General features: G+C 33.0%; 1 protein-coding gene and 1 long non-coding RNA gene across 2 annotated transcripts; one reads left to right on the top strand and one right to left on the bottom strand.

The window, feature by feature from the left end:
* The first annotated feature begins 43,750 nt into the window (after positions 1–43,750).
* On the top strand, positions 43,751–61,018 carry LOC148280072 (UPAR/Ly6 domain-containing protein crok-like). Its single transcript, XM_088228965.1, has 2 exons — positions 43,751–45,129; positions 47,316–61,018. The coding sequence occupies exons 1-2, from the start codon at positions 44,946–44,948 to the stop codon at positions 47,549–47,551; spliced, it is 420 nt and encodes a 139-aa protein (XP_088085091.1). The 5' UTR covers positions 43,751–44,945; the 3' UTR covers positions 47,552–61,018.
* On the bottom strand, positions 47,841–64,279 carry LOC148280071 (uncharacterized). Its single transcript, XR_015822710.1, has 2 exons — positions 63,662–64,279; positions 47,841–49,606 (listed from the first exon to the last, which is right to left on the bottom strand). It is a non-coding gene; the product is annotated as an uncharacterized LOC148280071 (long non-coding RNA).
* Positions 64,280–72,089: the final 7,810 nt, after the last annotated feature.

Here is a 72,089-nt window from a genome sequence, read left to right as displayed (position 1 = left end):
TTTAATTAAAAAAATTTGAATATAAAATTCGGACGAGGATTTATAGGGTTTGTGGAAATTAAAATAATTACAACATTTTGAGTTTGCTCAAATGTTTGTAGACAAAAGACTGGATTTCACCCCCGAGGGAATTAGTTATTAAGATTAACATATAACAAAAGATACGGAAAACATTTAAGAAAAGGAAATATGGAAGTCTAGGCCTGTACATGGCTTATGACCTGTCATTGGCTGGTTTAATTAGCCACTTTACACACTGAGTAACATTCACCGCAGGGAGTGAGTTTTTGGGATAAAAAGTACCCTACGACACTTGTCAGCTATCCGACAGTCCCTATGCAAAAAATCACGTCAATCGGTCGCTCCGTTGCGACTTGAAAGAAACACAAACAAACGCACTTTTGCTTTAATAATATGGATGTCGGTTGCCGCGAAATTGTTATGTCAGCCACTCAATAGAGGGCTAGGCTGTTCATTAAATGGCGGCATTAAACTGAATGCCAAGGCCGTTCGTTGAATAAATTAATAAAAATCATCGTTCAACACGTTGGCTGGTTGTAAGCCAGCCCTTTGGAAACGGCCGAACCAAAAGTCACCGGGTTGCGTTATGTATAATAAGTTGAGTTAAGGTTTAAGTTAATTAGAAAAACGTTTTTTTAAATATTTATTCAGCTAAACCCATCCAAAGTATTTTTTTAATATGCACAACCTTCTAATCCAACTTATTTTTTTTTAGTTAAAATTTAATACAACGTTTTTTAAAGTCAACACCCTGTAGATTTTAAATGCGTTAGTGTGAGTTTTCTGAACGCGCCAGCTTAAGTTAACTCCCAGGTATTTGAAACTCTCGACCCTTTCGATGACTGGGTTTGACAGTGTCAGGGGATTTTGGGCATCAAGCCACGAAATGTTACACATTACTTGGGTTTTTTCAATGTGTACTTTATGATTAGTATAGTTGAATTAAAATTTAAGAGGCTAAGCGAAGTTCAACCGAAACGATCATTCGACGAACGGCCTAGCCATTCTGTTGAATTCCGAAATTTAATGAACACCTTAGCCGCTCAGTTTATTGGTTGATTTAACTATTTGGATACACATTATATACATACACATGTCAGCCTCGTGGTGTAATGGTCAGCTCGTTTGTCTACCATGCAAGAGATCTCGGGTTGGATTCCCGACATAATTGATTTGAAATATTCATTTGAAACGGTGTTTTCACACTAGAATATTTCATAGTCAAAATGATCAAGATACGCTGCGATTGGTGTGCCAATACAGTGCCCTATGCACCTTTCTCCAATTTCAATCACAGGTTGTGATCTTACCCCTAGTATAAATGTTGAACTACTGGGTGTTCATTTAGATTCAGATCTTTTTCTTCATTCTCAGGTCAATAAAATGGTAAGCGCTGGTTTCTTCCATCTCCGACAGATCAAATCCGTGCGGAGAAATATTCCTATAGATGCAACTAAAGCTCTTGTAAATGCTTATGTCGTTTCGCGTCTAGATTACTGTAATGGAATATACGCAAATCTCCCAAAATATCAAACTAATAAACTTCAATCTGTCTTCAATGCAGCAGCGAGGCTTATTACGGGAGTAAAAAAATATTCTCACATCTCACAACATCCTCGAGATTTGCACTGGTTAAAAAGCCTAGAGAGAATAAAATACAAGCTGTGCTGGACAGTATTCAAATCCCTTCATGAAATGGCTCCAAAATACCTATCGGACCTTTGTATTAGGGAAAATGCATGTCAAAGAAAATCTACTCTTAGGTCAGCATTTGATTCGGGAAGAGGAAAACTTGTCGAAATCCGGCGCTCCCCAAACACTAGATTTGGAGATCGTACTTTTGCTGCCGCCGGCCCCTCTGCCTGGAACCGATTGCCTTCAAACTTACGAATCATCGACTTCAGAGTTCAGATCCCAACTAAAATCCCACTTCTTTGACTATCATATCCTCAATTTAAATCTGGAAATATAATAAATCACTTTAGTTTGGATAGAATGTACGTTTAGGTATACAATTGTAAAGCGCCCTAGAGGTGATTTTTTACAAAAATGGCGCTATATAAATTAGCCAAATATTATTATTATCATATTATTAGGGCGGAAAGGGAATGATGATGATTATAATTATTTTATAGATAATACAATGATGATCAGCGTCTAGAACATGCTGGTCTAGATAAATTGGAATTTAGGAGACAGATTTTAGACTTGATATATCTTTATAAAATAATTAATTGTATTGTTGATTCTACATTTTGTTTAAAGAATGTACCCCCAAATGTCCAAAGTCGGCGATTGAGATCGTACACAACATTTTATCTTCCAACCTTCAATAATAATATGGCGCACTTTAATTCGTTATCACGTATGTTAAGATTGTATAATAATTTGGAAAGTAATGCTGATATTGATATCTTTAACGATACATTCAATAATTATAGGAAAACTGTAACGCAATTTATAAAATCAAATAGTCACTTATGCGAGTTAAGTAAAACAATTTGTAATAACCGGTTAGTAATAATTTATTGTCATAACTTTTAAAACAATCATAGAATTCAATTAAGCTAGCCAATTAAAAAAATATCTGTTATAAAGTTTTTTTTTCTTTATTTGTGCATGCTGTGTTCACATATAATTGATGGACAATATCTAAAATAACAATTTGTGATTACTATACCAATGTCATATGTATTGTTTATAAACCAAAATAAAAAAAAATATTTAAATTTATTTCAACAGAGAGAACTTCTCAAAAATGTTTTCCCTCTCTGTTAAAATAAATTTTAATATGAACAACCCTAGGGAGGAAATACAGCCAGTCTGCAAGCATTTGGACATAATCAAACATTGTAAAATAAAATAAATAAAATAATACGATTTTTAAAAAATAAATTTAATCGTGGCCCAATTTTATCTGCCGTCTTCGGACGTTCGGTATTTAATAGACGTAGGAAATTTCATTGTGATACTCTTCCTCGAAAAAAAAACAAAATCGGTTCAGTTTTAGGGTGCGGAAAACGGGAGAACGTAGACTCGATATTGTCAATATCAGTTCGGCATAATCAGTTTCACGTACAGTTGTCTTTTTCGCACAACATTGCGGAGGCACATATGCAAGAAAGCGAGGGAAAAACTATTAATCAAATATTTCTGACACCGCATAATATGGACACAGCCTAAAAAGCCAAAATTAATTTATGAATACATGTAAAATATAACTTAAAATGAATTAATTAAATGTTATTTCTAAGTTTTTGTTGACCTGTAGCTCAATCACAAATAACTATCGACGTGCTCAAAAACATGCTAAGCATTTGAGGGATCACAATGAACAATAATGAACATCGCAGTCATAAGCCGACGCGTGTGTAATCTCTAAGTCAACGCTCGTGTCGGTTTTTTTTTAGTTTTCCTCGTAAATAAATACAGTTTACTGGCCGAAAATCGGCGTTTACCATAAAAAATAATACAATACATTGCATTTGCAAAATAGTAAGGAGTCTCTAATACAAAAAAGTGAAAATTTAATTACAATTTCTATGGCGACTGCTTTTCTTGACATTTGGCTCGACAACCGCCCGCTAAATGTAACAAATAGCGTGATAAATAATAAATAAAAAATAAAAATGGCAGTTTCGGAATATTTTCCATATTTACACCGGTGAAATTCAAATATGTGATTGCGCAGCAGGATTATACGTCGCGAAACGTAAATATTTTGATATTTTATATTAGGTGTTAACTGATGATCTATTGTGATCGCGAATACGATAAACAACCGTGGTGTGAAATAGTTATCACGTCGCTTATTAGCTCATCGATGGTTATTTGTGGTTGAACTACTGGGGTGATATTCCAAACGCTTTCGCGGCCGTAGAAATGCTTTTATTTAGCGTATTTTGTATGAGTGTTTTTTACAGTCGCGAGAGCGGTTCAGAATAGCACCGCTGATATCTTCAACATTGACTCCATAGCTGGCACAGTCCATTAATTTATACAATAAATTATTTTTCAGCTGACATTCTAAACGCATAACTACACAGCAAATTATGTACGAAATAAATTAGCCATCCTTGATATAATTAATTATTTACTATCCGAATTAGATAAAAAATTAAACCTGTCAAAAAAATGAGCGCCAAACTGAAGCTCAGTGTTGCGAGCGTGAAAAAACTCGCCACAAATACAAATTATTCCTAACGACAGTGTCCGCCCATCTCGCCAGATAGCGAGATACATTTTGTGTTTTTACTGCCTACCTGCCTAGTATAATAGAATCTCTAGGTCTAGACAGTACATTATTATTACTTTTATAGAACTGTGGTGTTTACATATATTACGTATGTATGCTTTCTTGGAGTATCAGGGATTATCAACTTCTTAATTTTATATTTTATTTATGATTCTTAATGTATTCATTTTATTGGGTAAACAAACAGTATGTACACAAATATTGACAATTTCTTAGAAAATTAGTGTAGGGCACTCATGCACACACCAAACAAATTGTTTACACCTAATACAATAATTTAAATTATGTTAAATATAACAAATGTAAAAGAAACGAAATAAAAAATTCCCATTTAATAATAAAAAAGACCACTGTATGAGATTGCTTTGGGAATAAATATATAACATCGCTGCTGTCTTCATTATTATCCATATACGTATGTATGTATATCATCTTTGAATAAACTTATAAGTGAAGCATAATAGGGTATTTTCACGTTTTTTTTTTATTTTGCAAAAAAATAGAAAAAAAAATTACGATGGTAACTGTATAGTTTTTATTTTTTTATGTCCACGCGTTAATTTTTCAGAGCGGTTTAAAAACGTATACTTTGAATTGGCGCCAAAACGAACATTCGGATGCCGTATGGGCTTGTGACGTCACGCGTTACAAATTTGACTGACCGTTCAAACAAATTCATACGAATTTGTATGGCCTACGTGTTGTTTTTGTTGTAATTGGTTGTTTTAACTAATTAACGCGCACAAAATGTCTTTAGTTATAAGATACAAGTACTGTTTAATTCCGATGTGCACAAACACTACGGTGAAGACGCAAAATAAAGCTTTTTTTCGCCATTCCTAGTACCTAATGAAAAAATGCAGAAAAAATGGTTTAACGCATTTGAACGTTATGAAACGAGATGTTAAAAAAAACAAACCACTATTCTTTTTTTCGTAGGTCTTGTTCAGTACAAAATACTATATTTTATGGTGTAGACTGTAGACTATAAACATTTACTAACAGTAGGTACTGAAATTAGCACTTATAAAGCTTGACAGGTACTACAATACTAAAATAGTTTATTCTTTGAACGTTATTGTTTATATTTGTATTATATTTCTGTACTTATGTTACTTAGTTTAATTTGTGGAACTGTTGGTTTTCTATATGAATAAAAAATAAAATTACAAAAAAATTCCTGTATGAAAACCTACCTTATTTATTTGTGAAATTTATTGCATTTACAAAATGGCAACTGACCTTGAGATGCTGGACAGTCTTCACACTTGCAGGAATCTATTATTTCCTAGACTTCATCGCAAATCAACGTCACCGAGTACGATTTGGTTCTAACTTTAAGTTCTGCTGGGGTGACTCGACCTTTTACCATTCAAATATCACCCGTCCGTTTTACTTGAATGTAATCTATGGCACTGTCTCCGTAATTTACCCTAGCTGATATATTAATAAGTAAATCACATTTAATAAAAAAGGCATTAACACGCACTCGAGCAACAGAGATGTTTACAAGCAATGGTATTTTGTGGATTATGTTGTGTCAAAGTCACGTTACTTCCCTTTTGCATTAAATGTACGCTAAACAATATATTTATAGTACATGCAAATAATACAACTATTTGAATGAATACATTCTGGAAGCAAACATTATATATTTGCTTACCTTACGGCCTTTATATTTCTATACTCAAACTTAAAAAGTTTGTGTTGGATGAGAAAAAAATACCCATCATGATTATATCTATTTTGGGCAAGTTATCGGACTTTCCTTGTAAAAAACCAATTTTAGTCATAATGCTATGGATGTTTATAAATGAAAACAAAAAAAAAACAAAGGAAAAGACGAAATTTAACTAGAAAAAACAAATAAAAAGCCACAAGCCGCCCGCGTCGGAGTATCTCAGTATAGGATTTGAGTGAACGTAGGATATATAAGTCACGCGTGACGTCATCAACCCTTTTGGCCAGTTACGGGCCGTTTTATTTCTATCAAACTTTAAATAGGAAATTATAAATGAAAACATTCGTTTCAGATTTTGATAGTAATATGGTTCGAATCGTAAAAATATTCTTTAAATACTGAATACCTTAAAAATCATATCCCCAGTTTATGAAAATACCCTATTGTTTGTAAATATATATTTTAACTTTATTATTATGTTTATTGAATTACATATTTTACCATTTATGTGGATGTGTTACTATTATTACATTATTGTATTATTTTGTATTTATTTTTACCATCAATTAATTACCGATATGAATTATAAAATTACTATAAATTATTAATAACATATTGCCATGTATTATTATATAACTTTTCTGCATTCCATTTTTCGACATGTATAAATTTTTATTATTTATTTGTTTCTGTATTTATTTTGTATATTGTTTTAATTATTTTGTATATTGTTTAATATGTTAATAAGTGTTTAAATTTATTTCAACAGAGAGATAAAACATTTTTGAGAAGGAAATATGAAAGTCTAGGCATTTACAGAGCTTATGACCTGTCATTGGCTGGTTTAAGTGGCCTGAACCAATTCACCTTCTAGGCAACACCTGTGAATCTCACCCACGTGATAAAGGTTTCAGCTCTTTTACTTCACAAAAGTCAACAGATGGAAGAGTTGGGGAAATGTGAATGTTCAAACGTGGGCAGAATGGTAAATGTTACACAGTGTGAAAGTGGCCACTTAAACCAGCCAATTACAGGTCATTAGCCCTGTAAATGCTTACACTTTCATATTCCCTTCTCAATAATGTTTTCCCTTTCTGTTGAAATAAATTTAAATATGAACAACTCCCTGGGGAGGAAATCCAGCCAGTCTGCAAGCATTTGAATATAATCAAACATTGTTGTTAATAGTGTTTTTGATTTAAATATAGAAGAGTCCCGACTTAACACAGAATTTTCTAACAAGTCGGGACATAAAAAAAAAAAAATCTTTTTATATAATTGTTCTCTATGATAAAATTATGTATTTTTTGCAGATTTTTAACTTTATTTTATTCATTTATTTAATGCACAAAATACATAATTTTATTATAGAGAACAGTTTTCTGTATATATATATATATATATTTTTTTATGTCCCGACTTGTTAGAAAATTCTGATTTAAGTCGGGACTCTTCTATATATAAATCAAAAACACTTATTAGCAACAATGTTTGATTATGTCCAAATGCTTGCAGACTGGCTGGATTTCCTCCCTAGGGAGTTATTTAAATTTAAATTTATTTCAAGAGAGAGGGAAAACATTTTTGAGAAGGGAATATGGAAGTCTAGGCATTTACAGGGCTAATGACCTGTAATTGGCTGGTTTAAGTGGCCACTTTACACACTGTGTAACATTCACCATTCTGCCCACGTTTGAACATTCACATTTCCCCAACTCTTCCATCTGTTGACTTTTGTGAAGTAAAAGAGCTGAAACTTTTATCACGTGGGTGAGATTCATCCGGCTGAACCTAATCACCTACTAGGCAACGCCTGAAAACAATTTTGGAACAATCTGGATTTCCTCCCTAGGGAGTTGTTCATATTTTAATTTATTGCAAAAGAGAGGGAGAATATTTTTGAGAAGGGAATATGGGAGGATGCCTAGACTTCCACATTCCCTTCTTTAAAATGTTATTTATCTCTGTTGTAACATGTTAAAATAAGTTGTATTAAAAACTTTTACATATTTTAAAAGGTTGGCAACCCAGGGATGACGCAATCGTGATTCGGTCGTTACGAAAACGATCAACGATCAATATTTTTCAACACGACGTTTCGGTTAAAAAAATCAGCGTTAGTATTTAGTATACAATTTATGTAGTTTTTTTAACATAATATATTATTTTCTATGTATTCTGAACTTGTCCATTGAATCAATATTTTCATTTGAGATTATATCGTAATGTTTAGTTCGACAGCTGGGGTACGAATCGTATTTCTTTTGCCATTCGTTCCTTTTTTATTTCTAGGATACCTATCGAGCACATTTTCGAGTACCAATGCTATTCAAAAAAGTTTCATAATGCTCTTTTTGATATATGTTTGGATAATTTATACAGCGCCATTTTTGTGAAAATCACCTCAAGGGCGCTGTACAATAAATAAATATCCCAGCACGTCTTGCAGCCACAGAGCGCATGGATGGTTGGGATTCTAGTTCCTCGTCTTCAATTATGATATATAACAACTATGATATACAGGAGCTAGATTATGGCACGTCTTGCAGCTACAGAGCACATGGACAGTAAGAAATCTAGTCCCTATTTTTTTTTAATTTGAAAATTTATTTATAAACCTTTCATGATTATTACATTCATTTTACAAAAATATCATAAACATTTTTCATTCATACTCTGTTGTTCAAAATAATATTTTTTACATCTTTTGAAAAGTTTGTCTGAGTCTTTTGTTTTGTTTTGTCTGGTACTTCATTGTATAATTTAAGTTTCTTGGTCTTGATTGTCCTTGTCTTGTTTTAGAAAGTTAAATTATTTCAAATTTACTGTATTTTTTAAAATTTTATTTACAATGAAGTTTAGAGTTTAAGTAATATTTTTAAAAACGAAATAGAAAACAAATTTATAAAAATAGAAGAAATAAAAACAACAAGTCTTGCAGCTACTGAGCGCATGGACGGTTGAAATTCTAGACCTCATTTACTAAATTTAGATATTTGATAGTTGATAACACTTACATAATATGATAGCTAAAATCACAAAAAGTCTTGCAGCTACAAAACGCATCGACGAGTGGAATTTCAGCAACATAAGAATGATTTTTAAAAGTTTACATTTACATTACAGTTTACAAAAAAAACAATAATAATACATCTAGCAAAGAACTAGTAAGTATGGCAATTAAGTGAACATTGATGCTTCGAAATCGCGATGGAAATCTTTCGCTTCAGTAGCTCAATCACAAATAACCATCGACGTGCTAATAAGCGACGTGATAACAATTTCTCACCATGGTTGTTTATCGTATTCGCGATCACAATGCAACATCCGTGAACACCTAATATTAAATGTCTAAATATTTACGTTTCGCGACGTAAAATCCTGCTGCGCAATCACATATTTGAATTTCACAGGTGTAAATATGGAAAATATTCCAAAACTGCTATTTCTATTTATTTATTTATTATTTAGCAACCAGTCTTGAAGATGCCTACTTAGGCGAAAGCGCTCGTTGGTCAAAATAATAAAAAGTAAAACTAAACCAAGAAGTTTCATTGATAAGTTTATTTATAATTTAATATAATCATTATCTATAGAGTTTTATCAAGAAATATCAACAAAAAACATCAATATTACAAAAAAAAGTGTTTTTGATTACCTCCATACCGTATGTATAAGATTTAGTATTTAGTAGAGAACTAATATTTTAAAATTGTATAATGTTCATTACTGAATCGATAAGGCAGCTTGTGTAGCTACGAAACCGGTCGTTAATAAACATATCGCCACTTAAATTCAAAAGGGCTACAAATCAAAATCTGACATTTTTCAGTACAGCCAATCAATGTTTTTAACGATAGTTATTGTTTTTTTTTATAATCTTACTTTTTTATATTTATTTCATTAGATGCGATTTTTAAAGCTGTATCAACCTTACAATATTTGAGTTTGTCCAAATGTTCATAGACAAAAGACTGGATTTCACCCCCTCAGGGGGCATTAAGATTAACAAATTACGACAGGGAAGGAGAATACCTTAAATAAGGGAATATGGAAGTCAAGGCAATCATGAAAAATTGTTTTCAGGCGTTGCCTAGTATGTTAAAAAATTCATACAGATGAATCTCTTCACAACAATAAAAGTTTCAGCTCTTTAACTTCTTTAAAATCAACAGATGGAAGAATTCAAGAAATATGGATGTTCAAACATAGGCAAAATGGTGAATGTTACACAGTGTGTAAAGTGGCCACTTAAACCGGCCAATGACAGGTCATAAGCCCTGTAAATGCCTTGACTTCCATATTCCCTTATTTAAGGTATTCTCCATCCCTGTTGTAATTTGTTAATCTGTATCAACCTAATTATGGAGTTTTGTACTAATTAATGCGCACACGCAAAACGCAAAAATATGCAAAAATTTGCCAGTTGATGCCGCCCGTCAGTTAATAAATGCGTTTTTAGGGTCCAGAGTCGATTATTGTAATGGTATCTACGCAGGTCTACCAATGAATAAAATGACTCGCCTACAGCATGTATTGAATGCCGCAGCAAGATTTATTTTTGGAATCTCTAAGTTTAGTCATATCACTCCACTACTTCGGGAATTACACTGGGTACGTTTTCCATAGAGGGTGGAATATAAACTCTGTTGGCTTATGTATAAGTCACTGCACAACTCTGCTCTGGAATATCTAAGGGAACTATCTAAGGGACTAGATCAGCTACGTCTACGGCGAGAGAGAAAGTTATTATACCTCCACGCAAACAGCGCACTTGAAACGACCCAAATTTTTACCGAAAATGAGAAGTTAAGCTAGGGTTTCCTAGGACAGCGGTGCCCGTATCTTAACGGCCGTAGAGAACGGTGATGCGGTATACAGCAGTTGTAACGGGGACTAGAGAGTGGTTTCCTAGGAAAACGGTGTTATCAACACAATTTAACACCGTTTTCCTAGAAAATCATTTTTTAGTCACCGTTACGACGGCTGTCCACCGCATCACCGTTCACTACGGCCGTTAGATACGGGCACCGCTGTCCTAGGAAACCCTAGCTTTACCTATATAGGTTTAAATGAAGGAATGATGACTATTGCCGGTGCGATGATATTTCTTCACAGAGTATCGAACATCTGTTATTTCAGTGCCCATTTTTCAGTTTACAACGCCATAATATTGAAGCAGAATGCAGGAAAGATGGAATATCCTTAACAGATATCCACACTGTCATTAAAAGTAGTTAACACGCGTCATTGTTCTTGGACTTTGCAACAATGGTGATTGGGCTCATAAAGGTAATAAACTAAAATCAGTGATCGAACATCCCATTTCCAAGACAAACAAAAACGAGTACCTTAGCCCTGTACATTACACGTAAGGCTACTCAATACAGGGGTCCAAATATATATAAAAAAAACAAATGAATAAATAAAAAAAACAGCGTACTAAATTCGGCAAACGCGCCTTTTCGGTCGCAGGCCCTATGGCGTGGAATGCTCTCCCAGCAGAGGCGAGGCTGTGAGAGTGAAGTGATGTTTCGGAAAAAAATTAAAACCCACTTGTTCTCTAAATCATTTGAATAAATCCGTAACATGTGATAACAAAGTAAATTGTTTTTCTTAAATTACAAATTAAAAAAGTTAAAATCAATTTTATTTCTTCATATACTCACTTTGTAAACCGTCCTTGAGGTATTCTACTACGAAAATGGCGCTATATAAGTTATCCATAATAATAATAATAATAAAAAAACATAAATTAAGACACCAGATACGAATGACAGAATCAAGAAAGGGGTGCTGCTGCGTTGGTTTGGACATGTAGAACGAATGGACAGCTAAAGAACGGCTAAAAGATCTACGATGCAAATGCTGATGGATGCAGAAAACGAGGAAGTCTGAGAAAACATGGCACGGTCAAGTCCATCAAATACTTGAAGATGGACATGTCAAAAGTAGGAATAATCGGCGTGCGTGCATGAGAAGAAGTATGAATGTAGAGGAAACGAGGTCTGTATGCCAAGATAGATAGTTATGGCGTTCTATCCTCTCTGCCTACCCCTACGGGGAAACGGCGTGATGGTTTGCAAAGATTCGAATGATTTTTCGTGTGTCAATATAAATCACTCCTTAGACGTTACTACAAAGTTATGTCGTCACTTTTGCTGACAACTGTCATTCTAATCAAGCTATATTTTAAAACATTTAAGTTTGTAAGTGAAAATTCTTGATAGAAGTTCATTGTAATTTATTATATAAATAAAACACGAGTGATACTTTAATCCACAAATTTGGAATATCCAGTGACCGGTTTCATCGCTTTCGCGACATCTTCGAGACTGTTATCTATTTTAAAAAGTTAAAGGTATTTATACAGAACAGAGGTAAGGATACATAATTCAAAGTTATATGTAAGTAAATTATATAAAGTTATTTTTATCTTAAGGATCATTATCAACAAATTTTCTATGGGTTAACTAATGAATTGATATAATGCTATTTTAATGAGTTTAAGTATTTTATTTTATTTTTGGTGTCTCATCCTTCGTGAGTGTGGTTTTGTAACAAATGTATACAAAACCACACCCACGAAGGATGAGACACCAAAAAGCTACATTTTAATATTGCTGTTTTTCTCGGGTTAAAAGAAAACTTTGAATTATTTACTCATTCAATAAGTTTCGGTTTCGTCGGAAACTAGAACAGAAGCCGAAATTCAGTTTCGGTTGAAAATCTTGTTTCGTTTAGCCCGTGGTAGACTGACAGGTCGCGCCTGGTCCCTATGCAATCTAGACCCGGAGTTGGTCTGGTCAGGAGTCAAAGAGTCAGACTGGACGGTGGGTGCCGAATGCCGATCAGTCGAGGCTCGTAAAGACAGAAGAGCTAGATTCGTATTGTATTGGTTTGAGAGTGACCAAAACCTGTTTGGGGAAGCAAGGCCGAAATACATATGTAATGGGCGTCGAGCAGAACGCCGCATGCAGAAATAATTTCTATTTTTATTTATTTATACAGACGCCCAATGGGCATTTTGAAGGACATGTTTATGCATAGAAAATTATTATAAATGAAAGTAGAAAGACACAATGGTATATAGTAGACTTGGTGGGAGTGGAAGCGGGAGTTTAATATAATTTAATTTGATTTAGTGATCGTATGAAAGAATACAACTTGTTATCAAATACCACATTGTAAAACTAAAACATTGTAATACTACTCGTTTAAAGTGTACAATCTACTTCCATTATCCATAAGGACAATTAGTAAGTTCTCACAATATAAAATTGCTATTAAGAAATGGATAGTGGAGGTGGGTTGCGCACGGATCGATGAGTGGATCAAGCCAAATATGTAAATTGTATGCACTGTTAATAAATTTTATTAATTAGACTATATAAATTGGTTATGTTTTTTATGAATATTTTTGTTTTTTATTGTTTATTATGTTAATTATAATTAGGTTAATTGGTTTAATTACGTTTTTTTTATTGTTATTATTTTGTTGATTTTGTTTACTTTGATAAATAGCTAATCTTAGGCATGTTTCACATTTTGTAAAATGTTTCCCTCGGCACGGGACACCCCAGTGAGGGAACATTATTCTGTATAAAAAAGAATACAAACAATGTAAAAGTATAAATAAATAAATAAAAATAAAAACGAGGCTCACACAGAGACATACATATTTTATAGGCCCAATTTTTTTAAATTCTTTTTTACTGATAATATTTTATGATATATTTTGTTGCCCTTTAATAATAAGGAATATTTTAATGATTTTTTCAATATTTTTTATTTCCTTTTTTAATTACTATAAATAAATACCATATAATCTTTTACAGAATATTTTATTTTCTCTTATGTTACAAAAAAATATTATAACTGTCTATTTATTATAGCAGCAAAAATTCATTAACATTTTCTTGTATACCCACGAATAGGCCATGCCTTTGTGGGATTTTTTGTTTCCTATTTTTACTATTAATATGTATTTCATTGCTATGTAATTATCATTTTTTTTAATACTTTGTTTTACCTCTTAAAAAAATCAAGACTGGTATGTGTGTTGGCAGACTTAAGAATTCTGGGCGTAGAGGAATGAAAACCATAGTTAGTTCTATGGTTATCGGTATGAAAGAGTGATTTCGTCCGAGGTTTCTAGTTGGGATATTTAATTTTATTAAACTCATTATACGTATATTGGTCTCTGGATAAGCTCTACCTCCATCCTATGTTTCTCAAAAATCGATGTTGAACTGATTCAATGTTCTAGATGTGAACATCATAATATGGAGACCAGATAACAGAGGAATACTCTAGGTGCGGGCGAACTAGGGAACAGAAGAAAGTTTTGAGGGTATTGATATTTTTGAAGTCAGTTGTGCTTCTATTTATAAATCCAAGGAGTTTTAAGGATATAACATATAAATATGTAAAAAGTATAACTCCAAATGTCCGACACCCGACTGTCCAAATAGCTGATTATCCAAATCACTTTCAGTTTTTCAGAAAAAAAAATAAGACGGAAGCGTACTGCGATTTGCAAACCAGTCCTGCCTGAAAACGGATGATGACAGTCAAACAGCTGTCTGTGACCGAGATGTTCAGCAAGCAATAACTTTCATTTACAGTACGGTACGTACATACTGTACTAATGTACAGCACTTGTAACTAAGCTTTACATATACAAGTGTTGCATTTTCATTTTATTAACTAAAAGCTCATTTTCTTTAAAAATAGTTTTTTCTCCCATTTTCAACATAAATTTTCATAAGTAATAAATTTAAATATACCCCTTTTTCGGAAAAAAATTCAGTTATCCGAATTTTCGATTATCCGAATGGGTTCTGGTCTCAATTGATTAGGATAATTAGAGTTCTACTGTATTTTAATCTTCGTCTTCGGGCGGTCGAAGAACACAGTTCTCTGTGTGAAATGTAACCAGAATCCTTGTCGAGTAAAAAAGGCAATCGGGTGGAAATAAGTCCGCCTTGTACTGTAGTGTTCGTCTGCCATGCTTAATTTGCATTTTCGTCCGTATGGCTATGATTCGAGATGATTCATTCATTCGAAATGCAGTAATTCATTTGAATGAAAAAGTAATTGAGTAAATAAATGAATTAACCGATTTATTGAATTTATTATTTGATGAAATGGAGGGATCGGGCAGTTCCCAGATCTTGGGAAATTCGAGGCCACCCCCTCCCCATGATTTTGCCAATTTTGAAGATGTTAACTTTTCTCCAAACTTGAATTTAATGAATCTTTCCGAAACTTCTAGATGTAGATTCTGCAGAGCAGATGAGGGACCAGCATCTGAAACAGTTTTACAAAAATGAATTAAAAACTTGTCGGTACACTCAATAATTTATATATTTATTTATTAACGAAATCATAGTCTTTTTTATAAATACAAGGTACAAAAGAACAATTTAAAAAAGTAAGACCAATTACAGATTTCACAATATATTATTATGCATACAGAAGGAGAGGGGAAAAAAAAAAATATTTTTTTTTTAATTTTTTTTTTAAATGTACATAAAAGAGGCAAGACACTGTATGGCTCTAACTCTAATTTCCTCTTCTCTCTCTCTGCTTCCATTAACATTTATATTTCTTAGTAAAAAAGGTAGTAGATTTACATATGAATAAGTAAAAATTAAAAGTTAAGCAGGAGATAAATTTTAAATGTCTACCAGATCTGATAAAACTATAGTATTTATAGTGTAATATGTCGATGTCACTAAAACTGTCATTATAGGGAGTCTGTATTCTTCAAAGAGTGCTATTTTTCACATAATTAGTTATTGAGCTCGGAATGTCGAAGAGTACAGAACGAAGAGTTACGGACAGGGACTCGAAATTAAATGCTTCCAACCATTTCTGGGCTATCGGTCTGGGCTATAAATCTCATATCTGATTTGATTTTGAACCTTATAAAAATTAGCGGATTCAGTCCTACTTGGTGGGAAACGAATTTCCACGCGGGTGCGGGGTGAGAAATAGCGGGGGCGAAGCCTTAGGGCTTCTACGGTAAAGTAGAATATATTTTAAATTTAATGCAGTGTTAATCGGTCACAACCCCAACGAATGAGATGGATTAGGAATGTAGGCCACTAACCTGTTTCGTTCTTGATGGAATTGCGGTAGTCCGACTGGTCAATTGTAAGCGGCACCAACACTAAGACAGGCCTCCGATCTGGAGCTGAACTCTGGTGGTTGGTGGAAATAAAGTCAATGATGCGGCACACGTTCAACAAAATAAACGCGCGATTCACTACCCGAGGTCTTAATTTGGCGGGTTATCAAAGGATACTGGCGGAAGTGAACAGATGTTGTGGGTGAAAGGATGTTGAGTTGTGACAATATTTTAATGCATACCCAAATAATTCGCAACCACTACTTGCAAACGAAACATTACTTTAGAAATCCAATTGTCTAAGAAATAAAAGTAATTAATATTTTTTTATTCAAATAAAAAGCTGTGGATCAAAGAGTTAAATAACCGAATCGCCCATCTCTAGCAGACACCACTGAAAAAATCTTACGAAGCAAAATGAATATTTCGCAGATCAGAAGGAGCGATGCTCCACTCATATATCTTATTTTAAATAATGAAACATGACTTCGTTTGTTCAAACATTCATAATACTATTATGGCTTTTATTATGAAAGATAACATTGAGAAATTTGACGCGAGCTTCGTAGCATTTGGCATTGAATTCTGACATTGCCCCCATTAGAGTGGAAAAAATTTAAATTTATTACATGGTTCATTGGCCCAAATATTATATTATGAGATTTATTGAATTATGTATGCATGTAAGATCATTTTACTTCTGAGAAAAATTGATTGAATCTTGCATTTAGAAGCGTTCTCATGATCATTCCCTTTTCCGCATTCAATAAAAAAAATTAAAAAATGTTTTTATTATGATTACGAAAGTGGTTGATAAATCGAAAGTGATGGTTTTTGAAAGGGATGAAAATATAACTAAATGTGAGATCAGCGTGAGCGGAGATATTTTGAATCAGGTAGAAGAATTTGTGTACCTGGGAAGTATGTTTACTAGGGACGGAAAGGCCGAGAAAGATATTGAAAGGAGGGTGAGTGCCGGGAACAGGGTGAACGGTGCACTAAAATCTACTTTGGCAAACAAATGTTTATCGCAGGAGGCTAAACTAGCAGTTCACAGCGGAGTTCGGAGTATGGAATTGAAAAAATAATGATGAAAGTAGGTTGAATGCTGTAGGTGCACAAATGTCGAGATCCGTGAAGTGTGTAAGGCCGAGACATGCATTATTGACAGAATCAAGAAAGGGGTGCTGCGTTGGTTTGGACATGTAGAGCGAATGGACAGCGAAAGAACGACTAAAAGGATCTACGATGCAAATGTTGATGGATGCAGAAAACGAGGAAGACCGAGAAAGACATGGCACGATCGAGTCCATCAAATACTTGAAGATGGACATGTCAAAAGTAGGAATAATCGGCGTGCGTGCATAAGAAGATGTATGAATGTAGAGGAAGCGAGGTCTGTATGCCAAGATAGAGTGTTATGGCGTTCTATCCTCTCTGCCTACCCCTACGGGAAAACGGCGTGATGGTTTGTTGTTGTTGTTGTTGTTGGTTAACAGACCGAACGTTTCTATACTGATCTATTATTTACGTAAAACATTAGTAAACTCAGTATTTTTACTACTACTACTACTACTACTACCATCACGCCATTTCCCCGTAGGGGGTAGGCAGAGAGAATGGACCGCCACACACGTCTATCCTGGCATACACTCCTAGCCTCTTCCACATTCATACATCTTGTCATACATGCCCTTCGGTTCTGTCTGCTTTTGACATGACCAGACTTAAGATTTTGGTTTATCTGATCATGCCACGTCTTCCTTGGTCGTCCTCGTCTAACGTTGCCGTTCATTTTTGCCATATAAACTTGTTTTACCATTCTCTCGTCGTCCATTCGTTCTACGTGACCAAACCATCTCAGAGACCCTTTCTTAATCTTATCAATTATACTTGTCTCAGATTTACACTCTCGCCTGATTTCATCATTCGTAACCCTGTCATACATTGATTTCCCACACATTCGTCTAAGAGATCGCATTTCAACCGCGTTCACTCGGCTTTCATCCTTCCTCTGCCAGTTCCATGTTTCACTTCCATACATAAGTGTTGGGACTAAAACTCCGTTGTGCACTGCCAGTTTAGCTTCGATTGACATATTTTTATTAGAAATTACTGTGCTTAGTGCTCCGTTCATTTTGTTGCCCGCATTCACTCTTCTTTCAACATCTTTATCTACTCTTCCATCTCTTGAAAACATGCTTCCCAGGTACACAAATTCTTCTACTTGCTCGAGACATTCGTTGTTTACATTTATTATGCAGTCAGTAACCTCACTATCCCTTTCAAATACCATCACTTTTGACTTACTTTCGTTCATCGCCAATTCGCTCTCCAGGCATACATCATACATTCTAGAGACTATTTGCTGCAAATCAGCCTTGCTGCTTGCTAACAGAACTGCATCGTCAGCATACAACAAGCAGCTTACTGAAAAATTATCCATTTTTGCTCCAATACCCATACATTCTATCTCTTTCATACAGTTGTCCATGTATAGATTAAACAACCATGGTGACATTACACATCCCTGTTTCACGCCTTTTGAGATCGCAAACCAAGATGTAAATCCCCCATTAACTCTTATACACGCTGAACTCTCCTCATAGAGAGACGATACTGCACGTATAAGTTTATTGTTTACTCCATACTTTTCCAACACGCCCCACAATTTCATTCTATCTACTTTATCATACGCTTTTTGCAAATCGACAAATGCGCAGAATAGTTTTTGACTTTTTGCCAAAAACTTCTCCGTTAGCATTCGCAGCGCAAAAATTTGATCCGTGCATCCACGTCCACTCATAAAGGCTCCTTGCACGTCCCACACTTTGTCTTTCGTCACCTTTCTTACTTTCTCGATTATAATTTTCCCATACAGTTTACCGACAGAACTCAGAAGACTGATGGCCCTATAGTTTCCACATTCCGCACGAGATCCCTTTCCCTTATATAAAGGCATGACAACTGCCCTCCTCCAATCCAACGGCGTATGTCCTTCCTTTAGGCAGAGATTGAAAAGTCTGTGCAGCCATGTACCCACGATCTGGACACCACTCTTCAGATATTCCACAGCAACCTTATCATACCCAACGGATTTTCCGTTTTTCATACTTTTCAGCGCACTCTTTATTTCTACCATGCTTATCTCACATGACCTATTATCACTCGTATCTTCCTCTGCACAACCAAGCTGTTGCTCAGGGACACTTTCAGTACTTTCGTATACTTCCATAAAGTATTCCATCCATCTCTCTTTCACTCCTTCGTCATTCGTCAGTATTTTTATCTCTCATTAAATATATTTTTATTATTTTCTTTTTAACCTTTTCTTTTCTTTCTTGCAAATTTTATTTACATATTTAAGACTTTAATTTTAATAGGTATTTTTTTTTTTTTCATTTTTTCCTGTAGATATCTACATCTACATCCTGTAGATATCTCATATGAATTAAAATTTTCAATTTACTTCCTTTAATTTTTTATCTTATTTTGGTTACATTTATGAGCACCCACTATTTTTACATGGATATATATTTTTACGTTTAAACTTTACTCAAGTAAATGGCTATTTTTATTAGATTTGATTCTAATATTTTTTTCCATTTTCCTACTTTAAAAAAATATATTTTCAACCATTTTATCTGGTTTTGTTGAGTTTTTTCTTTTCTATCTTCTCAATAATGTTTTATTTTCCAAACCATCAAAAACAAAATGATATATGTTGATTATTTTATATGTGCACAATATTATGTCTGTACTCTAACATTTGCTTCTTTAAAAAAACTAATGTCTGAGCACCCGATAAAAAACTAATATTATTTAATAATTCATCGGGACAAAATATGTTTCAATACTTTGTTTTTTTTTACAATGTATTAATACTGTAATAATGTGTAATTTATTTAATAAAGACTCTATGAATCAATGGTGCTTAGAGCACTGCATTGTTATAGGCGTCAGTGGGAGCGTATCTAGTTAAGAATAAAGATTTTGACATTCGCAATTTTTGACAGCAGATCAATTTAAAACAATTTGCTTAACGTTTTTTGCGGACGACAAGACGCATCGGACCATAAGACACACCCGAAATTTTGTTTGAATTTTCAGACAAAAAAAATCGTCTTCGAAAATTTATTTATTAACCCTTTCGGATTATTACATTCATTTTACAAATATAAAATAAATGTATTTTTCGATTCACACTCTGTTGTTGATAATAATATATTTGACATCTTATAAAAAGTTTGTCTGAGTCTTTTGTTTAGTTTTGTCTGGTAGTTTATTGTATAATTTCAGACCCTGATTTATTAGTCTCGTTTTGGAATGTTGTATGTGATATTGTTCTGATATTCTTGTATTATTCGTATGTCCATGTTGTAATTATTTTCACGCATGATTTTACAATTTTCTCACTCATGATAAAATAATTTTCACACAGTATGATAAAATATTTTTTTACATATGATAAAATAAATTTTACACATCCACGATAAAGTCATTTTCACGCGTTTTCATGAATTAATTTTCACAAATTATGATATAAAAACATTCACACAACTATATGTGTATCTCAAAATTGAAAATTTCGGGGTTATCTCACTGTTGCTTCGGGGTAGCGATATAGCGATGGAATAATTTTCACGCATTATTATATAATAATTTTCACGCATTATAATTTTCGCACATTATATTATAATTTACACGCATTATGATGTAATAATTTTCACACATTATCGTATAATTATTTTTCACATTATATTATAATTTACACACATTATAATGTAATAATTTTCACATATTATGATATAATAATTTTCAGGCATAATTTTAGAATTTTCGCACTCATCATTTCATTTCATGATAAAATATTTTTTTACACATGATAAAATAATTATACATAAGTATGCAATAATACAATACAATAAATATAGTAACTTTTACGTGTTTTAATGAATTATTTTTCACAAATAGTGATATACTAATTTTAACACAACTGCATGTGCATCTGAAAATTAGAAATTTCGGGTTTATCTCACTGATGCTTTGGGCTAGCGAAATAACGATGGAATAATTTTCACGCGTTATGATATGATAATTTTCACACATTATGATATTGTAATTTTCACACATTATGATATTGTAATTTTCACACATTATGATATTGTAATTTTCACACATTATGATATTGTAATTTTTACGCATTATGATGTTATAATTTTCACACATTATAGTTTAATTTACACGCATTATGGTATAATAATTTTCACACATTATGATAAAATATTTTTGAACACATGATAAAATAATTATACACAAATAGACAATAAACATAGTAAATTTTACGTGTTTTGATGAATTATTGTCACGCTTTATGATCTACTAATTTTAACACAACTGCATGTGTATCTGAAAATTGAACATTTCGGGTTTATCTCACTGATGCTTTGGGCTAGCGATATATTGATGTGGTGTGTGGTTAATGCATTAGGCTTCCATGCATATGATCTCGGGTTCTGTGCCATTACTTCTACAGGTAAATAAATGGTGTTCTGTAAAACTCTCGTGATTCTTTTTAACTATTTGTCGCTACCTCGCTGTGCAGCGCGACTGTAAACCTCAGAATCCTAACAAGCATACCCGTCGCGCCTATAACGCGATTAGTATGGTGAAAAAATATGATTTATGGTCCCGAACTTAACACCTAGCTAGGGAGCTTGGTACACTGCTCCACCGAGTAATCTCCTCGCGTGAACAAGGCCATGTTCTACACGCGGGAGTCGGCAGAAACCTTTCGGAACATTTTGGGCCTTGCTTATAAATCGGGTATAAAGTTAAGCTTGAGAATAGTGGTGGAATAATGATGGTATAGCAAAAAGCATTACTTATAAACATCGCTTGGAGATAAACCCGGTTTAAATCTGGAATAGCGACTATAGAAACTTATACCTGCACATTATGTGGTATAACGCCGGAATAAGCACGCGATCTGTCAAAATTAATATTTTTCGCTAATTTATTTATTTATTTATTTAAATCTTAAAGTAGGGCACACATATCATACATATTGTTATGTGTGTTCTAATAATAACATTGCAAATATATTTAATTTATAAATTGTTTATCACATATGTCTTGACCATTATTTTAAATTTTGATATGTTTTTTTCTTCATAAATATTTTTTTCCATTTCGTAATACTTTTTAATTGCTTTAAATAAAATTGAATTTTGTGACTTTGCCTTTTTCCTAAATGGAAGTATAATTTTGATCTTTTCTCTAGTATTGTGATCGTGTTCATGCTGGTTCCGATCAATATGAATAGTTTATCAACAATGCTTGAGTATGTCCAAATGCTTGCAGACTGGCTGGATTTCCTCCCTAGGGAATTGTTCATTTTAAAATTTATTTCAACAGATAGGGAAAACATTTTTGAGAGGGGAATATTAGGTGATTTGGTTCAGCCGGATGAATCTCACCCACGTGATAAAGGTTTCAGCTCTTTTACTTCACGAAAGTCAACAGATGGAAGAGTTGAGGAAAGGTGGATGTTCAAACATGGACAGAATGGTGAATGTTACACAGTGTGTAAAGTGGCCACTTAAACCAGTCAATGACAGGTGATAGGCCCTGTAAATGCCTAAACTTCCATATTCCCTTCTCAAAAATGTTTTCCCTCTCTGTTGAAATAAATTTAAATATGAATAACTCCCTAGAGAGGAAATCCAGCCAGTCTGCAAGCATTTGGACATACTCAAAACATTGTTGAATTAACTACCTGGTAAAAGTAGAAGAAAAAAAATGAAAAATTGTTTTCAGGCGTTGCCTAGTAGGTGATTTGGTTCAGCCGGATGAATCTCACTCACGTGATAAAGGTTTCAGCTCTTTTACTTCACAAAAGTCAACAGATGGAAGAGTTGAGGAAATGTAAATGTTGACACATGGGCAGAATGGTGAATGTTACACGGTGTGTAAAGTGGCAACTTAAACCAGGCAAAACAGGTCATGAGACCTGTTTTCCCTCTCTGTTGAAATAAATTAAAATATGTATAACTCCCTAGGGAGGAAATCCAGCCAGTCTGCAAGCATTTGGACATACTCAAAACATTGTTGAATTAACTACCTGGTAAAAGTAGAAGAAAAAAAAAAGAAAAATTGTTTTCAGGCGTTGCCTAGTAGGTGATTTGGTTCAGCCGGATGAATCTCACCCACGTGGCGACGTGATAAAGATTTCAGCTCTTTTACTTCACGAAAGTCAACAGATGGAAGAGTTGAGGAAAGGTGGATGTTCAAACATGGCAAAATGGTGAATGTTACACAGTGTGTAAAGTAGCCTCTTAAACCAGCCAAAGGCATAAGCCAATGGCATTTACAGGTCATAAGCCCTTTAAATGCCTAGTCTTCCATTTTCCCTTCTCAAAAGTGTTTTCCCTCTCTGTTGAAATAAATTTAAATATGAATAACTCCCTAGGGAGGAAATCCAGCCAGTCTGCAAGCATTTGGACATACTCAAACATTGTTGAACCATCCAATGATATGAGAGCTTTGAAGGATATCCGGTTTGGTCACCGTTAACGAACCAATCGGAAGAACTGTCATAGATCAACCTCTGACGTCACACGCGGAGCTATTTCAGAAATACAAAAAAAATCGTAGCGCTGATAATACGATATATAAAAATAAAAAAATAAAAATTTGGCTTAGTTTAATATTCTATTTAGGTAAAATAATTTGTAATAACCTGTTAGTAAAAAAATCTTGTAATAACTTTTACAATAATCATATATTTCAATTAAGCTAGTCAATTTAATAAAATTAACATATTACAACAGAGATGAAGAACATTTAAGAGAAGGTAATAGGGCATCTACAGGGCTTATGACCTGTCAATGGCTGGTTTAAGTGGCCACTTTACACACTCATAACATTCACCATTCTGCCCATATTTGAATATCTATATTCCTTCAACTATTGTACATGTTAGTTAGGGTGATATATTATATAATATAATTATTAATATATCGAGGCTTCACTGACAGAATGCATTAAGTCATTGAAACAAGTTCCGAGATAATCGCATTTAAAGCTTATTTATTCTTTCAACGCATGATTTCTCCTACAATTTTTTTTTACAGCTTTGAAAAAGTAATCTTTGTTTTAGGCATAGCTTAAAAATTTAAATCAACATCTTGCACTTATATTAAAAAATATTTGAAATATATAAAGACTATAATGTCACTCATCACACATGTATGCCATCTGTTGGGCTTTATAGAAACGAATTAAAGCGCACTGCGCAATAAAGCCAGTCGTTTCTAAGGTTTGAAACTTGGATAACTCCTCAAACCTATTTTTATTTCAATATTTAAAAACTCTTTCATTGATTATGATGCTATTGTGATGCTTTTATTTAGTAAACTATCACTGTTAATAATGCAGTTTTAATCTCAAACTCACATTTGTTATCTCTAATGGAAAATAAAATTAAAAAAGGTTATTTACTTCGACAACAGATGGCCACCCAATTCCTAAAAAATAAAATTTATTGTTCATTTTCCGTACAGGGCCCCGATTACAATGAAAAGTTGACAGAGTTATCTTCTTCTGTTTATAAAGAATGACTGATATTTGTGTGCGAAAATGAGTATATTTGCATGAACATTTAAGGTATCTTCGTCTTTAAATTTTTTAAAACACACTTCTGTTTTAAATTTTCGTATTCCGGTATTGTATTTTTTTTATTATCTTATAATTGCGATATCATATACTTTTTTTGCATTTTTCTAAATATTATTTGAAAACATAAATTATGTGTATTTTTTTCGCTCCTTATATTTAAGTTAGTAGTAATTATTATTATACAACTATGCAGTGTTATCATATGTTTTCATGTAAAGGATCTTTACCGGCAAGCCATATTAATTGGCACGCTGTTATAAAAATAATTTTAAAAATGTTTAAAAAAAATAATAAATATTGTACACAAATAAATAAAAAAAATACAGAAATTATTATTTGAGTAAATAATAAATTAGTATTTTTTATCTTTAAAAAAATGTTTAAAAACGCTTGAGTTTTGATTTCATTAGGAATTAGGAAAATCTATGATTTGAAATGAGATAAGCTTTGTCGCGCTCTCGTGTGACGTCATATAGCTATTACGTCACAATGAAAAAGTTTCTCAAACTTATTCTAAGCTAGGAATTTGAAAATATATTTTTCTTTCCATTTCCGCACCTAATGGTGCAAAGGGCACTGCATTGGCTCATCAATCGCAGTGTATCTTGATCATTTTTGTTACATGAAGGTAAGATGATCAGTGTTACATATATAATATACATGTACTTATTTTTAGAAACAGAAATAAAATAGAATCAAAATGAACTAAATATCTATGATGAGAGTAGGCGGTAAAAGTGGAAAGGAAAGAAGAAGGAGAAAAAAAAAACTCAAATATTCAGATAGTAACATTTTAACCGTGATTTATTTATTTAACACCTTTTTTTACATGTACATTATTACATATGAGGGCGGGCATATTGCCTTAAGGCAATTTATTCATACCTACCCAAACCGTTTAGCTTCTAATTAAATAAAAAATTTAAAACAAAATAAACTAAAAATCTACACTATACTATGAGATAGGAAGGAATGAAGGAGGTAAAAGGAAAAACTGAAACTGAATTAGTTAGAATGTGACATTTCAACATTGATTTAACTGTGAATAAAGAAGAAGCGTCTCTGACGTTAGTATGAGCAGCTACTTCTGAGAAAAAGGAGGCTAAAAAATTAGAGCGATGAATGAGTATTGAAAGGGTTTTTTTTAAAAATATTTTTGAAATTTTATTTTTTATATGGGAGTTGCTTATAATATACAAGGTTTATATTTCAAAAGTGGATTTTTCTGCAATTAAATTTCTTAAAATTTATCTAAACTGTTGGGATCAGGAGGGATATACTATTGTGGGCTTATCAGGAACTTCTCAGAATTTGCTCATGTGGAGAGGAAACCACTTAAAACTCTTCAGGAGAAGCCGGCCTGTTGGCAGTAGTCAACAGGCCTTCCGTTCCACTAAAGTGTTCGGCATTTTGTTCCCTACTTTGGTTTATTTTACCAATTGCCTGCACTATATTGACCATGTATGATACTACATCTCGTGTAGGTTCTTTATTACCTATCACCGATGGGATGTTGCATAGACCTTCACCAGGCTTCTGCGTCGCGCCTCCAGCTGTTGTCTTTGAAAGCTGAAAAAGGGACAATGTATCAACAGGTGAGGGACATCATGAGGAATTTCATCGTCGCATGGGCAGCTGTCAATCTCGGAGATTTTGAAGCGATGCAGGTAGCTCATGAATCCACCATGACCCGTAAGCACCTGGATGAGCTAGTAGCCAGCATTCTGCATTCTCCTGAAATAATAGGCATGGAAAATGGCAGGGAAAAACATTTTAGTTATACTTACGGTAGTCTCACTCAAATAACGATCGTTCTAGAGTTGAAGGGTCCTGCTTCTTATTTTCCTTTTGGCAAAACTGAGCGGGAAATCGGCGAAATCGGGGGCTGTCTTCTTGAGCGTAGCTTCCCGAGCCTTTTCGTCAACCTTTTCGTTGTCAAGGATTCCGCAGTGTCCCCGTATCCAGCCGATGTACACGTCCTGGTGTCTGCATCGTAGCTTCTGAATATCTGTTCTAATGTCCATTGCAATAGGGTGGACCAAATTTCGGTCAGTTATTGCATGGACGCCAGATTTGCAATCTGTCAGGATTGTTATTTTCTTCAATCTGTTTGGTGGCTTCTTCAAAACATAGACCAGGGCTTCTCTGACCGCAAAGAGTTTCGCCTGAAACACAGAATCACTAAGTTTCAACTTTCTCGACGGCAGCTCTCTGACACCATTGTAAGGTACAAAAGCTGCAACCCACTTTGCCGTCCAAGAGACTGCCATCTGTGTAGATCCTAAACTCTTCCTGCGCCGTCCCATGTAGAACCTGATCATCGTAGCCGTGATCTATCGGATTGCACTCCGCTGGATGAGGAAGTGAAAAATAGTCTCCCACTCCCTGGTAAAATCTATCCTGCGGCAAGTCTCGCAAGGTCTCTTCTCTCTCTTCTTCACCTCATATGCTTCTGGAAGCTCTCTGTTTCTCAAATCCAGTGGCATGAATCCACTCAGAACCTGTGCTGATACCAAGGAGATTGTTCTGTACCCCTTGCATGACCTGATGGCTATTTGTCGTAAAATCTGTCCTGCGGCAAGTCTCGCAAGATGAGGCTCTTCTTCACCTCATATGCTTCTGCAAGTTCCCTGACCCTCAGATCTAGTGGCATGAATTCACTCGGAACCTGTGCTGATACAAAGGAGATTGTTCTGTCCCCCTTGCACATGACGTAATGGCTATTTGTCGTTGGATGGAGTTCAATTCCTTCCGATATTGAAAGGGTGCTCTCGTTACTAGAACGAAGAGTTAGCCCTTGCTGTGATAGAGGTTGAAAGAACTCTCTAAGATAAACAGGCGAAGTGGGATTATTTAAAATATAGTGAAGAATTAATAGTACCAGTCCAGGAACATCGAAATATTACAGAGTTTAACCTAATTTAAATTATTGATTTATTTCAATATTCTCTCCCGAGTTTGTCCAAATGTTTGCTGACAAAAGACTGGATTTCACCCCCTTGGAGCCATTAAGATTTACAAATTACAACAGAGATAGAAAGCGTTTTAGAGGAGGGAATATGGAAGACATTTGCAGGGCTTATGACCTGTCGTTGTCTGGTGTAGGTGGCCACTTTACATATTGTGTAACATTCACCAATTTGCCTATGTTTGTGCATTCATATTTCTTCAATTTTTCCATGTGTTGATATTAGTGAAGCTAGAGAGTTGAAACCTTTATTGTTGCAAAGAGATTCATCGAAATATTTCACACACTAGGCAACGCCTAAAAACAATTTTCCAATTTTAAACTTCTTCTTGGACCGGTTGGTTTTATAACAATATTTTAAGTTTGGATAAATATGGATGTACAAACATTGGCAAAATGGTGAATGTTACACAATGTGTAAGTGGCTACTTAAACCTGCCAATGACAAGCCATAAGCCCTGTTAATGCCGAGACTTCCATATTCCCTTCTCAATAAAGTTTTCCCTCTCTGTTGCAATAAATACAAATATGAACAACTTCCTAGGGAGGAAATCCAGCCAGTCTGCAAGCATTTGGACATACTCAAACATTGTTAAGTAAAAATTGTTGAAGTATTTAAATATAAATGCAATGTAATGTACTTATTTAGAAAATACTTATTACATCAATATTGCAGGTCCTCAAGCAAAGCAGGCGAACGCCCCAACCACTACACTACGAGGCGGACTTATCTCTACTCGATTTTTCACATGAGAGCAGCCATCGAGTTAAAAACACTTGTACAGGATTATGGTTCTATTTCACAGAGATTTATTGTTCATCCGCCCGGACACAAAAAAAAATACTTTGCAATAATTTAATTTAATAAATTACAACGGAGGTGAAAGAACATTATATGGGAGGCAATATAGAAGTCTAGGTAGGCATTTACAGGGCTTATGACCCGTAATTGTCTGGTTCAAGTGGATACTTTACACATTGTGTAACATTCACCATTTTGCCCATGTTTGAACATCCATATTTCTATATTCGTTCATCTGCTGAATTTAGTGAATAACTAAACTGTTCGAACATCTTTATTGATCGGGCCCTAAGCCCTGTAAGTGCCTACACCTATATTCCCTTCTATAAAATGTTCGTCATCTCTGTTGCAATATATTCAAGGGGGTTGAATCTTGAATCCAGTTGCTGTCTACAAAAAAATGTACAGACTCAAAATATTGTTAATTTAATTTATGTTTTATTTATTGCATTGTTTTAGAAGTTGGTTTTAATAGATCGCCTATCGCTGCCTTGCACGAGGGAGGGCGGGAAAAACATGGAATGAGGGGGAAGAAAGTATAGGGGTTGAAATAATACAGGGTGGTGGCAATTTTTTTTTCTTTGTTAGAGTCTGCCCCGTGATTATTTAAAAAAATTGTTTGAGTTCATATAATTGAAAAAATATATTTTATATTTTAAAAAAGTTTTAAAATAAGTTTAAGTTTAGTTTTAAACAAAAAGAGTATTTTTTTTTGTTTTTTACTTAATTTATTTTATTTTTATTTACACATTTTTAAATTTGGATTTTAGGCCGGAGCGTTCTTAACTATTTTACATCAATCGATAAGGTGGTTGGATAGGTTTCCTCATTAAGGTTTTAAAAAAAAACACATATTTTTTATAATCATTGTTCAATAAGTCCACTTATATTCACTACCCACTCGCATACATACAATACTCACACACCCATACACATATACACACATCCTTACCCACCCTACATGAACAATAATAACACTGATCCGCTAAAAAGGGTATTATATAAACAACCGGCGGACCCGACAGACGTTGTCTTGCCTGCTATTTATCATTTATTTATTTTATTAGGGTAATCAACAGTTCTACATACATATTTATAGTAAACAAACAGATATAATGTATAAACTCAGAACTAATAACAGATTTCCACAAAGTATACAAAGTTAGTAGAGAAAATATATTACATATCAAATAAATACATATAATTTATACATATAAAAATGTTATTTTCATGTACTCGTAAATATTTTTTAATAATCAAAGATTTTAAAAATGTTTATTTTCAGAACATTAAGTTACTGTAAATTGGGCGGGATTAGGACAAGAATGCTTGAAGAGAGGATAAGGAGGGGAAGAGAGATGTACATATTTATTATTATAATGTCTACTAAGTTACATAATGCATTTTTAGTGTTAGTTTTAAATCTGACAGAATGATGATTGTGTAATCTATATTTTTAAATTTCGTATTGTACACTGAAAAAGTCCTACGAAAAAAAGCATTTTTAACATACTATGTTTTACTTTTTGGTACATGAAAGAGGTGGTACCGTCTACAAATCGTAGCTGGCACATGTATTGTTATTAAAGTAAATAGTTCTGTACAGTTAACTATTCCTGTCATAATTTTGTAAAGCAGTAGTTCGCACATACTCTGCGGTATTGTAGAGAAATGATTCCATGGAAGGTGGAGGCAGTGAGAGTTGAGAATTATCTGCAGGCGTGAGACCAAATACCCAGAACATATAATAAACTCGGCAAAAATGAGTTTTTCGGTGATGTTTTGTGGAAATGCAGCGGGTGAATCTGTTCCTCCGTATATTATTTATAAGTCAGAGCATTTATGGTAGAAGAAACCCCTTCCTCATAATAATTTTAATTGTTGAGCCTTAAGTAATTACGATTGAATAATAATTGTGTTCTCTGCATATAAAAAACGAAGAATCATCAGTGTTGATTATTACAAAACTTTATTTTTGTTACGAATTTATTTCTAAAATTTCTTTTTCATGATTTTGTAATACTATGGTGCCAAAATAAAAATTGTTTTACATTTAAATTTGTTTTTTATTAATGGACTATCAATAGAACTAGGTAAGATAAACCCAAAACATTTCAAACATGAGATTTGTTATATAAAACTGGAGTGGGCTAAAGTAACCTGCCTTCCTAGAGCAACATTGTCCCAAACTTAAAAAAAATAAATAAAAGCACACTTTACTATTTAAGTCGCCGTTTTAACATAATCCTGTTTTTTGGATCCCGAAAAATGCCTTAAAATAAAAAAACGATAAAATTCGTAAATACTGGGAAAGGGGGGGCAAGGAGAAGAAAAAAATGTACAATTTTAGGCCAAAGTAAACCGTTTTAACCGGTATATTATTTCAACAGAGGTGAATAATATTTTAGAGAAAGGAATATAGAAGTCTAGGCATCTGCAGGGCTTATGACCTGTCATCGAATGGTTTAAGGTTTGGTTTACAAAATTAAAGATTTTATATCAAGAAAGGAAAAAATTATGATGTACGAAGCCTATGTCAAAAGTAAATTGAGTTACATGATCGCCTTCTGGGGAACTGGTAACTAGACAGACATAACAAGAATACAAAGACAACAAAATAAAATTCTTAAACTAACATACAACCTACCCTACCTGACCTCTACGACTGAACTGTACAAAAAAACACACCAGTTTGACATAAACTACTTGACTAAAATTGAGACCTTAAAAATTGTGCACAAAATAACAATGGGAAACATACAAGACGACGACATAATATTAGTCAAAAATGCTGACATACATAAATATAACACCAGACAACAAAAACACTATCATATTGAAAAAGCAAAGACAAACACAGGACAGTCAAAAATACTACATAATGGACTTAAACACTACAACGACCTACCTTACTACTTGAAAACTTTTAATGGAGACACATTTAAAATCAATCTGAAAAAGCACATGATGACTGAACTAACTAGACTAGACGAGACATAAAATGACTAGACAATATTAAATTTCCAATGTAACCCTAACGGGTTTTTTAAAAATGGAAATAAATAAAAAAAATAAAAAAAGTAGCCACATTACAACTGTGTAACATTCACCATTCTGCCTGTATTATATATTTTTTTATTTGTATGATTTTGTTTTTATAAACCCTTGCGGATTACATTCATTTAACAAAATATTTTTTTGTCTGGTAGTTTATTGTATAAATTCAGTTTTTGGTTTATTAGTTTTGACTGTCCTTGTCTCGTTTTAAAACATTTAAACGTCTATATTCCTTAAACTTTCCCATCTGTTGATGTTCGTAAAGTCAAATAGCTGAAACCTTTATTAACGTGGGTGAGATTATCTGATTGAATTACTTCACCCGCAAAATAGGTAACGCCTGAAAAAAAATATTCATTTTTGTATACTTTTACTTGGATCATGTGGATTTATCAACAATGTTTTGGGTTTGTCTAAATTTTTGTAGACAAGAACTGGATTTTGTTTTAATATTTTAATATAAACAGCTTAAGGGGTTGAATCGTCGACCTCGTGGTGTGGTGCCATGAAATATTTATTTGAAACATTCCGGATATGGTTGCCATGAAATATTTATTTAAAGAGGTGTTTTTACACTAGAATATTTCATAGTCCCTGCACTGGTACCTGAAGCGTAAAACTGATCATCTTACCGCCATGTAACAAGAAATGATCAAGGTACAATGGGATTGGTGTACCAATGCAGTGTCCTATGCACTATTAGGTGCGGAGAGGGAAAAATGATGATGATGAAGGGGTTGAATCCAGTTTTTTTTACAAAAATTTGAGCCAAAAAAAGTGTAAGTATGGTCGGCGAACGCGCCAACCACAATACAATACTACAAGGCGGACTTATCTCTAATCGATTTTCTTTTTAGTATTTTTACCTAAGGGTAATTATCGAATGTAAAATACTCGTCCAGCGGTGCTATTCTGAACCCTCTCAGGGCCGTAGAAAACACGTTTATCTCGCGGATTTACATACAAAATAAAAACTTTTTCCACGGCCGCGAGAGGGTTTTGAATATCACCCTAGAGCCGCGATTATGAACGGCTATCTTCATCGGTATATACTGAGACGGTATAAACTAATATCGATATATATGTACGAAAGTGTGTATATTTGTATGAAAATTCAAATTCGTCGGTTACCGGTAATTAAACATCTTTAGATAAAAAAAAATTGTAAACATATTTAATTTTTCATACAGAAAACATAATTTTATTTTGAAGATAAAATCAAGAAATAAATTTTAACCTCCCATCAGAATACGTACCCCGGATTCTGTTTTTAATTCACGCGCATAACTGTATTCTTTATTCGCCCGGACACTTAAATGACTTATATAATATTGTTAACAAACATATTAACCACCCTGTTACTAACACAGCGCGCCTGCGCACTCCATACCAAATACATATTTTCACCAATACATCTGCACAATACGTCTCATTTCGATCAATAATTCTTAAAGTCAACTGGCAAAACTGGGCGCGGTGCAAAAAATCTCATTTAAACACAGTGTGAGATTCGGTAATTGAAAAAATAACACGGTTTTTTTATGAAGTGGTTTAGACATGAAAATTTTGGATACAGGTGATATGGGCTGGGTACTGAATAAAGTGGTATTTTATTTTTTTATGGTTTAAATAACGATCCTTCATAAAAAGGGAGCTTAACAATGCGAGTGTGTTCAAATCTTTATAGACTTGTCAGCGAGAAAGGAATGTATTATTATTGCGTTTTTTAAAATTATTTTTTATTATTAACTTTTTAAAATCATTCTTATGCTGTTGAAATTCCATTTGTCGATGCGTTTTGAAGCTGCAAGACTTTTTGTGATGTTAGCTATCATATTATGTAAATGTTATCAACTATCAAATATCTAAATTTAGTAAATGGGGTCTAGAATTTCAACCGTCCATGCGCTCAGTAGCTGCAAGACTTGTTGTTATCTAAATTCTAATTTTATAAATTTGCTTTTTATTTCGTTTTTAAAACATCACTAAAACTCTCAACTTCATTGTCAAATAAAAAATTTAAAAATAAAAATGTAAACAGGGGTTAGATTTCTTATTGTCCATGCGCTCTGTAGCTGCAAGACGTTCTGTTATCTAGCTCATGTATATCATAATTGTAATATATTATAATTGGAGACGAGGAACTAGATTCCCAACCGTCCATGCGCTCTGTAGCTGCAAGACTTATTACAGCGACAAATACAAATATTTATTTATTGTACAGCGCCCTTAAGGTGATTTTCACAAAAATGGCGCTATATAAATTATCCAAACATTATTATCATTATTATGAAAGTCTGAACACTTTTTTTGCATTAGTAACAAATATTATCATCCCATTTCCACACTCAGTGGTGCAAAGGGCACTGGTTTGGTAAATCGAATTTACTAAATTAATAAACATGAAAGTAAGGTTATCAGTCTTACGCTTCAGATCCTAGTCCAGGAGCAATGAAATATTCCGGTTAAAAAAAAACTTAAAATCGAACCCAGGATTTCAAGAATGGTAGGCGAACGCGCTAACCACTGCATAACGTGGTACACTTATTTCCATTCGGTTTCCTTAGTAAGGATTTTTACCTGAGAGCAGCCGTCGGTGTCAAGTCAAAAACACTCTCCCAGGGTTCTGATTCTATTTCACACACAAACCTGTATTCTTGTTCAATGGTTGTTCTCAGCTCCTTCCCATTATAATCGGGGCCCTGCCCTGGCCCTAAATCAAAATCAATAAATAACTTAAACCAGCCAATGGCAGGTTGTATGTCCTGTAAATGCCTAGACTTCCATATTCCCTTATATAAGATGTTTTTTTTTGCACTACAACAGGCCAGGAGGCCCAATTACAGTGGTGAATTGTATCACAGAACGCTCAGGCTTAAGAAAAATCACATTTAAATATTTGTGTTATCACTGGGAATCGAACCCGGAACCTTCCGTGCGTGGGTCAAGCGTCTTGTCCACTGCACCACGGAGGCCGTTTTTCATCTCTGTTGTAATATATTAATAATGAAAATAATATTTTATGCAATTTACATAACACTGGTGCTACGCGTATTGCATACGTTTAGGCGTATCTTGGAATTAAACAAGGTAATTTATTTGACGACAAAAAAACATACTAAATTAGGGGGTTTAAGTATTTTATCATTATTCACAATCAATTGCTTATTGAGGAGGTTCTGCGTCGTGGGACACGGGGAGGTCGGCCTTTAAAAGTGACGGCGCGTAAGCGCGGCAGCACCTAGAGCTGTGACTTTTCCTTGAAAAAAGGGAGTCCTCCAATCAGTGATCATAGACCCTGTAAATGCCCAAACTTCCATATTTAACAACAACAAACCATCACGCCGTTTCCCCATAAGGGTCGGCAGAGAGTAAAGAATACCTTATGACACTGTCTTTACGAACAAATCTCGTTTTCTCCACATTCATACATCTCCTCATGCACGCGTGTTGATTATTCCGACTTTTCACACGTCCATCTTCAATCAATTGTTGGATTTGGTCATGCCATGTCTTTCTTGGCCTTCCTCTATTTCTGCCGTATTTTTAGCTGTTCTTACATATCCAAACCAAAGCAGAGCTCCTTTCTTGATTTTGTCGATAATGCTTATCTCAGCATTACATAAAGCACGGATCTCGACATTTGTGCATCTATCGTACATGGTCTTACCACACATTAACCTGAAAGATCGCATTTCGACAGCATTCAGCCTACTTTCATCGTTTATCAAAATCGCTACCCGGAATCCATTGCGTACTGTTAATTTTGACTTTTACTCGATTATTTAATTTCATAGGTTGATTTAAGTGCACCGTTCACTCTGTTTTCGGTACTTATCCACCTTTCAATATCTTTCTCAGTCATTCCAATCCTAGTAAACATATTTCCCAGATACAAAAATTCCTCTACATGTTTTAGTATAACTCATTCACAGTTCTTTCACATTTAGTCATACTTTAATTTTGTCAAAAAACCATCATATTCGATTTATCGACATTCGTCCATAATCCATTCTCAAAAATCTTTTCCTTCTCCGTTTAAATCAATTTCAGTATGAACATTTGTCTAAAACCTTTACAAAAATAACATTTGAGTAAATTATTTATGAAAACATCGATCTTTCTACCAAAGAGCATTTTACTCAAATATTTAGTGGCGCTGTTCGGAATCCAACTGTCACAATGTTGGTTTTCCGAAGGCTTTCCCTACTGGCAAGCTCCATAGTCCGACGCGCAGCGGTTGACGCACGGTAGAACAACCCGGAAAACACTATTGCAAACATACCCCGGCACAATACCCCGGAAATGGCATCAAACTCCAGTCGAGAATCCAAATAATGCCGAAAGAAAGAAACGCGAGCTCGTGAACGTCAGAAAACCGCGGGAAAAGCAGTAATAATTTGAAGTTACATAATTTCATAACCTCAAAAACGAATTACGTCAGTTACTCAACGACAAAACAACCGCAAAAACTAAATTTACGATATTTTCGCATATAATCCGATTATAAAACATTGTCAAGAGTTAAATAGGTCATATTTGCACGGAACTAACCTGTAAATGTACCGAGTAATTGGATTACTGCCTACGTTACGCCGCGTCCTAGTTTAAAAAAATTTAATACAAGATACACATAGCGTATCAATATTTTAAAAGTGTTTTCTAGTGTGATATAATATCATAGTGATTAAATAATACTAGCTACTTTGAATTTGTAAAAAAATGAAACTTTTTGAAGTGATTGCCGTGTTGAGTGTCCTAATTATACTCCCCAATCAAGGTAAGAAAAAAAAAAATAACAGAAAAATACATTTTTCATTATTACTTCTTAATTTTGTAAATAATTTGCGATTTACACATTGTTTTTATTGATTATTGGCATCCGAGAACAAACGTCGCATTAACTCGTATATTTGACAAATAATAACAGACATGATATGCGAAAAATAACATTTGAAAACATTCAAATGAAATTTTTAAAATTATCTGTATAATTTCTTACGCAAGGCGTTTGATTTCGCAATTTCGATAAAATTTCACCAGTAAAATAAGACACATTATTATTTTATTTAAATGAATAATTATTCACAATTAATTTTAGATATACGTTTTGAAATGTTTACAGTTTAATTCAACAAATTATTATATCATATTTTTGTATATAACCTTGACTCTGAAATCTAATTTCGACCCGTGACCTATGACATTTCAAAAGTGTATTGTGAAGTTCGTCCGGAAATTTTGCCGTCGTATATTTGAAATTCAAATCCATTTTGAAAATTTAGTATGACATTAAAGTTTTTTGTATTTTTACTCGAGACATTTAATTATTTATTTGATTTTACTATTCGCCTTAGAGGTATTAAAGAAATAACACAGGTAAGTACAAACATAGTATTAATTAGAAAAAAAAACACCATTATATTTTTTTGAAGATTTGAAACCAAAAAAGTATACTGCAATACAAAATAAAAAGCAAAACTTAGTGTAGTAAAAAAAATCAAACAATTGATAACTATAACACTATTAATTGATTGGTGTTATGAAAAAAATGTGTTCGGTCGCACCAACGCCCAACTGAGATAATTCATGTTTAACATCATTTTTTTTTTTTTTAATACGATAAATAATTTAGCTTGCTGTTAGGTTTAGTGTATTGAATGTACTTAATAGAATAAAGAAGGTAATATTTTTTTAAATATTTATTATTCTTTCATTTAAAAATTTAACGAAAAATACGATAACACGTTTTTAAAGAACACCTCAAAAACTATTACCCATAACTACTAGAGATTGCTATAAATATTCCGCTACTATTCGGTATTCGGCCTATTCGGCTTCTTTTTTTAATATTTGGCTACCTCTCTTCACACGATTACATGTGAAACTATTGTCAAATAACAGTTTTTGGCAGCGTGGCTCGTTACGAATAACAGTTCAATTTATTTTTGCAAAATCGTTCTAGTTGATTTTTGACGAATTTATCGAAATCCACCGTTTTATTTTTAGAATCTACCGATTTAAGCTTGATGAAGGTGTAGGCAACGCTTTCAATCACTCGGTTATTGAAAGCATGCGGGAGTGCACGCTAGTGATACGACCGGCGTATTTATGATTACTAATTTATTTTTGTATTACAGACCTAAATTTTATAGTAATTTTATAAATTACGAGCTAAACCCGGCAGTGCTTTGCTTTTGCTAGATTTGATTATATATTTTATACGTATTATTTTTCCACCACAACAGGCCAGGAGGTCCAATTACAGTGGTGAATTACACCACAGAACACCCAGGCTTGAGAAAATCATATTTAATTTTTTTGTGTTCTCACATATACTCGTACATAGATGAAATGAACACAATAAAAAATATATGGTTAACGTTAAACTTCACTTTTACGTAAGCAATATAATTATGTGTTCCAACATAATACCATCGACCTATTAGTACACAGAGACGCATCCAGAGCACTACACTTAACTCATGACCAAACGCTCAGTCATGGCCAACTAGTATTAAGTCGTTCTCTAACCGCCAGCCGGGTTTCTACGTGAGCCTGACATTTAATTCGAAACCAAAATGCCTGATTGCGTCTTGAAAGCGTGTAAAAACCGTTTGGAAAAAAATAAAAAAAGATAATGTAATTTTTCATTCGTAAGTAGGTACCCAGGTACTTGTTTATGATTGAATTCCACAACTTAAAATAATAAATATTCAAAATAAATATTATTTTTGTAAATGTCAAATTCTGCTCTTTTCGTCAACAGGGGTGCATTTAATGTAGGAATACGGTTTTTAACAACGTATTGAATGTCAGTTAATATCATTTTAGTATCACCTAAAATCCTTTTTTTAAAAATCGATAGAAATTATAAGGAATTTGAAGAAATAATCTAATTTTCATCTATTAAAAACGAATGTTGGTTTTAAACATTAAAAAACAACCTTTTTTTATATACGAAAAAAATAACATCCTTTATTTTCGTTACATTTGGGTACGACGATTTGTTTTACGCTTCAGGTACCAGTCCAGGGGCTATGAAATAAATATTCAAGTGTGAAAACGCCTTTTTAAAATAAATATTTCATGTCAACCATGTCGAGAATCGAAACCGAGACCTCTCGCGTGGTACGCAAACGCGCTGACTACTACACCACGAGGCTGACTCGAACTATGGATTAAGTAGGAAGAAAACAACATAAAATGACAGTAAAAAAAAAAATTCAATAACTATAAATTGAGATTATTTGTAAAAGTACAAATAAATAAACCGATGTACAGATTAGTCAATTAAAAAAATATATCGGCGCTGTAAAAGTGAAAGCTTAAGCGGCGTGGAGCAACTTTACAGAAAAGACAATTATGGTTTTTTTTTCTTTAAATTTTTAAATAACCTCTTATTTTAATTTTTTATGTAAATTATGTAGGAATCACGCCAAATAATACGTATGTATGAGATTTTTTTATTGATAAAAAAAAAATATTGTTTTTTTTTTAAAGTTACTACATGTCGCTCGGTAACTTTTTTTTCTCCATCGGGTTCGATACCCGACATGGTTGACATGAAATATTTATTTAAAAAGGTGTTTTCTACACTAGAAAATTTTATAGTCCCTGGGGTGGTATTCTGAATCTTCTCTACCCCCTAGAGAGTGGTTTATTTGGGGCTTTTTATTTTTTGAATACGATGACACTTTACTTCAAAAAATTGCCACACTGATGATTGAACGTCAAATGATGTATAAAACTGTTTGAAAAACAGATAAAAACTAATACGGTTTGGTCAATTCAACATAATAAAGTGTTTTGGGTAATGCTGGTCGCAATAATGTTCTAAATTAATATCATCATGTTTGATTTCACGTGTTCATATTTTTGACGTTTGATCATCAGTGTGGCCATATATGAAGCGAAGTTTAGGTGCATGCAAAAAATAAAAATCCCCAAATTAACCACTCTCTAGAGGATAGAGAACTACTACTACCATCACGCCATTTCCCCGTAGGGATAGGCAGAGAGAATGGACCGCCACACACGTCTATCCTGGCATATATCCCAAGCCTCTTCCACATTCATACATCTTGTCATACATGCCCTTCGGTTCTGTCTGCTTCTGACATGACCAGACTTGAGATTTTGGTTTATCTGATTATGCCACATCTTCCTTGGTTGTCCTCGTGTCACATCACCGTTCATTTTCGCCATATATACTTGTTTCACCATTCTTTCGTCGTCCATTCGTTCTACGTGACCAAACCATCTCAGAGATCCTTTCTTAATCTTATCAGTTTTACTTGACTCAGATTTACACTCTCGCCTGATTTCATCATTCGTAACCCTGTCATACATTGATTTCCCACACATTCGTCTAAGAGGTCGCAATTTAACCGCGTTCACTCGGTTTTCATCCTTCCTCTGCCAGTTCCATGTTTCACTTCCATACATAAGCGTCGGAACTAAAACACCGCTGTGCACTGCCAGTTTAGATTCGATCGACATATTTTTATTAGCAATTACTGTGCTTAGTGCTCCGTTCATTTTGTTGCCCGCATTCACTCTCCTTTCAACATCTTTTTCTACTCTTCCATCTCTTGAAAACATGCTCCCCAGATACACAAATTCTTCTACTTGTTCAAGACATTTGTTGTTTACATTTATTATGCATTCAAGATTCAGAATAAAATGATCATCTTACCTTCGCGTAACAAAACGATCAAGATAAAAAAACGCTGGAATTGTTGTACCAATGCAGTGTCCTATGTATCATTCGGCGAGGAAACGGAATGATGATGATGTATAAACAGCCTGCACTTGATTGTATTTTTAAATAAAAAAAATAAATATAAAACTAAACGAATATAAAAACTAAAATTCAGCAAGCACGCTGATTGTAAAAATGATTTCAGATAAAAGAAGCTTTTTCTTTGTTTCCTGAAAGCGGAAATGACAACAGGAAATTTCCTCTCGGGGATCCCATCGAGCTAAAATCATTACTTCCGGGAAGATGGGACACTAATTCGGAAAAATGCTTCCATATTTCTGGATTTCCCATGGGTACTTTTATTTTTTTTATTTATTTGTTAATATTTATTGCTGTGCAACAGCGCAGACTAAGTTTAGGAACGCGGACTAAATTTTCGGGGTCATTCGTTGGTTGGATTCGATCATATGACGTCGAGATGACAAGTCGATGGAGCATACCAAGGTAGATAGACATAGTACAGATGTTAATAGTACCGTCTCGATATGTACAGATGAAGATAGCGTTCATAATCGCGGCACAGGGCCCTGTGAATAAACTAACATCGATATTTATGTACGAAAATGTGTATAACATATAATTTTTTTTATACGGAAACTTTATGACGCATTATGACGTCAATGCGATTTCAACGCCGATTTTTTATCGTCCCTTTGACATTTCTATAAGCATATTATTGTGTGGATATGCCGATTAACATTTTAAAGAAAATAATGTGTTAGGGGAAGATTTTAAGGGCTGTCAATCCGGCCGTTGCGCGCTGAACGAATATGAAGGAGTGAAGATCAAGCAAACCCACCTCGTCAAAATGGAAAAAGAACACTTTTCAATAGAATACATACATTTTATTTATTATTTATTAATTGTTTTCTTTTATTTTTATTATTATTTAAAAAAATTATGACTGGCCGGGCCTCGAATATGAAGGGAAGATAAATACGTCATATCTTCATCTTGACGGTATAGTTAAAGATAAATTCTCTCCAGTGATTACGAAGATACACTACCGACCCCCCCCCCCCCCTTCAAAGTTTGGATAGGTACATTGATATGAAACAAGGGGAAGCGTACGTCACGGTACACATATCTACGCACTGAAATAAGTTGAAGATAAAATTCTCCCGACCGATTACAAAGGTATACCCCCACCATCAAGTTTTGATGTAAGTACATCATTTTATACCGACGATCTAGACCCCCTCGATACGTTTATCTACGTGTGTGTGTGACAAAAAGTGACTAAAGTGACAAAAAATTTATTCCACCGAGCAATTTTTCCTTTAAGTACGATTTACTTAAATTTTTAATCGTTTTAAGTTTGGTACCTTTTTTTTAAAAGCCTTTTCAAAATATAAGAGAGGAATAAGTAAACTTTGAAGTCGAATTAAATACTGACATAACTGTCAGTTTCCGAAACAAGTGATTAGATGCGAAAAATAATGTCGCTAGATTCTGCCCTATTAACATATAAGATAATCTAGGTGTAAGAAAGTTGCCACTAAAAAAAAAATATTTGTTATATTTTTTCCGTCTGTTTTACTATCTTTCAGAGTGTACGTATCGAGAGGTTAAATGAGCCGGCTTTGCAGTCGCTCGGTAGATAAATACAGACGATCGTCAATCATATCGTCTTGGCAAGTGTCAAAAGTCTTTTAATAATCATATTCAAGCGAGCGTTTTTTAATTGAACTGGGATTTATTGGAGTCACAGAAGCCTATTTAAAATAGAAATGAACACTATTTTAAACGTTAATGAAGTAGGTAAGGAACGCGGACTAATTTTCGCGGTCATTCATTGGTTCGTTTCGATCATATGATGTCGATATGACAAGTAGGTAGAACATACCGAGGTAAGATACAGATAGTACAGAAGTTAAGTATACCGTCTCGATATGTACAAATAAAGATAGCGTTCATAATTGAGGCCCAGGGGGCCCAATTAGAGTGCTGAACACCCAGCCTTGAGAAAAACCACATGTATTTTTTTGTTCTCTCCGGGATTCGAATCCGAAACGTTATACGTTATAGACAACGGAAGATAACTCTTCTTATATAACGACTTCTGATTTTGATCGGGGTCCTGCTATTGTCCTTTTTGAATGTATAAGACGTAGGTTAGGATTTACAAATCACAATACTTACCCAAAAAGAGTTTTCTAACAGCGCAGAGGTAGATATGCAATAAATGCATCACATGACTTTGAGAGAAGCTTTTCTTGGTACAGTGCCAAACATAATATCGATCTTATTACTAGGAGACAAAATCAAATGAACTATCTACGGACTTTGGGGAATTGATATAATTTATTAAACCGCTCAAGTCTTTAACAAAAAAAAAATATGTAATCTTAAACACAAAATACAAAACACTTACTGGTCGATTATTCAAAGCTCGCGCGTTCGCAAAACTTACACAAACGCATTGTGTAGTATCTGTGAATAAGCGTAATAATAATAATTATGGATAACTTATATAGCGCCATTTTCATAATATAATACCTCAAGGGCGCTTTACAAGGTGATTATATAAAGATATAAATCAAATTTTATTTTTTTAATTTAAGAAAAATAATTTACTTTGTTACCACATGCTAAGAATTTATTCAAATGATTTAGAGAACAAGTGGGTTTTAAGTTTCTTCCGAAACATCACTTCACTCTCACAGTTTCGGATTTCTGCTGGGAGAGCATTCCATGCCGTAGGGCCTGCGACCGCAAATGCACGTTCGCCGAATTTAGTGCGCTGTTTGAATTTTTTAAAAATCGCATACGAATAGAAACTAAAAAATAAATAACACCTTTTATTTAATCGGTTGGTTGGAATAAATTGCCGAATGGCATTTACAAATAAAATTGCACAAACGGGCAAATAAAATCAAATATTAAACGTGCAACGAGAAACGATGCACTGTTTTATTAATGTCAGCTTATTGTGTACAAGTTCAGAGTATTTTACGGACGTCACAAGTAAATGAAACAGACGCATGTTAATAATTGTGGACGATTAGGTACAATGTATAATTGGCCTCGCCATTCCATCAAGAATTAAGGTCAGCATACATAATGGCTCGTAGTTTCAATCGGGATACTTATGATGACACGCGAATGGCGTATGGGATGAGAACTCAGAGTAATAATGCGTAACCTAGAGAGGAGCCCAAACGTAGGAAAACCATTATATGACTATTGGGTATTAAGTTAGCTACAGTTCGCAGCAAAACAATGGGCCGTACTCAGGTCGAGAATTGCCAATTGGATATTAATTTGCATTGTAAATACTTTTAAATATGTAGCTGTGTATTTATTATTGCAGGGTTATTCCAATTTATTTTTCTATAATTCGCCTATATTTATTTTATCAAACTGAAAATACATGTGTGTGTTTATTTTTTTATTTATTTGTTCATTTTATTCACAATATACGTATGTTACATTTATTGAGAGAAATCCCAACTCCATGGAACAGAAGTCCTGTGTTGAGTTTGTTTGTTTGTCCGTCACATCTCCGAAACGGCGAGTCGTAGCGGCCTGAAATTTGGAAACGTCATTTTAGATGCGATTTCAAGGTTAACATTGTTATTTTCGAGTAAAATTTAAATCGACCTTTACTCGATAAAAACATAAACGCTATACAAATGCCTAGTGCGGCCCTGACATATTGCCCGTAATCAACTGTCATTATCAACAGTAAACATACTTTAATTCACTAATTTCTCTCCTAAATTGAGAAAAAAATAGTACCGGAAGTAAACATGTTTTGGGATTTGGTAGAATAATTTGCTTTCACAAACATAATTATTCTAGATCGAACAACTTCCTCGAACAACTTGACGCATCGAACAACTTCCTCGAACAACTTGACGCTGGGGTACATGAATGGCTTTAAAAAAATATTTTAATAATAGATTTTTGATCAGATTCGAGAGGTTTTAATATTGATTTATAAGTGCCTCCCCATCCTATTATGGCATAAGTTATAATTGAGTTACATAAAATATGATAAAATTGTTTTAGTTTAATTAGGGATAAGATGTTACATAATATATACTTACATGATTTTTATATTCAAATATTATTTTTCACGAGCCTGGGTGTTCTGTGCTGTAATTCACAGGGAAATATTACTTTTTATTATTAACACTTAACATTTTGAAAGTAAAAACGGTCTATGAAATACTGTCCAGTAAAAAATAATTTTTTGCTACTTATTAGTAGCATAAAACATATTTTTAAATTTGGAATTTTGAATTCCCGCAAAAACGATAATAGCATTGACCACGCCCCTAATACGTCACAATTCATGTTTATTTTCAACTTTGTTCCAAACCATTCAAATTTTTATAGAACATCGTCACGAATCTTGATGTCACAACTGTCAATACCAAACATGCCGCGTTTTTAATGTCATATTTTTTAAAGTTATGATTTTGAACACACAAATTATTATTCTAAATCCATTTCCTATATTTTTATCGGTATTCGTAGTATGTGATATTTCCTTATTGGGTCTTCTGACCTGTTAAATACGTTGAAAAAAAAACCCGCAGCACTGAATTTTCTCACTGAGGAACATTTCTAAATTGATGACGTATTTTGTATTTTCAGGGGAGTCCATAGTCTGCTATCAGTGTAATAGCGAGTATGATCCACGGTGTGGTGACCCCTTCGATCCCTACTCCTTAGGGAAGATCAACTGCTCCATGAAGACGCCCCTGGACCACATGCCTAATGTGGAGCCAGTGTTATGCAGAAAGAATATACAGAAAGGTAACAATAGTCCCTAATTACATGCTACCTGTAACCGCGAGCATGACCCCCTTGATTCCTATTTTTAATATGAGAGTTATTCTTATTCTTAGAGGGGGGGTAAGTGCTATTCAAGCTCCTGACGTCACTGCAACCTGTGAAGATCTATTGTGACGGGTCCCCATGAATAGTTCTCGCCCTCCAAGCCCAGGTCCATAAAGAGCCTGGCTACTGTCTGGAAGCCGAGAGTGTTCATTTTGCTAAATCTCCCCTCCAAGTGCAGATCCGTAAAGTATCGGGCTATTTGGTAGGGGGCGAGCTCCTTAATATCCTCAGGTTAAACCAGTGGTCCCCCGAGGATGAGGCTCCTTTTATGATGTAAAGCATCACATTCACATAGAATGTGTATAGGTGTTTCCCCATCTGCACTGCAGAACCTACATCTAGAAGTTTCGGGAAGGTTCATTCTAGCAAGGTGTTTGTTCAATCTGCAGTGCCCTGGGCGGGCTCTAGTGATAACCCTCACTTGATTTCGGCTGAGCTTTATAAGTTGGTAGAAAGCAAACCTTTGCAAGTACTCTTTTATCAGTTTACTTACAAGCTTAAATATATTTAAAAAGAGATCCCAATTTAACAATGTTTTGAGTGTGTCCAAATGTATTCTCCAATAAGTAATATGGGAGTGGCATTATTATTATTTTTTTAATCCATGTCCGCTCTCTAGTTGGAGCATGTGGTGTCCACAAAGAGCCTCCATGCATCTCTATCGGCTGCCAGCTCCTGTGCGTTCTCCCAAATCAGGTTCACATCCCGTAGTTCTGACACAAACTGTCGATGAACAGTCAGCAGTGGGAGTCCATGATGTCGAGAATCTGATGCCTTGTAAAGTAGGCAAGCGTAGTTAAGGCTCTCAGCAGGCATCCGCAGTATATTCATACCTTGCTTATAATGTACAAGGTTTATTTTAGGTAGGTCGACAATTGTAGCCGCTTGCGCTGATAAAGGGCCTATAGACATAACTCCGTTGTCGTCATTAGTAAAAACAGTTTTGGGTAAATTATAATCTCCACAAATAATTACGGTGTCAAAATTTTCAGCCAAAATTTCTTCGAGCAGCGCACTATGGGATTTAAATATTTCAATGGAAGACGGTAGTGGAAAGTATACAACTCCAAATATATATTTTTGTACCCACCCGCATGCATAAGTATAGTTGTTCGGATGAAATTTTGAATTTTTTAAAGAATAAAACAGTTAAACTTTTTTTTACACAAATCGTGACTCTTCCTCCTCTAGCACGGTTGCATCGAAATAAATTGTAATTTACCAAACCTAGTTAGAAAAAGACACTTCATCTTTAAGCCATGTTTCGCGTAGTATAATAAAGTCAGCACCTTGAGTGGATACGTTTAAGATAAATTTTTGAAGTTTGGTGTTCAAACCGCAAACATTTTGATAATATACGCTAATTTTTGTAAATTCACATTTCTCTTTTGAAAACTTCATATCGTTTATAATATGTAAGGATCAGGTGGGATGTTTCATCTGTTGCCTGTTTTAGGAGCTTCTCTGCATTTGCTCTAGTGATAAGGAAAACCACAGAAAACTCGTCAGACCTTTCAGATCTACATGAAGAGTGTTTGGCGTTTGGTGTCCTGCTATCATTGATACCTTTTATAGCCTTTACTATATCCATAATGTATAATGTTACCTCTTTAGATCATTCCTTATGATTAATTACTGCATGTAAAACCTCATTTAAACTTCAGTTGCATTCTCTGTAAACTAAAAAGGGGTAATGCATCAACAGATAGGAGACATCTTGGAGATTAACATCATCGCATGGGCAGACGTTGATCTCAGATATCTTAAATCTGTGCAGATAGCTCATGCACACTGCAGTTTCCTGAAATCGGTGGGTTCTGTTAAATAGCGATCATTCCAAAGCTGTTAAGTTATGCTTCTTATTTTTCTCTTGGTAAAACTTAGTGAAATGTCAGCAAAATAGAAACAGCGTTTTTGAGAGTTGCTTCCTTGAGCCTTTTCATCCATTCTTTTATTATTGACAATTCTGCAAGGTCAATGCAGCCAAGATTGCCACTTCCAACGTCAGGCTTTATAAAAACCCAAGAAAACTGGATTTGTAACGCAATCTGTGTTTTCAATTTTTCTAATGTAACCTTACAGAAACTTGTTTACCATTCCAGTTTACGGGAAGATTCGCGTCGTCCGAGGATGCGGTTACTTGCGAGATGAGGAAAGAGACGACAAGGCCTGCGTCCGACGATCTGGAACACACGACGTCTTCACATTCTACTGCTCGTGTACCGGAGACCTCTGCAACTCGGGGAAATCCCTTTTGCCTCCTGGAATCACCTTCTTCCTACTGACAACACTAGCGACAATAATAGCGGGGAGGCAAACAGCGACTGTCGTATTATGAATTATTCAAAATTGATAGAAATACCCGTCATGTTTACTTTTGTGATTAATCTAATATTGATCCTTCTCTGGTTCCGCTAAGAAGTAATTTTTACTTTTAAAATAAAACATACTCGTCTCGTGATAGACACTTGAGCTCTTATGATTTAACCGAATATTTCAATTTGGAGGCCATTCCCAGTTAGTCATGAATACATGATTTTCTCATTTTATTTTCTTCATCTTACATAAATAAAGTTTTCAAATAACATCTAAATCCATAATATAAAAAAATGGTATTTCTTATCAACGGAACAAGAGAAGAATATTACTAATTAATGATTGTAGGGAGTTGTTGGTTTTATTTAGAACTATAGTAGTTATTTTGTTTTATCCCAAAATCCATATAATGTTATTTTGTCTTATTTCAAAATCCATATAAAAATAATTGAGGAATTTAGAAATGATATAATAGGTAAAAAGATTAAGTGTCTAATACAAAAATTGAGAAAACCAGAAGTCCACATATGTGGGTACAGGGACGTTAGAGGGTGTGGCACATCAGTCTTGTAGCCTTTTTTCCCGTCGATATGATGAAAGCATCAGCAACAAAACACATTAAAAGAATGATAATTGATTAAGTAGTGTACCATCGAGTTCCGACGGGAGTACGATATTGAACAGTTTTGTTTGTGCCGTTTGCGTTCAAGTTACCAGATATTTCTCAATTATTTTTACTTCCTATTTCATCATCATTTTCATCTATTTTAAATTCGATTTTACTAACGCTATGGACGTCAATGTGGTGAATTGTTTTCTGTTGCTTTTTTAGGTGTTTAAACTTTAAGGTATAAAGTATATTTTGGAAAGGATTAAGCAATTACTGTTATCGGCAATACATTTTAAGCATATCAAAAGATACGTCACTTTTGGTCATATCCTAGTACTCAATTATTTTTGAACTGTTTCATGTTTTGTATCTCATTTACACATTGAGTTTCTATATTCCAACTGAGAAGGTTTTGCATTTAGATTATTTTAATCTAAACAGTATTCAACAAATCATAATTAGAATACATAATATATTAACATATTCTGACAGCAAATCCGACCGAGTCGTATTTAAAATTCTCAACTCACTCTTTGATGCGCCTGAACTACTGAGCTCAATAAAATTAAATATACCAACTAGAAACCTCAGACAAAACTTACTCTTTCATACCGATAACCATAGAACTAACTAGGGGTTTCATTTCCCTATACCCAGAATTCTTAGGTCTGCCAACAAACATACCAGTCTTGATTTCTTTGATAACAAGTTGTCTTCTTTCAAACGATCACTGAATCTAATTAAATTATAAACACATCTCTCCCGCTCCGCTCCCACCAAGTCTACTATATACCACTGTGTCTTTCTACTTTCCTTTATAATAATTTTCTGTGCATAAATATTTTCTTAAAAATGCTCATTAGGCGTATGTATAAATAAATAAATAATAAAATATCAGCCAACTCTATGCAGTGTCGGATCTAATGGAATCTAGCGCCCCATTATTTACTGAAAAGGTACGGGAATATACACAACTTAATATACGTTAATATACATCTCCACTTAGTATCTATTTATAGGCTACTTATCATCCAGAAAAAAATATCACTTTTTTGGGAAAATTCTTAGTGGAAAAATGAATTGATATAAAAACAGAATAACGAAGCTACGTCGCCATAGAATAACGGATCTTTGTTTTTTTACATAACGATAGTTGGAAGACCAGCAATCAAAACAGGCTACTTTTTGTCGTGAAAAGGTATATTATCGCATTGGGAAAATTCTACAAAAACGAATTAATGAACTAATTTCTCTCTAATACCCCACGAGTGAAGCCTTAGGTAAAAATTAGTAATACATACTTTTGGAATATCTTCTTCCTGTACATAGACGCTGAGGAAGATTATAGAGAGCTCTTTCAGGCAGCATTTTTCATTCTGCAACGAGTAATCCTTCCTTGTATGTGGGCACCACCAAGGAAATTTAGATCCTCGAATTCGGAGTGCGGTGTGTATTGTGGTGAGCAAGCTGCAATGATATAATATAAAATCATTTTCATAACAGGCAGTCAAATTGAGTTTATAAAACAGTTCAAACACATTTATTCATTTCACAGGAAGATTTAACAGGTTCACTGCCAACTCTGCCCATTGAGGCAGTTAGAATAGGGAAGCAGTTTTTAATCATAATTTTTACGTTTTTCCACAGAAATATATACATATTCTTTTGCCTTGCTTTGCATTTTGTGTTATTTGATCTCCGAGCCAATATGATAGTAAAACATGATCGATTTTTGTAAAGATTTCAATATTTTAGGCTGGCAGTGAATGTGTTAAAGGTAGCAATACCAAAAAACATGATTTTCTCAGTTGGAATATAGTACACGTAGGATTCTAAACAACTGATGTGTTTTCAAATAACGGTAACAACATATCAAGTCACTTTTTCTAGCAATTTTACATTACAAAGCCATATGTATTAAGTAAACACACTTCCATCCATGCCATCATCATCACCATGCTCATTTTGAACATTAATTAAGACCAAACAATGTAATTGAGGTATATAGAATTAAAGATGTCCACAGATACGTAGAAGACGGAATAGAAAAATTAACATTTTAATGTTTTGAAATTTTTTATTTAATCAAAAAAGTTTCACAAAATTGTTTTATATATTATATCCTACAAAATTTACACAAAACACTTGATATTTCTACCTCTCTATTAGAGTAAGATGCTCGTATTTGGAGAAGCAGTTTGATTCTTTAAATACACTACTCCGGAACCTCATTTAACAAGGTCGATACGCGATACGTTCCACGTAGTAAGTTTACTGAAAAAGAACAATACTACTGTCATAAACAAAAAGCCAGTTATTTGCAAGTCATATTTTGAGATATGTCACTTTTTAGTATTTATCAACTTTATGCCAATTTAATAAATGCATTCATTCATTCCCTTTACGCACTTAATGGTGCATAGGGTATTGCATTGGTATAGCAATCGCAGTGTATCTTGATCATTTTTGTTACATGAAGGAAAGATGATCAGTCTTATGTTTCAGGTGCCAGTCCAGGGACTATGAAATTAATATCCAAGTGTTAAAACAATGTTTTAAATAAGTATTTCACATCAATCTTGCTGGGAATCAAATCCGAGACCTCTTGTATGCCAGACGAATTTGCTGACAACTACACCATGAGGCCGAATTTAAAAACACTAAATAATCATAAGTAAAAACACAGTATGCTAATAGTTTCTAAAGCATAAAACCTGTGTGTGTCATTACTGAGTTTTGCTTATGGATTTTTAGATATTCTGTTATTGCTTAAAAAACTTAAAAAACATTACATCATTTTTTGTACTAATACATTTTTTTAACTGCTCTTTGCTGTAATGGTTGCACATTTCTTGTAGAACCTTACATTTAACTCATTTAGTGATTTTTGACAAAAAACTGCCTTTTTGCTTATGACGGCAAAATGGTGGAAAGGTTTTCTTGTATGAAAATTCATTTGGAATTTTAAAATAAATAATTTTTTTACTGTTTATAGTACCTTGATTTAATTAAATAATACAACATGAGTCATGATTATTAAATGATACTCGATGAAAATTAGTTACATGAGATTTATTTTTCTGAGTTTACAAGGTAAGAATAATTTACTATCAAGAGTTCTAGAGATCAAACGGCGCATATTCATTAGCAATATAACTAAGTTGCCTGTTACTTGTGTTTTTCTAGTCCTGACTTACAAATTTATTTGTCGATTCACAACCACATTTAAATTTTTGATAATACATTTTTTTGTCTATATACCTCAATTATTTGTTTTGTAATGAATCACAAAATCACTTTAGTAATATGATTTCAATAAAAATAATGTGATAAGCTTGTGTCCTTGAGAACAATTAATGCTTGCATTAACTGGTATGATTTTTAATATTAACTCTGATCAATTGGTTTTATTACCGTGGTAATTAGGTGCATGCTTTGAGTAAGTAAATTGAATAAAATGCAATGCACATACATTTACGTATTTGATTTTATATATTCATATATTTTTATCAAGAATCAGAACAAAAAGTTATTAAAATAATAATATGTAGATAGCCATTTTGCTAAGGATCAAGTTCTGGCTAGCGGCCAGGGCAGGCACAAAATTTAAGAGGGTCCCTGGTGTACCCCTGGCTACGGCCTTGCTTTGTCATACAATATAAACGTTCGTATATGTCCAAGAAAAATAATCAATTTTTAGGTATTCCTAAACTTCCTCATTTGTTCTATAAAATTAATCACAACAGATCTCTGATCATAAATGATATTTTGTAATACTTAATGTTTTATATTCAATGATATGCACGCGCTTTGCAATATTTTTTTACGTAAATTTTCTGTCCATTTAAAATTCCTTAAACCGTCCAATTTTTACTAATATCTTGATTATTTTTACCATCCTATAATAAACTAAAGCTAACGCTATAACTCATATGTTTTTTTATTTATTAATAAAAAAACAAATATTTGCGTTATTATGATTCACCCAAATATTTAATTTTGAGGGCCATTTTCAACGAGCTGTAAATAACTCACTATTAGAAAAAGGCAATCAAGTTGGGGTAGAGTGGGATTCGAACTACGGACCTTTGAGCCGTGAGTCTGAGACACTAGCCAAGGGACCACAACCCGATTTAATACATTTAACTAAATAAATTTTAATCTGTTATGCTTTCAGACAAAGATAATTAATGTTTTTAGGGCACAGGATTTTTAAAATGTTGCCAAATTCTTTCAAAATTATCGTTAAAATAGTTTTCAACACATTTGTTAACAGAAAATAATCCAAAATTGTAAATAAATAATGACTTTAGTTGTTCTTTTTACTCTTTAAATGTTGAGTGGAATGTAAATGATTTATGTATCTCTATTATAATAAGTAAAAATGTCAGTTGGGAAACAGTACTTAATTTAGAGAAATATACTTCGCAAGAAACAAAATGAACTGTTAAATTTATTTTCAAATGTAGTTGAAAATTGTTATTTTTGGTTAATTTAAGTATTTGGAGGTGTTTAAAATCTTGTTTGTTTAGCAGAATGCTGTTTATAATATACATGCATTGTACTATATGTTTTAAAATTCTATTATTGTTCAACATTTACACAAATGTATGTTTGAATATATTTGCCATTATTAAATGTGTTCATGTATTAGACCATGGTTATAAACAGTATTATAAGAATCAGTTATCAAAACTTTTTATAATTCAAATAAATTATTCGGTGATTATTTGTTAAATACGTCTTCTGTATACACGGTGTTACAGGGCCAGGTTGCGAAATTTCAAAAGAACATTCCTCATAGTAAGTTTACTAAAAATCCAAATTATTTAAAAAAAAAATTATTTTTTTTTCATTTGAAAATGGAAACAATCCTTAATGTCTCGGACTAGCATCCCTTCCACTTACCCCTACCCCTCCCCTACCCAGCCGCTTCCCTAGTCCGCATCCGTTGCTTATAACTTCGTCGGTTAAATACGTTTTTAATCTCTTTTTTTTAAATTAAAAAATGCAATTTTACAATTTTTTTTAGGATATTTTCAAAAGTAAATAATGAAAAATGTTCCTTTAAAGTTTCGCCGCAGGCCCTGAAAACCTCTGTATATTTTGAATCAGAGTTTTGATTTCCTAAAGTTATTTCAAACTAAATATAATAATGATTCAGAATTTTCGTTAGTTTGTAAAGAAAATTCTGGAATTTAAAAAATGTTGTCTACAAAAAACAAATCAGCATAATGTTACATCTATTGAGAGAACTGTGATTTATTATGTAAATATACATGACAAAAATAAAATAGAAAAATCCAATCTAGATTTTATTAATTTGTTTGATTTAAATTTAAATACTTTCTAAGCATGTGCATACATTATATTTAGAATAAAAAATACTTGCATTAGAATATTCTTTAAGAACTAATTACAGTAGAACTACAGTAAGGTAATTCTGCCAAAATAGCTCTTCTTTACTACTATTATGTAAGCAATATGACACATAAGATATATTATTATGAGAACTATCTCCAAACATTTACTTTAGATTTGTTTAAAATATGCAATGATTCAACACTCGCTCGTCCCTAAAACATATAATTTTTACTTTGAATCATCACTGCACCAGACATATTGCTAAAAATGATAATTAATATAATATGTATGTATTTTATTACATTTAAGTCAGTGTAAGTGTGACATAAATGGTGTGCTGCCTTCTAGAAATGTGATATGTATAAATATTTATGTGTTTTATCTATGTAAGATTATTTGCAAATGTTGCCTATGTGTTTGAAAACTGCTGTATTTGTAATATTACTAATAAGGAATAGAATATAAAATATATATTTCTGTGTGCACTATCTTTAGTAATATAAAATAATTAAGATAATCCTGTTTGAGCGCTGGTTCTTACATAAATACTCGAGAATAATATTTCTGGATGTATTTAACTGTTGTATAAAAGGTCAGTGCTTCACAAGCTTGTGAAGTCATATTATTAATTTACATCTTGCCCTTCCAAACCAAGGTCTTTAAAGAACTGAGCTAATAAATCAGTAGTGAATCCAATCACTCCCCTGTAACAATATGTGAGATGCTAATAATTTTTCTTTGATGAAACCAAGATGGCTGAAAAAGGCATAATTTGCCAGTGAACAACTCAAATCTGACAGTTCTATGTTTTTCTATTTTAGCACCGGTTGATTTGTCAGTTTAGTGACCAAGTTGCCTCATTTAGTTAGTTGTCATCTATACAATCTTACAGATAATCTATTAGTTATTGTAATAAATTGTAACATTTCAAATATAGTTTTGTGGCTTTTAAACATAAGCGAAGATAAAATTAGAAATTGCCGAGAGCCTGCACCATCATATAATTTTTTATAACTCTTCTTGACACATGTATTTCTGTAATGCAAGATTTGTTTTTGATATTTTAGTATGCATCGGTGTTATCTCAAATGATAAGTGCAATATTTATACTCTGATACCATATATCGTCATTGCGCCTTAGAAATGTGTTTTTCATAAGAATGTTCAGGAAAAACATTTTATTATTAATTTTTTACCTTAAAGCTGATATGCTTAAATCTATTTAAACCAAAGTTAGTTGTTGGCGCACTTTAAGTTTTCCCAAACAAATTTAGTCCATTTTTAATCCATTGAGACTACACATTGAGATCAGCTCTTGTGGCAGCTGGTTCCAACCATCAACCCTATTGCTCAGGAAATGCTTCCGTGGATTTAGATTGAATCTCGTTTTCACCAGCCTATGACTGTGGCCTCAAAGACGAGCATCTTGTTTAAGCTTGAACATGGGATCCAAATTTGAGCAGCTATAGTGAATGTTGAGTATCTTGTATGTCTCTATCAGGTCACTCCTTTCTCGCCGTTCCTGCAGCGTTGTGAAACCGAGAGTTTCCAGTTTTAAATATAAATATTGAGGAACATTGACTTTGTTTATGAAAATTGGTACGTTATCATTTTAATTGTGGTTAAAAATATTTTTAACATTTTTGGCATAAAACACGCATTGAATAAAATGAATTCACGTGGCCAGTTTCCAAGGCGCAACGTCGATTTACTAACAGCCAAATAACATATGGCGCCACTCGACATTTTGAAATGTCCCTAGATATTTTCTGAGATATCTAGGAGATACTTTTTTTTTCCTGAAAAAGAAATGGTTGTTTAACGTTTGATACAAACATATCTAATAAAGAGTAACTTCTTGCTTCTGCCGTTTGATATAAAACTCGCTTAAACTGATTTTTTCGTTGTAATGTAATATTATTGTTCTGTTTACGTAATGGTAAATATAAACATCTGTTCACACAGTTGTATCATAATATTCTTATAGAATTTTATAGTGGTTAGGTTAGGTAGAAATAGTTATTCAAGAAATCAATTTGATTCAATATGTAGTTGATAAAAACATCTAATCTTTAAAAATTTATTAGATAAGAATTGTTAACACCCAGAAACCTAAATGATATTAATAGAATTAATCCCGTATGATTTAGGAATATATGTAATGCGTTATTGTTTGTAAAATCATTTTAGAAATGTCATTCAATAGTTCACAAGCTGTTTGAATAGAAACTTTAAAATAAAGACAAGTCAAAAATGGTATATATCTGACCAAAAGCGCAGTAAATGCGATTCATAACATAATGATACTAAAATTATGTCGTTGACCGTAGGTGTCATTTAATATTGACCCGCAAAAAAGATCGCTATTATACATATTTTTAATTAGGTACAGTTTGAATATATTGTTATGATAATATGTATAACGTCATAATAATAAAAAATTGGAATAACATGTAATATTCACATTTAGAATTTTTAATTAATTATGTTCGAGGACAAATAATGTTTGAAGAGTTTATTTTTTAGTTAGTTATGTATTTTTTAAAGTTCTAGTCAGGGCCGGGTCTAACGGGATCTAGCACCCCGTCATTTACTGAAAAAGGACGAGAATATACAAGTTTATAAACAATAAGAGCATATTATTCTTCCCTCCCTTGTTAGCAAGTGTCTGGTTCCTTGTGCCAACTGAACCTAATGTAGGTCCGGCTCTGGTTCTAGAGGAAGGTTATTTAAATATTTTAGTTCGAAACAAGCATAGTTATTTTGCAAATCATTGAGTCGTGCATTTTGATGTTTTTATGCATTTGTTTATTCAACTTTATAGAATATAATATATCTATGTAGATTGGCAGGCTTATTGCTCCAAATAATATCTTCCAAAAACTTAAAACAGATTGATGTAAGTTAATCAAGGTTTGTAGTTACAAATTTTTACAGCTGATTGTTAGTGAAGTTCTTTCCGTATTTGTTGTTGTTATTTTGTTTTATTATATTATATATTTTGGTGCCATATTTTTACAAATCGGAAATAATGTTGAAAATATATATTATATTCATAATTTTCTGGTTTAAAAATGAGCACATACATAACGGCTCACCATCATTTTGGCATCACACATCATGCGTGCCGAGTGCGCTTCCTACAAACACTGCATACAAGTATAGCGCGGTAATGTAATACGCGCCGTTTGTCCTATAGGGCACAAAACATTTTTCAAGTAATTTTAAATGAATATGCGCATTTCAAACCATTGCAGAAAATGTATCCAACGTCGCATATAAAAAATAATAATTCCATTACCATCATAATTGAATCGGTTATTCGAGAAATCTCGTAAGTCAGGTTTTTGGCGGATGTGACTTTGACTTGTAATGCACTCCATTCCATTAAGAAACCAATGTTTAATCGAAAAATAAAGATTTATAATAATAAAACACACTATTAGCTACTTAAAGAATAATCACTTTATTATGTCGTCTTTTATTTTGATTTTATAATTTAAATTTAAGCGAGGCTTGCATTTGACAAAAAATCTAAGATTTTTTAGCCAAATAATATAAACTTAAAACTCCACAAGGAACTTGCCAAGACATATGTATGGAGCATATTGATGTACGGTTGAGAGGCCTTACCGAAAAAGATAAAAAAGACTAGAGGCCTTTGAGATGTGGTGCTACAGAAAAATATTAGGAATTTCCTAGAGAGACCACATCACTAATGACGAGGTTCTCGGCAGAATTGTAAAAGGGAGGAACCTACTCAAAACCATCTCAGAGAGGCGAGCCCAATGGATCGGCCACATTATGCGCCGTGGTCTCCTGCATGACATCATAGAGGGAATGGCTGAGGGGACAAATCACAGAGGGGGCCCCCGACGGGAGTATTTGGAGCAAGTGTGCGAGGATTTAAACTGCGTCTCATATACCGAGTTGAAGAGGGCTGCAGAAAATAGAAACCAATGAAGGACGAGATGCAAAACTTTGCTGCAAACCAATCCCCAAGATTGAAACTGCGTAGAAGAAGAATTTAAATTTATATTTAACGTCAATAAGTTTATTAATCACAAAAAATCATTTAATTCAATTAATTAAAATAATCTCTGATACACGAGGTACAATAAATTAAATATATTATATATAATTCATTTTTCAATATTTGAGTTAAATATAATCATTTCCTTTAGAATTTTTTAACAAACCATTTTGTTTGTAATTTATGAAAAGTTAAGACTGACTGACTCATGGGGTTTCTCGAATTATCGATACAATTGTTTTCCTTATTAAAAAATACATAAAGATACCCTATTATTCCAAACTGCTATTGATTTTGTTTTATAAGTAATGTGTTATTGATATTATTGTAAAGCTGAATGTTTTCTCTTCAAATAAACAAATAAAAATTGTTGAGAACACACACCAATATAAAAATTTATTCATTTTACTCTGAAATACACTTATTTAAGCGATACATCATCATTAACTCTCTGTGTACATATTGATTGACAATTCTAGGCAAAACTTAAAGACATGCATAAAATGTTATTTTAAATTAATCAATTTATGAGATTTGAGTGCGTAGTTGTAAGTTAAAGATATGACTGTATTTCACATTTGTGATACTGTGTTTGTGTGTGTTAATTTTATATTTCTTAATAAATACTTTTAAGAGAATAAAAATATATTTAGCTATTTATTTATGAAGTGATGTACACAAAAAATAGTATTTTAATTTGAAAATGATTTATTTAGTACTGTTTATGTTTCACGTTTGTCTTTATTTAAACAAAAGAGTTAAATGTAATAAATATTTTATTTAAACATATTATTTTTAAATCAAATTTGCAAAATTCAAAGAAATTATGCGGCAAGAGTGCAAATTACTTAAATTATGCTAAAGTTTAGTAGAACATCTTAAGGTGCCTACAGACATATTCGGCATTTGATGATTGTCAAGTTGTAACCATAGAGGTATAACTATACTCGATTTTGATGATCGTCAAATGTCATAAGCTCGTATGAAGTATGCTCGATTTTTGACAATCGTCGTTTATCGCCTACACTTAGTCAGAGATATGACGACATTTAACGATAATCACAGCGACGATTGTTAAATAAGAAATAACGACAGTTCCTTCATTTAAGTTTTTTTTTTGAAAATCAATATTATAAAAGTGTCCCAATCAATAACACAAAGTAAATTGCATATTTTAAGTGAGTTATTATAAGAAAAAAATATTTGATGTCACATCTGGATTTAAATTAAAATTACATTTGTTTTTCACAAAAAAATGTGTTCAATTGAATTAGGGAATTGCGTATCTATGTGTTTTTCGATGTAATATGCTTTTAAATGTTAAAACTGAGCATCTGCGTGTTGTACAATTTACTTATTAATATTATAATTGTGTTCATATAATTATTAACGCCATGTGGTAATATTTGGTTTCGCCTTTAAATGTTTTTGATGTTGTTATTGCAAAACAATATTGTCATTCTGTCCATTCCTTAGAAATTAAATACTTTTAGGTTTATTAGAAATAAGAGCTTCGGGCAAAGCAATAGTAAGAATTTAATTATTTTATAAACTATTTTCTTAGATATTGTATCGAGTCAGAAATATGTTACCAATCTGTCGTACGGATAAATTAATGTCCACAATAAGCTGTGAAAAAGATACAATTTGGTATCCACTGATAACAATTGTGTTTGCTCTTCAATCTAGCATAATTTTTAACATGAAGTTTGAACAAAAAATTTAAATGATTTTTATACATGACATAAGTATGGTGGTAAGATTTCAACTGTGGTAGTCTAAACATTGACTAGTTTAGAGATCGCTTTACACGTTGTGTAACATTCACTATTCTGTCTACTGTTTGTGATTTCCACATCTCCAAAGTTTTCGGAAGTTGACATGATCTCACATTATTAATTTCTCTAAGGTGACATCTATTGGTTATTAAACAAACCAGCGAAAGAAAGGTCCAGTATATGCTTCAATTTCCGTATTCCCTAAAGATTTTTTTTATCAGTGGTGTACGTCAATAAGATGTCTACAAAAATAAAAATACTTTATTTAGTTTTTTATAAAGTATTTGTAAAATTTTCACCCATGCGCCCGCCCGTATTATGGCAATACGCTGTATTTATAGGTACAATTTTGGCTTAACACTAAATCAATTCCATTCATTGTGTTATATCATATGAACTTACTTTAATTTTTTTGTTGTTGTTACTTTCCAAGAAATTGACAAAAAACATTTTTTTTAAATGTTCCGCCAGAACAAGTTTTTGTGAATTTTATAATTTATGTTTTGAATGAAGGGTCAACCTCACTTCTCATCAAATTTTTAATTAGTCCTATTTAAAATTAAAGTCGTTTATTTCAAAGCTAGCTTTTTTAAGATACAGCTTATTGGCGTAACACAGGAATGTGACCGATATCATCAGACTAGTGAGAGACAAAATAAATTTTTATGTTTAGACACAAGTGAAAGCTGAGGTTGCCAATTGTGAATTTGTTGATTATGGGAATAAACTAGGTGAAGTCGGGGTGTTTGTTCAATGTCATATATTTTGACCCTGCCTGGTTAAGTTTTGATAAAAATTGACACCTTGATATTCAAGAATATAATATATTTGACTGGCTAATTTTTATCTAAATTCAACCAGTGTCACAACACACTGGCGCATTCTCTCTATGGTTTAAATTAAACTATTTATTATTAATATCAAAAGCATTAAGTCTGGTAAAACATTTGATTAAATGTTAGTTAATTGTATACTCATATAACCACTTGCCGACTTTTCTATGTCTACCGGTTTCAAAAATTACTCATCTTCTCAGGAAACTAATTAAACACGAGTTAAAATCGTACATGAAATGATAAACAAAAACATAAGGAAAGCTTTGAAAAATAATGTCCCAATAATGAAATAACCTTTCAATATAGCTAATTGAGGGTATTATTTGCAATGAAGGCTCGTTCCAATACAAGTATATTGGAACGAGCCGTGTTTGCAAATAATACCCTCAATTATAATATTCCATTGTAATAGTAATTTCATACTCCTCCTTTTTGCCCCTCCCACCTTTTCAACTATTACTCCCACAAGATCAAACATTAAAATATGATTGTCACACCGTAGTATTAGCTACCTGGTCAGCGGTGAAAATTTTATAAATAAAAGCTGACAAAACTAAATATTTTTCTTATATTATAATAAAAAATGCAGTTCCACCAAGAAATGTCAGTAGAGTAACTTAATCTATCGTTGAGATATTGGTATATCAATGTTAAACTTGTTATAATCATCTGCTAGTATATTTTTCAAATGTTACTTTTCAAAAACTACAATCGAACCTGTACAAGAAATAAATGATATGTTTGCTAATAATCTAGGATACTAAGGCAATCCAGAGCTTAGTGCTACTACACGCCATTTCATGTAGTCATAATCTTAGTACAAATATGTCGGAAATTCACTGTTAAATAAATGGCTTTTAAATAAAAATGTTGTATTCATTGAACTATTAAAACCAAATGAATTTATTTTGGAGCATTATTAGTTTGTAGTTTAGGACAAGCACAGATCTTTCCATTAAGAGATGTAGTTTTAAAATAAATAGCTTAAAACGGAAAGATCTGTACTTTCCAAAACTATGTAGTAGTGTCTTAAAAAAAAACTGATATAACTCTTTTAGCTGACGCACTACCTTCGTCTTGTTTTGGTTCCGTTGTTACCTCTGGCACATCACCCCGTCCACTGGTTGTAAGCCAGAGGAGTCTAGGCAACCCAGTTACAGTTAGAGAGTTCAATTGCCATGCCATGCAAATGCCAGGAAAATCTCTCCGAAGGGAGAGTAGACCAAAATCAAAGTCCAGGGGGAAACGAAGGTCTCAAAAGAAGCGGAGTGAAGTCGAGTAGGAAGCCGGATCGGGAGGGTAGATTTGGGCAAAAGCCAAGCATCAGAGGCGAAGTGAAGTGATTGACTCAGTGCTTTTTTATGGTGTCGGAACATGGACGCTCACCCTAGCCACTTCAAAAAACATTGAAGCCTTTGAAATGAGGTGCAACAGAAAGATTAAAAAAATATCCTGGGTAGACAGAGATGAAGAGAGAAATGCTTTCGCTGTAGTGATTGCTAACGTCGGGAGAACTTGATAAAGCACCGCAAGATCAAAAATTATTTTTCACGGCCATAAGGCTTTTACATACATAAGTTGTATAAAAGAAAAAAAAAAGTGTTCAGAAATATAGTTGGTATGGAAAAATATAAAGAAGCTGTAAAAGAGAGAAAAATTTGTATAAGATGTTAAAAATCAAAATTTAGATAAACAAATAAAATGCAAACATATGTTACGTAAATAAATACAGTTTAAAGTTTTAAAGCAGCTACGTACATAATATTATAATACAATATAAATAAAATATTAAGTTCTATTTGATATGGAACATATACATTGATTTTTAAAATTTACAAGGCTCTCACGTTAAAGACATTGATGTTATAAGAATATTGGTTCGCAAGTACATGCATCCGTACTACTGGTGAATTTTCGCTGTAATTGGTCGATGATGGACCGCAGTAGAACAGAGTATTACATTGGGTAACTCGACAAGGCACCAATAAAATTTATGAGTTGACAACAATCGAACATTAATGATATTATTTTTAATAAAAAAAGCATGTCATTTAATTTTCGTATGTTTTCTAATGTTTGTATATTCAAATAATCATTTGAGTATGTGTAATTTACACATTTAATCGGTATATTTAGTTCAAAATTGATAAAACGCAAAAATTTATGCTGAACTCATTCAATGTCCTTAATATGGATCCTGTTATACGGTGACTATAATTACTGAGTTATATTCGAGTTGACTTCACACTTCCCACATACAGGGGGGCAATGAGTAATTTTTCGTCTATAAAGAAGGCAATGGGTCAAATAAGTTTGAGCTTCAAATATGCCTCTGAGATGTACCCGAACTTCGTCCGATTTGTCGAGATCTCTGATGCGTCGAAGCTAGATTTCGCCATACTAAACCATAGCTCGGCATATGATAAATCATAAATAAAACATTTGCATTTTTATAACAGTTTCCTTACGGTAGCCAATTTGAATCGAACTGTCAAAAATCAAGTGTCAAATCAATGTCAAAATTGTCAAATGTAAAATCTGATATCTGTGCTGCCAGTATAGAAAAATATTATTTTTTGAAAAAAGATTACAGTTAAGGATTATTATTGGGGATAACTTAAAAAGCACCATTTTAAGATCAAATTAATAATTTAACTAAAATAATCAAACAAATAAAATATTTTTATCAATAAGGAATGTAATTTCAACTTAATGACACTAAACGGCTGCTGAACATAAATTCTTATTAAAGAAACAGTACGATCTTTTGTATGATAGTTTTACAATCGAATCAGCTATGTTCCAAAAATTTAATGTATGAAATTTTTTTTTAAAAAGTTTTTTATACTTGTATATGTAAATAACCAAAGGAAACCAAAATAACATACACATACTAAAATGACAGCAAAATATTTTATGTGTAATAATGTATAGCCTTCATTATTTAACACCAACTAAAGAACTGTATAAAAAACTAAACAATTAAAAGTAACCGAACCTTTTCAACTACAACAATTGAAATTGATTAAAAAATCCACTACTGATGTAATTTTAAACAAAGAACTAGAACATTAAAAAAAAATGTAATAGACACGGACACAATACTAAAATATCAGAACAATAATATTGCTTACATACAACAGAGACAACAAAGAAACGAAGACAGTCAAGATTAACACACTGAAATTATACAATAAACTTCCAGAACAAACTGAACAAAAAACTAAAAAAACCTTTCCAAAGAAGTTAGTAAAAATAATAATTGGAAAATAAAAATGTTTAGCCACGTAATCCGTAAGAGTTAGTAAAAATACTTAGAAATAAAACAATATTCACATAAGTGTTGCAACTCGTTGCTCCTTGTTTTGCATCTACATATGGCCAGATGAAGAATAAAGTTCTGTCAGCGAAATAGAAATATACATTAAATGTTAGTTTATAATTACGTTTTTAACCGTTATATTTTATTGTTCCTTGAAAGGTATCTAAAACGTCAGAAAATTCAGCTTACCGTTATTAAACAAAGGATCGAGATGCGTTGCACGTGGTGTACCAAATCATTGCCCTATGCACCATCAATTGCAGATAAGGGTATTATTGATGATGAAGCATCTACAAATAACACTTTGGAATATATAAATTTTAAATTAATTTTAATTTTGAAAAACCCAAAGGAAATCAATTGCGTGCTGCTAAATACATGTACCATCATCCGAATGTGATAAAATAATGTTCTTTATTTCACTAGTATAGATTTACATTCTGAACAGATATTATAACAGTCATTTTTGTAACACCTTTTTTGAAAATATTTTTGTCACTCACATCAAAATTATAACATTTTAAAAAGATTTTTCAATATATTTTCGAACTCCGAATGTTGGAAACGCTACGTAATATACAGTAGGGCCAATTTAATAGGTCACATTTGACACTTCATCAAAATTCAACAACATAACCTTGTAAGGGCGGAAATAAAATATTGGTTACTTTTTTAGATTTAGAACTGCACAATTGCTTAACTTGTTTCAATTACGATTACATATTTATTATAATAATGACAAAAGAAGGTAATTTTACGATTTACTTTCACTTATAAACCATTCTAAACTTAATAAACTTTTTCTGTTCTAAACGTCGTTGCAATGTTGCATCAGTGAACCCTTTTTCTTTTTAAATACTAGGGATGTTACCCAGAAAAATCGAATGTTGATAATTTTGTTTAATTATGTACTTATCTTATTTTGTTCCTTAAATTTACTATAGAAAATAATAATGGGACAGGATTCGACTTGTGATTTTTAAAATAAAATTACAGTACCTTTAAGTACTTTTTCATAGTAACAGAATTCAATTTACCTATATTATGTTTGAAGTCCGAATCGATTCATTCACTTGAATCGATGTTTTTTAAGCAGGTTACCTCACTATGAAGCTAAAACCGACAAATGTCAAATGTGACCTATTAAATTGGCCCTACTATAGTATTATTTTAATATGCAAAACGTATATTGTGATAATAATAATTTCCAACATTGGAAGATTTTTTTTTCTTGTAGCAATATTTATCTGTAACGCGTTTTCTTCAACATGGTAACACTAGTTCTCTGTGTCAGTTTCTGATATAGGTTGTGTCCGTGACGGATGTAACGACCGATCGTTATTTCTTTATTTTCGTTTTTAGTTATTGATGTTTTCGTGTAGTTTCAGTTAAAATGCCTGTGTTTCACACAAAGATTATCGAGAGTATCTTGGAGCCTGTCGCCCAGCAGGTCAGTACATTTTAAAACTTTAAACAAATGTCAAAAACAGTCATACCTACCTATGTTTATATCGTGTAATTCCCGAAGAAACCGTATGTGATTATATTTATTCTTATTTTAATCGAGAACAGGCGCATTTCTCAGCGATTCTGTCATCGAATTTTGTACGCTGCGAATTATTTTGTGAGACGAAATGGTATTTTATTTGGGTAGGGCGTTTCTTTTAAAACTTATCAAAGATTTTGCGCAAAACTATATTTACCGCATATCCTTTTACGGTAATGTTAACATTATCAGTTTTCCCGGTAAAAAAATGCGGAATAAATAATTCCGGTTTCAAACAGCCGTGTAAGTTATTTAAAAATAAATTCCTAGTAGGTACTTATGCGTCATAATTTAGTAATTTCTTCAGGTGCATTCGATGCTATTCTGAAATTTACAAATGCGATAGTGTTTTGTTTTCGTTTTGCCGCTCTTGTTTTGTTCGAAGTAAATATAATATTTTTTGCGAATGTGGCATTTTTAGAGTATATTTTCACATTTTGAAGAGTATTTTTCACCTTGTCTTTATTTACGTAATAAAACTTTGTGGTTTTGAGTGACCTTGGTTGAAAAGTGTCTTTCGTAACGTTTTTGGGACCTTGGCTAGTATATTTGCTCTTATTTAAACCAGATGAAGGGCCCTGTTATGTACGCTTTTCTCAAAACTAAATTGAAGGCAATTGAATTCGTAAAGGATTATTAAGGAAGTTATTAGATTAGGTAATGACAAATGTTACTTGCATGTTGAACGAATTTATGTGTAAAATAACATGTCATCCCACGGAGTAATTAAAATATTTCGAAATAACAGAAAATGACACAATGAATTAAAAATTAAGAAGCACATTGAACGAATAACATTACGTATATAGTTGATCCAGAGAATGTTAATTATATGTATACGTAATTTTTGATGCATTTTTGGTTTTTAATTTATTAATTAAATTAAAAATTATTTTATAAGAGTTATAAAAATAATTTTAAAAGTCCCTGCGAAATACGGTAAGATTATTTTTAAAGGCGAAAAATTTCCAAGCAAATTCTAAAAAGTCGTCTAAAAATTAACAAATTCGAGATACGCGTTTTTGAGAGATAGACGACTATATGACTTAACCTACCTGACCCCACGACAGAACTGTACGAAAAAACACACCAGTTTGACATTTGAGACCATAAAAATTGTACACAAAATTGCACTGGGCACGTACAGTATGGTGCGAATTAATGGAATCAAATGCCGTGTAATCATAAAATACGTTTTTTATTAATATTTTGAGTTACAGGTGACGTACGATTAAAAAATATTTTTTATTTAATAGGATGTATGTCCTCCTTTTGCTTTTATAACAGCCTGAACACGCTTTGGCATGGAATCAATACAACTTCGGCAATTTTCTTTTATTCTGTCATCCCGAAACCACATCTGAATAACAGCTTCTATCATCTTTATCTTGGTGGTGCAGTCCAATTTTTGTATCCTAGATTTATAAATCGCCCACAAATTTTCTATAGGGTTAAGGTCAGGTGAATTTCCAGGCCAGTCTAAAAGAGTTATCTTTTATCATTGAAATACTTAAGCATGAACTTCGATACGTGACAAGGAGCTGAGTCCTGTTGAAATACAACCCCACCATTAGGACAACACTTACTCAGTTCTGTACTCGAGTGCTGCTCCTTAGAGCTTTATACTTTAGGATATCCATCATTCCTTCTATTGGTATCAAAGATCCGATCCCCATATACGAAAAGCAGCCCCAAAACATCTTCACAAGATATTCACAATATGAGCTACAGTAAGTTTTTCATCCCCACTTTTTCTAACAAATTTTTTGCGATAGCCCTGCACAAGAAAATGGGTCTCATCCGAAAACAGCACCTTCCTCCAGTCTTCTACAGTTCATTTGGTATATTTTCTAGACCAAATGAGCATTTGCTTCATCATACGTGCCGTCAGGAGTTGTTTCTTCTGTGGTCGAATTGCTTTTCTTCCAGATTCAACGAGTCTTCTTCGTACCGTTGAGTCATGTGTCATCTCCCCAGTGGCTGCCAAATCTCGTTGAAGTTCGTAACTTGTTTTTATGGGGTTTAACTTACTATTTCTGATTAAAGATATTTCATCTCGGACACTAGTTTTCCGGTTTCTTCCACATTTCCCAATTCTCTTTGCTCCAACTGACCCTGTTTTTTCTTTCTGCTTAATAATCTTGCTGACTGCTCCCTAGCTCACAAAACATTCATTTGCAATCTCCTTCTGAGCCATTGATGTATGTTCACTTAAGGTTTTAATCTTTTCCCTTTTCCTCGGCGTGATATCCATGATTTAAACCAACTCAAAAACACTGTTTAATATGCAAGCAATTTACAAAATTATTCCTTTATCGAGAAAATGTAAAAAGATAGTACACCAACAAACACCAATGTGAGCTCCCAAAGGATTAATGAACTGTAAGTCATAATTGTTGGCGCTAAACAACTGTCATTGACAAAATAGTGTTGCCATACGTAAAAAAATACGAAAAATACTCTTATTCCATTAATTCGCACAGTACTGTACAAGATATGTTTAACATTAACCAAAAATGCTGACATACACAAATATAATACCAAACAATAACACTACTACATTAAATAAGCAAAGACAAACATACTACATCAATATATGTATATTTTTTGGGTGATGTGTATGTTGGATTCGTCCCGACGTTTCGGCTGCCATTGTAGGAGCCAGCTTCAGGGTAAACTCTCACATCTTAGTTTACCCTGAAGATGGCTCCGCTTCTGCAATGGTAGTCGTAACGAATCTAACTTACACGGAATCACCCAAAAATATACATATCGATAACTCAATTAATTATTATTTTTTTATTAATTTTATTTGTTCTTTTACAATTTATGAATTAAGTACTTTTTTTTACATTAAAAATATTTTTTACCTCTCAGAAGTGTCCATTGCTGAGGAAGACATTTTATATAATTTTTATTATTTTTAGTCGGTCAGGAGACTTTTATCTTCAACTATGACGTCATTTGTCATTTTGTCATTTTGACGTCGTTTGCTCAAATTATGGTTATTGGAAAAAGTTTTTTGTATTAGTGATAGTTTTTAGTTTTTCATAATATAATTTGTAATGTTTTTCAAGTAAAATTATTGTTAATGTAGGTTAAGTGTAAATAATCGATGTAATTTATAAGAACCTGCTGACGAGTTGTGTATGTACGCAACTCAGCGGGACTTTAATTTAAGACTATTTTGTAAATATTATTGAATTTTTTATATTTTTTTTAAATACTGAAGCTATGTCACTTCAGTGCGTAGACATGTGTACCGTGACGTACGCTTCCCCTTGTTTCATATCGATGTACCTATCCAAAACTTGAAGCTGGGGGGTCGGTAGTGTATCTTCGCAATCGCTAGAGAGAATTTATCTTCAACTATACCGTCACGGTGAAGGTATGACGTCTTTATGACGCCCTGAAAAAGCACACGAAAACTACACTAACCAGACGAGACAACATGACCAGACCTTATAATAACTACAGGCGGCCTCCGTGGTGTAGTGGTCAAGACGCTTGACTCACGCACGGAAGGTTCCGGGTTCGATTCCCGGTGAGAACTCAAAAAAATAAAATGTGATTTTTCTCAAGCCTACGTACTCTGTGATGTAATTCACCACTGTAATTAGGCCTCCTGGCCTGTTGTGGTGCAAAAAAAAAAAAAATGTAAAAAAAAATATATTTATTTTTAAAAATATAAATAAATTAAAAAAGGTAAGGGATGGATGGAAATTAAAAAGTAGATGGGTAAAATATTTCATTTAAAAAGCAAACCTTGGCCTATTTTGGCGTAACTTGGAGGTGCGGCACGGTACACGTCGACATTAGCCGTACCTACATAGTATAATGTCGTTTTATACTTTATAGGTCATTAACCCTTACGCTGCTACGCAGTTTTTCAAGAATCTAATCAGAAATCCTCTTATTTATACATTTCAAAAATATTTTATCGAATACGTTGTTTTCCAAACACACTACTGTTTTATCAATTAATAGCAATTCCAAGAAAAATCTTCCATTTCATAAATATCTAATTCAAGCCTAATGGAGTGAGCAAGATGGACAACTCGTGCCGCAAATAGACAATTTTCGTACAGCGGTTGTAAACCCTTTCTTAATTGAAAATAAAAACAAACAAACTGATCTCGTACTGCAATCTCAAGGCGCATTGTTATTATTGAAACGAAATAATTATTATAGTTTTTTTGTTAATTGCGGAGCAAAGTGCTCTGTTATAAATTATCAAACCTACCACTTCCATCAATGCATTTAAACAAAAATTGAGTAAAATATATCTTGAAATTTGTTGCAACAGAGAGGAAAAACATTTTTGCCAAGGTAATATGGAAGTCTAGGCATTTACAGGACTTATGATCTGTCATTGGCTGGTTTAAATTACCAGTTTACACACTGCGAGATATTCACTATTCTGGGTATGTCTACACATACATATTCATGATTATTTTTACATTACCTCAACTCTTCCATCTGTTGACTTTTGCAAACTAAAAGAGCTGAAACCTTTATTGATGTCGGTAAGTTTCATCTGGATAAATTATTTCACCTCCTAGGTAATGCCTAAAACTACTTTAAATTTTTTATGCAAGTTATTTTAATCAACAATATTTTAGTATGTCTAAATGTTTGTAGGGAGTTATTTAGATTGAAACCTAAAGGTAACCGGTAAATGTACAAAGAAGTGATATTATTTCTTGGTAGTTGTTATAATACAATTTAAATTTTTTTTAAAAATGTTTTTTACAACTGTCTCACAAATTGATATTTCTTCTAAGAAAAATATTCCGTTTCGATAATAGCTAGTTCACGCATAATGGACTGAGCGAGATAACAGTTGCCGAAATTACAAACAGCTGAGGTAAATTACATATTTTTAACATTTATATATATTTTTAATCTTACTTTGTTACTCTAATTAACAATTTAACTCTGCAAAGCGTCCTTTTTATTATGAATAAATTTACAAAATATATAATTCAAAATGATAACGGATAGTGAAAGTGATAAAGAAATAATAGTACCTCGCCGAGAAACTTGGAGGCTTAGCAGCTCAACCTATTCCGAAAGTGAATATGACAATAACGATATTTTTTTAAGTGGTTGTGATAATAATTTATAATATGACTCTTACGAAGAGCACGAAATCGAAAAACTTTTTCTGAAGTATTTTTGGATCAATATCGAGCTGATATACCTCATTTACGTTTTGTTTGTAGAATAGAGTTTGTATGGTAATAATTACGTTTTGTTAGTAGAGTAATAATTACTACCTAATGAACAGCTAAAACATTTTGATTTCCCATTACTGTAGGTACCCATTATAATAAATTAACAAATGATTTTTTTTATATTTAAACGTCCTAATTGACAATCATTAGGTTCCATGGTGAATTATTTTTATGTTTTATGGCTCTTTACTTATTTGTTTATATTCTTAATTATGGGGTTTTCCGGTGATATAGGGACCTCACTAGATAAGAGTTATTATATTAAAGGTAAAGTATTCAATTAGTTATTCATTACGGAAGTACATCAATATTTTCGTAATCACTGACTCGGGTTTAATAGCGGGGAAAACACCAAATATAATTATTTTCCTCAAATATCATATAAGTGATTAAAAATCTAACTATTAACATTGATTTATTTTTTATTTCACTGTTTTTGGAATGTAAAAAAGTTCAGTTTCAGGTCCCGACTAGCTAGAAGTTTCCCGTGTTTAGTCGTTTCTCTTTTCTTAAAAGCACTGCGAATTTAAACAACATAAGTAAATTTATAATGAGGATGTTTAGAGGTTTTAAAAAAAAAATGTTAATAGACAAAGCTTTTTTTTCAATTTTTATGTATCGTATTATCAGCGCTACGATATTTTAAAGTTTTGTATTTCTGACATTAATCCGCGTGTGACGTCGCAAGTTCTCTTCCGCTTTTTCTCGGTTAGTTCTGTTGATTGGTCCATTGACGATTAGCAAACCGGAAATCTTACACAACCCTCTTATCATTGATTGATTCATATGAACAAGTGACGTCATTCAAAGTTGTTCGTTTTCATTAAAATATTTTTAATGATTTTTTATTCATTTTCAAGAAACTTTGCCGTACAATTTAATGCTTAAATTTTTACACCGCGTAAGAAAACATTTTTTGTATAAAATTTTCCGTAGGGCTGAAATAGGTACGAAACTAAATAATAACCCGTCGAATAAGTCATTTTTATGTTTTGAAAATGTTTTATACCACTGACGGTTAAGTGCAACAAGCAGTTCCCGAATTCATTTACCCTTTTGGGGATTATGACGTCAGCATCAGTCCAGTTAGAACTTTATGATAGGGATTAACAACAACGATATATCGTTGTTTAGCAGTATAAGGGTTAACTACCCGCCCCGGTTAGGAAAACAATCGAATTACAAATATTTTTCTTCCAAGAAAATAGAGGAAAGTGCCCATTTATCGGGTACCTTTTTAAAGGTAGCCTTGAAGTTATAAAAAAAAATCGAATTTCCTAAAAATAATGTGCGAATGCACAGCTGTACCCAGTTTTTATCATATAATAATAATATAGTATATGTATGTTTTTATACTTTTAATCTACTTTTCATTACTTATATTGTAAATGTATATAAAATCAATATATACGCAAATCTCCCAAAATATAAACTGATAAACTTCAATCTGTTTTCAATGCAGCAGCAATGCCTATTACGGGAGTAAAAAAATATTCTCACATCTTCGAGATTTGCACTGGTCAAAAAGCCCAGAGAGAATAAAATACAAGCTTCGCCGGACAGTATTCAAATCCCTTCATGAAATCGCTCCAAAATACCTATCGGACCTTTGTATTAGGAAAAATACATGTCAAAGAAAATCTACTCTTAGGTCAGCATTTGATTCAGGAAGAGGAAAACTTGTCGAAATCCGGCGCTCCCCCAAACACTAGATTCGGAGATCGTGCTTTTGCCGCCGCCGGCCCCTCTGCCTGGAACCAATTGCCTTCAAACTCACGAATCGTCGACAGTCCCAGTCAGTTCAGATCCCAACTAAAATCCCACTTCTTTAGAC

This window comes from Micrasema longulum, unplaced genomic scaffold (assembly GCF_059751315.1).
Source record: "Micrasema longulum isolate JH-2025_06_02 unplaced genomic scaffold, ASM5975131v1 h1tg000618l, whole genome shotgun sequence".
NCBI lineage: Eukaryota > Metazoa > Arthropoda > Insecta > Trichoptera > Brachycentridae > Micrasema > Micrasema longulum.
This window is presented reverse-complemented; position numbering and strand designations above follow the sequence as displayed.

What these genes read in the sequence shown, in the direction of transcription:
- LOC148280072 (XM_088228965.1), top strand. Translation starts at nt 44,946, where the DNA reads ATGACGTATTTTGTATTTTCAGGGGAGTCCATAGTCTGCTATCAGTGT. An exon ending in CAGAAAGAATATACAGAAAG is followed by an intron (nt 45,130 to 47,315) that starts GTAACAATAGTC and finishes TTACCATTCCAG; the next exon opens with TTTACGGGAAGATTCGCGTC.